Genomic DNA, 52514 nt, shown 5'->3' on the forward strand with positions numbered 1-52514 from the left:
CACGCAAAATGTGAAAAATTGACATGCCTCCTTTAATCGCAAAAATACGCCATGATGCCTTTGTCAAAATGAAATATCGTGGTGACTGCATTTGTAGAGAATATTCTAAGGTAGAACATATCAAAATTTGAAAGAAAATTGATCAATATTTGCAGAGATACAATCAATTTTCCAAAAATCTGCTGACGTCATAATATGAAAATTGAAATTTTGAGTTCGGAGGCCATTATGATGACGTCATGAGTTAATTGAGGGTCAAATGAAACATGAAATCATATCTCCAACTCATAATCTATTTAAATATGAAAGAAATGGGGGGTATCTATCCATCCTGAAGAGTTACAATGAATTTTGTATAGGCATGTTTTTGCACATGTATGTTATGTATTACAAGAGCTCGCACGCACGGTAATTATCTTAAACGGACGCTCATTCCGTTATTAATGGGCAGAAAAAGTTGAACAAGGTATCAAAATGCTTGAAAAAATGTGCCAAATATGATGACAGAAAAAATTTGGCGATTCTATGTTGGAAGATGCAATTATGCGCGAAAACGCGCGCGCATGTCCGTGCGCGCGTTTTTTTGCAAAATGCTTAAAATGGCCTGAAACGTATGCAAAATTAATTTGGAACGAATTTGACCATTTTAAAATTTTAATGCGCGCGTACGTGCGCGTCGAGGTGCGCGCGCAAATTTTTTTGACATTTTTCGTTGACCTTTGACCTGAAGTTGATGTATACCAAATATGGTTGATTTTTGATGACTCGTTATCGAGATATGATACTGACCTGATTTTTACAAAATGGCGCCTGGATGACGTCACGATGACCCCATGAACTTGAAAAAGGTTTCGGGAACTTCATATCATAGGGCCTGATGACTAGCAGAAATTTGAAGGAAATTGACCAGGTCGAGTTCGAGTAAACGTATACACAAAAAAAGTGTACGGAATAAATAAAAATAAATAAAGAATAAAGAATAAAGAATAAAGAATAAAGAATAAAGAAAGAAAATTCTAACGAAATCAATAGGTGATCTGTCATCGACAGACCACCTAAAAAGTGTACGGAATAAATAAAAACGAGAATGTAGAATCCAGTTTCGAGAAAAAGTCATGTCCCATAGAGAATACACGCAAAATGTGAAAAATTGACATGCCTCCTTTAATCGCAAAAATACGCCATGATACCATTGTCAAAATGAAATATCGTGTTGACTACATTTGTAGAGAATATATTCAGGTAGAACATATCAAAATTTGAAAGAAAATTGATCAATATTTACAGAGATACAATCAATTTTCCAAAAATCTGCTGACGTCATAATATGCAAATTGAAATTTTGAGTTCGGAGACCATTATGACGACGTCATGAGTTAATTGAGGGTCAAATGAGACATGAAATCATATCTCCAACTCATAATCTATTTAAATATGAAAGAAATTGGGGGGTATCTATCCATCCTGAAGAGTTAGAATGAATTTTGTATAGGCATGTTTTTGCACATGTATGTTATGTATTACAAGAGCTCGCACGCACGGATGCGTATCTTAACGGACGCTCATTCCGTTATTAATGGTCAGAAAAAGGTAAACAAGGTATCAAAACGCTTGAAAAAATGTGCCAAATAAGATGACAGAGAAAATTTGGCGATTCTACGTTGCAAAATGCAAGTACGCGCGAAAACGCGCGCGCATGTGCGTGTGCGCGTTTTTTGGCAAAATGCTTAAAATGGCCTGAAACGTATGCAAAATTAATTTTGAACGAATTTGAGCATTTTAAAATTTTAATGCGCGCGTACGTGCGCGTCGAGGTGCGCGCGCAAAATTTGTTGACATTTTTAGTTGACCTTTGACCTGAAGTTGATGTATACCGAATATGGTTTATTTTTTATTACTCGTTATCGAGATATGATAATGACCTGATTTTTACAAAATGGCGCCTGGATGACGTCACGATGACCCCATGAACTTGAAAAAGGTTTTAGGAACTTGATATCATAGGGCTTGATGACTGACAAAAATTTGAAGGAAATTGACTATGTCGATTTCGAGTAAACGTGTGCACAAAAAAGTGTACGGAAGAAATAAAAATAAAGAAAGAAAGAAAGAAAGAAAGAAAGAAAGAATAAAGAAAATTCTAGCGAAATCAATAGGTGATCTGTCATCGACAGACCACCTAATAAAGAAAGAAAGAAAGAAAGAAAATTCTAGCGAAATCAATAGGTGATCTGTCGTTGACAGACCACCTAATAAAGAAAGAAAGAAAGAAAGAAAATTCTAGCGAAATCAATAGGTGATCTGTCGTTGACAGACCACCTAATTAGATGTTCGTGACAGCTCATTGTACATTCTACTAATTTATGTTGATCTCTCTCTCTCTCTCTCTCTTTCTCTTTTTCTCTCTCTCTCTCTATTATTTATCTCCGTCACCATATTTTTCCCGACAGCTTCCGATGCAATCTTTGACTTCTCGTTTTGGTCGTCGAGAACACAAGAGATCCCTTACCAAGGCAGAGCAAGTTAAAACTCCACTAAAGGTAATTCACTAACTTCCGCCTCCTGCCTTATTCCAATCTAAAATAATTTCTGCAATTATTATTAAGGAAGAGGGGCTCCTGCACCTGTCCGCCTGGAAAATATTCGAGGGGGTCGTCCCGCACCCAGAATATATTTTAAAAACTGCAGTGCCCCCAAATTATTGTCTGAATAGTGATTTAACGCTGCCCACTTTCATCACGAGGAAGGTAAGGGTAGAATGTATTTAAATCATATTTGGATGTGCCCGCGTCATCAAAACTACCCTGAACAACTGCAAAGTTACAATTATTATTATTTATTTGTTAATAATATCGCGTTCTGTTGCATAATGATACACAATCTGATGGAGGCTTTGAAAGAATGGAAATACATTTTTTTGCGAATTCGTAATACGTTCTTGGTCGTGGGGGGGGGGGGGGGGGGGGGGGGGGAGAGGGGTGTATCCTTACAGCCCCTCTCCGCGCATGCGCTTTGTTTCATCAAATGTAAAGCACACCCCCCCCCCCCCCCCCTTGACAAGAAATCGCCGCTCCTAAATACAGTCATTATTATGGATCACTTCGTTCTGGAGTCGAATCCACTCTAAATCAATCGAGGCACACTCTCCAAAGAGTAGTGTTTGGTTTTCATAGCGTTGATTTCCGCTCCGAAACGTCATGATAAATAAAATGACTCCGAAAAGATTAATTTCCACTCCTATACCAGTAGAAAATAACTTCTCACACGTTATTTTTTTTAATAAATAATTGTTACAGGACATGACGGCGAAAGAACGCGTAAAGGAGCTGGATGTGGATGAGAAGCTCCGTGAACGAGCTCAGATCACGGCAGGATTCGCTTACATACAGCAGAGGCTGGAGGAGTCGGAGATACTGCTGAAGTTAAAGAGGGGCGGACAGAGTTACGAGAAGAGTGTCAAACAATTAAAGGTATGAATGGATCTTCAACTACATTAAAAAATAAAAATGTGATGCTTTAGGCACACCTTTATCTGCCACTTAAAGGTACTTAAATGTGCTGAATTTGTATTTCTTTCTTTCATTTAGAATCTGAAAGAAAACAATTCATCAATTTATTCTTCTTCAAGACTTTTTTTCCCGTTAATTCACCCTTAGGAAGAGAAAAATCAAGCATTCATTTTCAGACATAATAATAACAAGAATCATGTTTTTAAAGCGATACTAATTACAAGGGGGATGATTTTTAAAGAATTTCACATCATTCTCATCAACTAATCTATGAATTATTCAAAAATTTAAACTCGAAGCTGAGCTTTTAGCTTTAATTCAAAATCAGGTTGATCAAGGGAAATTGGTCACAGCTCTATGTTTCCCATTGCTAAGGGTAATCTTAAACCCTGGGTCAGGTTTAACTAAATTAATGGAATATAATATACACACCAATGTGTTGGCATTTTATCTTTCAACATGTATGTTTGTTTACAGTTTGATATTTTTTCTTTCAAAGTCAATCTCTTTCGATTCTACTTTATCCAGGAGATGAAGAAGTTGCAAAGTGAGATGAATAAGAAGAGATCCTCACTGACCCTTGTACCCCCGATCCTTGATTCATGGTCACCCCTGGGGAGTCCTTCTGGAACCCCAGGACCGGGTGGAAAACCAACCCTTGAAGACATACTGGACGCAGAAAGGTGAGCTGTGGCGTAGGGTTCTTCCAGATATTTTGGGGGAGGGGGCACGGCATCTTGGTGGAGGATGAGGGGGTGGAGGTACGACATTTTGTGGAGGATGTAGGGGGTACGGCATCTTGGTGGAAGATTGGGGGGTACGGCTTCTTGGTGGAGGATGTGGGGGGGGGGGGGTACGGCATCTTGGAGGAGGATAGGCGGAGGGGAAACGGTATCTTGTGGAGGATGTAGGGGGGTACGGCATCTTGGTGGAAGATTGGGGGGTACGGCTTCTTGGTGGAGGATGTGGGGTACGGTATCTTGGTGGAGGATAGGCGGAGGGGGTACGGTATCTTGTGGAGGATGTAGGGGGTACGGCATCTTGGTGGAAGATTGGGGGGTAAGGCTTCTTGGTGGAGGATGTGGAGGGGGAGGTACGGCATCTTGGTGGAGGATAGGGGGGGGGGGGAAGGCAGGCGCGTACGCAGGGGGGGGGGGTTAAACCTCCCCCCTTGAGTTTTTTAATGAATGTTTTTTTTTGGGGAAAAAAAAGTGTCCTCTTCCCCCCCCCCCCCCCCCCCCCCCCCCCCCCCCCCCCCATTGATGTCATCCCGATCACCTGCGTCAAATTCAACGTGGTGTTGAGGATGAGATCGACAACGAGAGGAAAGATCGTCATAGTGCAGAACGATGGATACCTGATTGCCTGCTCCGATGAAGGCGGTTTGTATCGTAGGATACCTATCCGAGAGACTGATAAAGTATCCTGCGACCAAGAAGGCAACATGTGGATGATATCTCATCAGGATATCCGGGGTACCAAAAGGGCTTTCCTCGAGGTGTATGGGGAGAATGGTGATCGCATTGTGGATACTTACCTGCCGAATGACTCCGCGGCTCCAGGGTTTGAGCCTTGGGGCATTGCTGCATCAACAAACTGCTTTGCAGCTGTCCTATCACCTAACGAAGTTGGCTGGTTCATCCGCGAAATGTAATGCCATAATAAAATACTGTACTATCCAGCAGTACGTGTGCAAGATAAAGACAATCTCCTGTGGATATTTACTTAGCATAGTTTCATTCTTATTCTCCTGGACTGTATCAGATTAAATGCTATGTTGGAAATGACCATCTGTTTTTGGACACTAGAATTTCAGCTATTCACCTGTATAGCTTGGTCTCAACTAGAAGTATGACTGCCCCGAGTGGGAGAGTGTGTTGGAGACATACAAGCATAATCATGATCTTATATATAACGTCACATTAAGGTGAGCAGTAAGGACACGCAGGGAAGAGTATAAGGTTTAAACCTTTAGAATACTAAGTAGCAATGTTTCAGTCTCTCTTTTTCATTTGTACATGTATTTTTCTTAATAAGGATTTCCCGGCCAAATTCGCGTGTTTGTCATTCGAATTCATTTACTTTGCATTTAAGTTAGCGCAGATCGGCTTTACCATGCCAATTATCATTCAATTTTCCAGTTTTTGTATTTAATTTAGGATTTTGGTCGAAGGGTTTCATAGATCTGTCATTCAATTTAGAAACTGCTCAACTAGCATTCAAATTAATATTCACTTGTCGAAGCGTAATTTTTATCATTCAAATTAACACCTGTCATTCGTATTCGTAATATTTTTTATTCAAGTTAGGAATATTAGTGGGAAGAATTGCAACAAACTTTTACAGTTTTTGAATAATGCAGTTAAAATGCATGATTTGCCATTGGGGTCTAACAAGGGATATGGCATTTCAGCACGGACATGTTCATATACCCCGGAAAGGTGGGGGTACCCTCAATCGCCCCTTTTTACTACAGACTTGAAATTTTACAAAAGTAATTCACATCGTCTCTAATGCCCAGCACACCCCTCTGTTTTTCTTAAAGAGTTTCATAGTTTACTTGCCCGCCAGCAGATCGATGGCTAAAGACTTGGCTAAATAATGAATCATGTTCAAATTGTTGACTCCAGTCCCTACCCCAGTCACAGTATTGTAACCTTCTTCCATAATGAAATTATGTTGAAATTATGATAAATTTATGATGAAACATAAGACAAACAACTTCCTTACATAAACATTTACAAATATATTGAGACCATCAGGTCCGTAGATGCAAGTCGTTTTTTTCTTGCAAAGTAAATGAATTCGAATGACAAACACGCGAATTTGGCCGGGAAATCCTATATTATTCATATTACCATTTCTATTATCATTATTTTTACCGATGCTATTACTATTCATATTACCATTTCTATTACCATTACTTATATTGTTACTATCATTATTACTGTAACGGTAAATATTACTTTTGAAAAATGTGTGGCCTTTCTCGGAATATATCCTCGTTGTTGGTTATAAAGTAAAAAGCTTAAGTAGGAACTTTCACTTTTGTCTCGAATATAGACGAAATGCATTATGTGTTTTCCAAAAACCGAATATAATTATAATTCAGGACGCAAAATAAAATAAATGAAACAAGCTTTTTTTCGATATCATTTTGTGGATCTATTACGGCAAATTTATCAGCGTGCATGAGGAACCAGGCTGTCTTTGAGAAGGAATAATAACAAAAATGGAAAATGAAAAAATACAAGGACAATTATACAATTTATATTTTGAAAGAGAAAATAAGAAGCGTAATCTGGCTGATATTTGATTTCGAATGTGGATAAAATAGGATAGGGTAAGGAGCATTCTGAAATACATGAATAACCTAAATATTGCATTCCGCTGCCAAGAAGCTAGGATTGTTTCAACACGGACGAGGTGCCTAATATCAATTTGGGTAAGAATCTAAACTACAGTTTCGGCTGATTTGACAGTACGAACGACTTTGGCCGTGTGTAAGTGGGAAGGGAAAATTATATTGGAAAGGCGTGTCAATTATTTGTTATGCATGAGGTGACGAGACAGAATAGAAGAAAACGAGTCGGGGAATCCCCTCATTGCTATAACTCACATCAAACGTAGAGGGAGTTGCCGCATCCAATGGTGTAGTGTCCCTTTATAAAGGGACACTACAATGGTGCAGTGCCGTATATGGCACTGCAATGGTGGATGTCGAACATTGAACTCTGACATTACGCATTATGGATGGGGAATTCCCACGTCTCTTTTTTTGTCAATAGCCAGGTATACAGTAGGCCTAATTGGTAGGTGTGACATTTTGGAGGTACCGTACTGTACACTTATAGCAACTATTTGTCGTGTTTGGAGTTACCAACAAGATATGACTGGTTTCAATAACGAATATCAAGAAGCAAGAGCTATACAGGTGACACTTCAGAGACCGGAATTTCGTTTGCCAAAATATAATAATGGCTGAGAGTATTGTAGAAGCCATATCGGGTCATCTGGATTGTGCGATCTGCTACCATAGATTCGAAAATGCGAAATGCCTCGAATGCTTACATACCTTTTGTGAGAGCTGCATCAGTAAACGCGTCTCAGAAGAACATGGTGACCTAGACTTGGAATTTTTCTATTGTGTAGTATGCCCGATATGCCGCAAAAAATCAAGCTATGATCAAGATAAAGCCGAAACCCTGAGACCAAATCTGCTGGCCAACAAGATTATCGAAGAACTGAAACGACATGAGGATTCTGAATCAACAAAAGAACTTTGTAAGGAGCACGGTGCAGAAAAGAAATTCTTCTGTGAGAAATGTGGTGTACTAATTTGCAGTGAATGTGCTCTTTGTACTCACGGCAAACATACATTTTTGATTAAAAATGTGGAAGATGCTTCGAAAGCAAAGGTAGATGGAATAGTAAAATTGATGAGTAAAGCAACGATGTGGATGGCGTCTCATGAAGAATTCTTTATGGACTATACAAAGAAAAAAGTGGAAGGGAATAAGCGACTAGACGACATCTCAGAAGCAATTCAAACATCTTCCAGTACGTGCTTAAAACTTCTTACTGATATGATCAATCGTAATAAGGATAATCTCATGACAAGGGTCGAATCCAGTCGAAGTGATCTCAACGAGGCCGTAGACAACATCTTGGTGCCTGTGGAGGAAGCAATTTCAGAGGTCTCTGATGAAATCGGATGTGCTGAAGAACTCTTGGACAGTAGTGACCCAAAGGAAGTGGTTCTTCAATACAGGGATTGGGCAAAGCGCCTCCTTCGTGGGATCGACCAACAGATTCCTTCTGATATGGATGCAAGGCGTCAGTGTACCAGGGTCGGGTCTCTGAAGTTCCTCGAAAGCAAGGCGCCTGTCCTTGATGTGCCCCAGCTAGGCGTCCTTTGGGGGCAGGTTCCAGAAAGAAAAGACCAAGGTACATAAATTGTATATCATTTTAAACGTCTGTTGCTACATGTATCTACACCCACAAAAAAATCTTCTGTGTGCCCATGCCTTGAGCCATAATGCATGGCCGTACAGAGGATTTTTTTTCTGTTGGAGACAGGGGGGGGGGGGGGAGTCAATGAATTATTGAAAATTTATTGCATTTTCTTTGTTTGTTTTTTATTTGTGGGAACTGCCCCCTAGCCTAGCCCCCGCTTGCGTACAGTCATGGTTCAGTGGCAAAGCAATGGCCTCGTAACTGTGAGACCCCAGGATAAAAAACCGTGTCGATGTGGTATATTAGTGCCCTTTTGTGGATTTAATCCTCATTACTGTCAGTTATGACTTAAGGGCGTAGGTCCCCTAGTTGATAAGCATAGTAGCATACACATGCTTTAGCAGTCACGCAAAACAAACACTATCAAATTATTATTCAATAAAATCTGAGAATGCATACTATTATCTAGATCTATTAGGAATAAATCATTGTCAAAACAATTCCATAAATTGGGGTAAACAAAATATTCCAACTATAAGAGCGACAGTGTATATAATATACTTTTATACTCAACATATCGGACTTTCTGCATTCAACGTTCAATACTGATACATCTCTCTCTCTCTCTCGTCTGTAGATAAAGAAATGCCACTTCTGCAACGCCCAACGCAAAGACTTCTTCTCATGGTACGTGTCCAGATATCCGGCAGAATAAAGATGATGACACCCTACACGAATGGCAGCATCTTGGTTCGTTATCGAGATGGCCACATGGAGGTCCTGAGTCCAGACGGCAGTTGCGGCAGAATCCGTGGCCCTTCAATCTCGGCCAGAGACATGGCTGCACTATCCGATGGCCGGTTCGTCACTTTGACGAAAAGAAACACGGTGAAGATCTACGGGAAAGGAGGTGAAAGCCAACAGGTTGAGTTCGTGACTAGGGAAGACGACGAATTCGCAGATGCTATCGCTACGGATGTCCACGACAATGTCTTGCTGCTGTACTCAGGAGTCGCAAGAGTCGTAAGGTTTTCTTCAGATGGAGGGGAACCTATTGATGTCATCCCGATCAACTGCGTCAAATTCAACGTGGTGTTGAGGATGAGATCGACAACGAGAGGAAAGATCGTCATAGTGCAGAACGATGGATTCCTGATTGCCAGCTCCGATGAAGGCGTTATGTATCGGAGGTTACCTATCCGAGAGACTGATAAAGTATCCTGCGACCAAGAAGGCAACATGTGGATGATATCTCATCAGGACATCCAGGGTACCAAAAGGGCTTTCCCCGAGGTGTATGGGGAAAATGGTGATCGCATTGGGGATACTTACCTGCCGAATGACTCGGCGGCTCCAGGGTTTGAGCCTTGGGGCATTGCTGCATCAACAAACTGCTTTGCTGCTGTCCTATCACCTAATGAAGTTGGCTGGTTCATCCGCGAAATACAAAACCACAACAAAATACTGTAACATTGTCAGATTATGCTACGTTGGAAATAACCGTTTGTATTTTGGCCACTGGAATTTCAGCTATTAGCACCTGACTAGCTAGGTCTCAAATACAAGTATAAGTACCCCAAGTGGGAGAGTGTGCTGGAGACATACAAGCATAATAATGATCCAATGTTAAAAGTCGCATTAAGGCGAGCAGTAAAAACATGCAGGGAAGAGTATAAGGTTTTAACCTTTAGAATACTAAATATCAATGTTTCAGTCTCTTTTTTCATTTGTACATGTATTATTCTAAATAATAGGCTACCTTTACCAGTACTATTACTTTCGCTGATACTATTACTATTTATATTACCATTTCTATTATTACTTTTACCGATACTATTACTATTTATATTACCATTTATATTATCATTACTTTTACCGATACTGTTACTATTCATATTACCATTTTTATTATCATTACTTTTACCGATACTGTTACTATTTATATTACCATTTATATTATCATTACTTTTACCGATATTATTACTATTCATATTGCCATTTCTATTATCATTACTTTTATTGTTACTATCATTATTACTGTAACGGTAAATATTACTTTTGAACAATGTGTGGCCTTTCTCGAAATATATCCTCATTGTTGGTAATAAAGTAAAAAGCTTAAGTAGGAACTTTCACTTTTGTCTCGAATATAGACGAAATGCATTATGTGTTTTCCAAAAACCGAATATAATTATAATTCAGGACGCAAAATAAGATAAATGAAACAAAAAACAACAATATGTTTCTTTTTATTCGATATCATTTTGTGGATCTATTACGGCAGATTTATCAGCGTGTATGAGGAACCAGGCTGTCGTTGAGAAGGAATAATAACAAAAATGGAAAATGAAAAAAATACAAGGACAACTATACAATTGATATTTTGAAAGAAAAAATAAAAAGCGTATCTGGTTGATTTTGTTAACAAACACCCCAAGAAAGACATCAATGTAATTCATTCTCTTACATATCGTCTTTGATGAGTTAAAATCAGTTAGTATAGCATCAGTAGCATCTTTGTGAAGAATTTCTCTCATTATTCCTGATATTCAGGCAAGTGGATACTGGCTTTACATGAATTACCATGTCTAGCATGCATTAACCCTGTGCCACTGAGCATGACCCATGCACAGAATGTCTCAACTTCATGTAATGTGAAAAGTTATATTACTATAACTCGTATAATCATTCTTTTCAAGGATATTCAATATTAATGGTATGTATTTATTTTAGATAAGCTTATACTAAAGGTTATGTTTGTTCCTTTTGTTCCAGAACAAACAATTTTCTTCTCACTTCGTCGCTTAATATTTAATGAAAGAATCGTTTCTTATTTCTGATCCAATTGTTCTGTCTTCCCTTGTTTATAAGATATATATCAGAAGAAAGTGAAATTGATTGATGTAACTATGATGTATTTATGCAAAAATATTTTGTATATGATTATGAATTTATAATTGGTTGTAACACGATAAAATATGATAAAACTATGTACATTGAATGTACAATGAACTTTTGTTCATGTTTTGCTCGACTTCTTTGTATTTAACAAGCAATAATATCAGCATCAATCCAATAAGCTTGTCAAATCATAGACCAGGGGGGGGGGGGTAATGTTTCATCAACTAAAATTGATTTTAGATCGATTTTAGGGCTTAGTGAAACACCCCCCTATTTTCTGAGCAAAGTTTTTCTTTTAACTGTCTTTATTTTGCTATGACCCCTTCAATTTGTAAATAATCAACTCGACCAAACGAAAAGCTGAAAATAAAAGTATTCTCATAATCACATTACATACAAACATTATACATAACATATTTACATACTAAGCTGTCCTCTGTCGATCCTACAAAAGTCTACTGAGCAAATCTCAACCTCGGTGTCGGTAATCTGAATTTAAATATTATTTTTTTATTTTGCAGATACATGCGCAATTAAGCTCATCACTGCAAAACATATTCCTTTAATTGAAAATGAATTGAATGAATTTAATGAATTTAATTTATGTTGATTAATTCGTTTTGCCTGGGTTTTTCATAGGTATACATGCAGGTCCCTGATAAAGTATCGAGTTTTCATTAGATCGTATTCGTACTTCACAACCGGCATAAGGGCATGAAGTGTGTCCCAAATATGTGTGCATTATCATTGAGGGGATAAACTGCCCCAAAATTTAGGAGGCATGCATCCTTTAATAATGGCAAGCGTCTCATCATAGATTTAATCATTTAACTACATATATGATATAGATCGTTTATTAATTAAAGTGATAGGTGCGTTGTTTTATGCATTTGACCACAAACTTTACCATGATGACAAACAGGATTAAACATTCACATTTACGGAGCTTATCTTATCCTCAGCCTTTTAAAGACTTTTCACATTCATGTATGCCAAGGTGCATTTTGGAGGACGCTTGGTCTTTTTTCTTTGGAACGGGAGCAATGGTTTTTTAACATTGATTTGTTGTTGTTTTTGTCGTTCTCAAGTTTAAAGCTACATATACATCCCAATCAATTTGTTTAATATAGAAGTATGTAGCGCCATCAACGTCCTGTCCTTCCCTCCCCTCCCCCTCTCCCCCATACACAAATAATCCTCGCTTTTTGGCAGCGGAATGCGATAATTAGGTTATTCATGTATTTCACAATACTCCTTACCCCATCCTATTTGATCCACATTCTAAATCAAAGTCTCTGTAAATTATTATGCAAGGGTTAGCTATTGTCTGTACTTGGAACTTGCAATACATGTTCACCTTGTAAGCTCATTTAATTGGGTTTCGAAATATCCTTCAAAACGGAAGTGTGCCTAATATTATTTCGGGTAAGAATCTGAACTACAGTTTCGACTGATTTGACAGTACAAACGACTTTGGCTCGGTTAAGTGGGAAAGGACATGTCTATTCTATGTTGTGCATGAGGTGTCATAAAAGACAGAGTCTGGGAATTCCCTCATTGCTATAGCTCGCATTGCTGCATCCAATCATGGATCGATGGGGGAATTCCCACGTCTCTAGTATTGCCTATAGCAAGGTATACAGTAGGCCTGATTGGTAGCTGTGACATTTTGGAGGTACCGTACCGTACACTTATAGCAACTATTTGTCGTGTTTGGAGTTACTAACAAGACATGACTGGTTTCAATACGAATATCAAGAAGCAAGAGCTTTATATGTGACACTTTAGAGACTGAAATTTCGTTTGCCAAAATATAATCATGGCTGAGAGTATAGTAGGAGCCATATCGGGTCATCTGGATTGTGCGATCTGCTACCATAGATTCGAAAATGCGAAATGCCTCGAATGCTTACATACCTTTTGTGAGAGCTGCATTAACCGCGTCTCAGAAGAACAATATGACCTAGACTTAGGGGAATACTATTGTGTAGTATGCCCGATATGCCGAAAAAAATCAAGCTATGCGCAAGGTGAAGCCAAATCCCTGAGACCAAATCTGCTGGCCAACAAGATTATCGAAGAACTTAAACGACATGAGGATTCTGAATCAACAAAAGAACTTTGTAAAGAGCACGGTGCAGAAAAGAAATTCTTCTGTGAGAAATGTGGTGTACTAATTTGCAGTGAATGCGCTCTTTGTACACGGCAAGCACACATTTTTGATTAAAAATGTGGAAGATGCTTCGAAAGCAAAGGTGGATGGAATAGTCAAACTGATGAGTAAAGCAACGATGTGGATGGCGTCTCATCAAGAATTCTTTATGGACTATACGAAGAAAAAAGTGGAAGGGAATAAGCGACTAGACGACATCTCAGAAGCAATTCAAACATCTTCCAGTACGTGCTTAAAACTTCTTACTGATATGATCAATCGTAGGAAGGAGAATCTCATGACAAGGGTCGAATCCAATCGAAGTGATCTCAACGAGGCCGTAGACAATATCTTGGTGCCTGTGGAGGAAGCAATTTCAAAGGTCTCTGATGAAATCGAATGTGCTGAAGAACTCTTAGACAGTAGTGACCCAAGGAAGTGGTTCTTAAATACAGGGATTGGGCAAAGCGCCTCCTTTGTGGGATTGACCAACAGATTCCTTCTGATATGGATGCAAGGCGTCAGTGTACCAGGGTTGGATCTCTGAAGTTCTTCGAAAGCAAGGCGCCTGTTCTTGATGTGCCCCAGCTAGGTGTCCTTTGGGGGCAGGTTCCAGAGAGAAAAGACCAAGGTCAATAGATTGTATATAGTTTTCACTCAACTAAAATCTAAAAGTGACTAAGGAAATGTGAAGGCAGGTGTGAGATACAAATTATATAAATGGATGCATTTGAAGTTGGAGTCAGGAGGAGATATAATAGCCAACAGCCCAACACCCCTTCCCCAATACCTCCCTTCGAACACACGAAATGATTGCTGCTTTCTACACCCTTTGAATGCCTATCGTATTCCTTATTTTTACTTGAAGACACATTTTGAATGTAACTTTACCAATCCGTTTTTTTTAAAACATTTTTTTTTTACCATTACATTATTTCACAAATGCTACAATATTTGGGCGAATCTAAGTTTAGCACATTTCACGATGAACTGGAATATGTTTTTCGTAAAATATATGATTTATAAGAACATTGAGAGAGAGAGATTAGGCAAAATATAACTATTTTCAGTTTTTATGCAGCTTACCTACGCATAAGTTCGCTCGAATAATTATTCGCTCATCTCTTTATTTTTCTGTGAAATGATATATTTTATACTCAACAAATCGGACTTTCTGCATTCAACGTTTAATATTGATACATCTCGCTCTCTCTCTCTCTCTCTTCTGTAGATAAAGAAATGCCCCTTCTGCAACGCCCAACGCAAAGACTTCTTCTCATGGTACGTGTCCAGATATCCGGCAGAATAAAGATGATGACACCCTACACGAATGGCAGCATCTTGGTTCGTTATCGAGATGGCCACATGGAGGTCCTCAGTCCAGACGGTAGTTGCGGCAGAATCCGTGGCCGTTCAACCAACATCTCGGCCAGAGACATGGCTGCACTGTCCGATGGCCGGTTCGTCACTTTGACGAAAAGAAACACGGTGAAACTCTACGGAAAAGGAGGTGAAAGCCAACAGGTCGAGTTTGTGCCGAGGGAGGACGACGGATTCGCAGATGCTATCGCTACGGATGTCCACGACAATGTCTTGCTGCTCTACTCAGGAGTCGCAAGGGTCGTGAGGTTTTCTTCAGATGGAGGGGAACCTATTGATGTCATCCCGATCAACTGCGTCGAACTCAACTTGGTTTTGAGGATGAGATCGACAACGAGAGGAAAGATCGTCATAGTGCAGAACGATGGATACCTGATTGCCTGCTCCGATGAAGGCGGTTTGTATCGTAGGATACCTATCCCAGAGACTGATAAAGTATCCTGCGACCAAGAAGGCAACATGTGGATGATATCTCATCAGGACATCCAGGGAACCAATAGGGCTTTCCTCGAGGTGTATGGGGAGAATGGTGATCGCATTGTGGATACTTACCTGCCGAATGACTCCGCGGCTCCAGGGTTTGAGCCTTGGGGCATTGCTGCATCAACAAACTGCTTTGCTGCTGTCCTATCACCTAACGAAGTTGGCTGGTTCATCCGCCAAATGTAATACCATAATAAAATACTGTTATATCCAGCAGTGTAACTTAGATTACTCAGCTTATTTTTATTCTTATTCTCCCTGGACATTATGAGATGATTAAATGGTGGAAAAGACCATTTGTATTTTGGCCACTGGAATTTCAGATATTAGCACCTGTCTAACTTGGTCTCAATTAGAAGTATGAATTCCCCTAGAGAAAGAATGTGCTGGAGACATACAAGCATAATTATGATCTTATATGAAAAGTCGCATTAAGGCGAGCAGTAAGAACATGCAGGGAAGAGTAAAAGGTTTAAACCTTTAGAATACTAAAGAGCAATGTTTCAATCTCGGCTTATTTTATACTAATACTCATAATTATACCATTACCATTACTATTACTATTACAATTACTATTACTATTTGTATTACTATACCTTTACGATGACTACCATTATTGCTGTAACGGTAAATATTACTTTTTAATAATTTGTGGCCTTTCTCGATATGAATCCGGAATGTTGGTTATGAAGTCAAAAGTTAGGGTAGGAATTTTCATTTTGGGATCGTATATAGGCAGAATGCATTATCTGTCTTCCAAAAACCGAATATCACTATCATTCAGGACGCAAAATAACCTAAATAAAAAGAACAAACAACAATATGTTTCTTTTTATACGATATTAGTGGATCAATTACGGCAACTTTATCAGCGTGCATGATGAACCAGGCTGTTGTTGAAAAGGAATATAACAAATATGGAAAATGAGAAAATACAAGGACAATTATGCAATTTATATTTTAAAAGAAAAAATGTGAAGCGTAATCAGGCTGATTTTGTTAACAAGCACCCCAAGAAAGACATTGATGTAATTCATTCTCTTCCATGTCATCTTTAATGAGTAGAATCTTCAGTAGCATCTTTGTCATGAATGTTCTCATTATTCCTGATATTCGGGCAAGTGGATACTGGCTTTACATGAAGTACCATGTCCAGCATCGATTACCCTGTGCCACCGAGCCTGACCCATGCACTGAATGTCTCAACTTCATGTAATGTGAAAAGTCATATTACTATAAGTTGTATAATCATTCTTAACAAGGATGTTCAATATTAATGGTATGTTTTCTTTCAGATAAGCTTATAGCAAAGGTTATGGTTATTTCTTTTGCTCATTTAAAAAAAAGAGAGAATTCTCACTTCGATGCTTAATAATTTACCATAACAATCGTTTTCTTACCCATAATCCTATTGTTTTGTTTTCCCTTGTATCTAAGACTTATATCAGAAGAAAGTGAAATTGATTGTTGTAACTTTGATGTAATTATGAACATTATTATGATTTTATGATTGGTTGCAACACGGTAAAATATAATAAAACTATGTACGTTGAATGTACACTGAACCTGTTTGAATGTTTTGCTCGACTTCTTTATATTTAACAAGCAATAATATCAACATCGATGGAATAAGCTTGTCAAATCATAGACCAGTTTTATGAGCAAGGTTTTTTTCTTTTAATTGTCTTTTTTTTTCTTCCACGACCCCTTTAATTTGTGAATATTCAACTCGACGAAAAGAAAAGTTGATGGCAAAATGTATTCGCACCATCACATTACATACAGACATTATACATAACGCCTACTAAGACGCCTTCTGTCGATCCTTCATAGGTCTACTGAACAAAATATTATATGTCTACCTCGGTGTCGGTAATCTGAATTTTAATCATATTTTAAAGCTTGTATATACATGTGCAATTTAGCTCATTGTTTCAAAATATATCGTCTATTAAACCGTTCCTTTAATTGAATTTATGTTTGTTAATTCGTTTTGCTCGGGTTTATCACAGGTATACAGGTCCCTGATAAAGTATCGAATTTTCAATAGATCGTATTAGTACTTCACAACTGTGATAGGGACATGACATGTGCCCCACCTATATCATTGAGGGGATACATTGACCCCAAATTTAGAAGGCATGCATCCTTAATGGTAAACGTCTTATCATAGATTTAATCATTTCATTACATACATGATAAAGATCGTTTATTAATAAAATTAATAGGGGCGTGGTTTTATGCATTTGACCACAAACCTTACCATGATGACAAACAGGATTAAACATTCACATCTACGTAGCTTATCTTATCCTCAGCACTTTGAAGACTAATCACATTCATCATTGTTTCATGTTTGCCAAGGTGCATTTTGGAGGACGCTTAGTCTTTTTGCTTTGGAACGGGAGCAATGTTTTTTTTTAATCATTAATTTGTTGTTGTTGTTGTTGTTCTCTAGTTTACAGCTACACATCAATCCCAATCAATTTGTTTTAAATATATAGTAGCGCCAACTGCTCCCTCCTCTCCCTCCCCCATACACAAACAATCCTAGCTTCTCGGCAGCGGAATGCGATATTTAGGTTATTCATGTATTTCAGGATACTCCTTGTCCTATCCTATTTTATCCTCATTCTAAATCAAAGTCTCTGTAATATATTATGCAAGGGTTAGCTAGTGTCTGTATATAGTTGGAACTTGCAATACATGGTCACCTTGTAACCTCATTCAATTGGGTTTCGCAATATCCTTCAAAACGGAAGTGTGCCTAATGTTGTTTTTGGTAAGAATCTGAACTACATTTTCGGCTGATTTGACAGTACGAACGACTTCAGCCCGGTGTAAGTAGGAAGAGACATGTCTATTCTATGTTGTGCATGAGGTGTCTTAGAAGACAATGAGTCTGGAAATGTCTTCATTGCTATAGCTCGCATTGCTGCATCCAATCATGGATGTCGATGGGGGAATTCCCATGTCTCTAGTATTGCCAATAGCAAGGTATACAGTAGGCCTGATTGGTAGCTGTGATATTTTGGAGGTACCGTACACTCATAACAACTATTTGTCGTGTTTGGAGTTACCAACAAGACATGACTGGTTTGAATACGAATATTAAGATTCAAGAGCTATACATGTGACACTTTACAGACCAGAATTTCGTTTGCCAAAATATAACCATGGCCGAGAGTATTGTAGGAGCCATATCGGGTCATCTGGATTGTGCGATCTGCTACCGTAGATTCGAAAATGCGAAATGCCTCAATTGCTTGCATACCTTTTGTGAGAGCTGCATTAACAGCGTCATAGACACAGCTGTAGGCTCAGACTCAGACTCAGATGATGACTTTATAGAAAATCATGTCCGATGCCCGGTATGCCGTGAAGAAACAAACTATGATCAAGGTAAAGCCGAAACCCTGAGACCAAATCTGCTGGCCAACAAGCTTATCGAAGAACTTAAACGCCATGAGGATTCTGAATCAACAAAAGAACTTTGTAAGGAGCACGGTGCAGAAAAGAAATTCTTCTGTGAGAAATGTGGTGTACTAATTTGCAGTGAATGCGCTCTTTGCACCCACGGCAAGCATACGTTTTTGATTAAAAATGTGGAAGATGCTTCGAAAGCAAAGGTAGATGGAATGGTCAAATTGATGAGTAAAGCAACGATGTGGATGGCGTCTCATCAAGAATTCTTTATGGACTATACGAAGAAAAAAGTGGAAGGGAATAAGCGACTAGACGACATCTCAGAAGCAATTCAAACATCTTCCAGTAAGTGCTTAAAACTTCTTACTGATATGATCAATCGTAAGAAGGAAAATCTCATGACAAAGGTCGAATCCAATCGAAGTGATCTCAACGAGGCCGTAGATAACATCTTGGGGCCTGTGGTGGAAGCAATTTCAGAGGTCTCTGATGAAATCGAATGTGCTGAAGAACTCTTAGACAGTAGTGACCCGAAGGAAGTGGTTCTTCAATACAGGGATTGGGCAAAGCGCCTCCTTCGTGGGATTGACCAACAGATTCCTTCTGATATGGATGCAAGGCGTCAGTGTACCAGGGTTGGGTCTCTGAAGTTCTTTGAAAGCAAGGCACCTGTTCTTGATGTGCCCCAGTTAGGCGTCCTTTGGGGACAGGTTCCAGAAAGAAAAGACCAAGGTCAGTATATCATTTTCATCAATCAAATCCTGAAAGTGACTAGGGAAATGTGTAGGCATGTGCGAACTATAAAGCAAATCAATCCATATATTTGTGGGTAGAGTCAAGCGGAGATAGAATAGCCCCCCCCCCCCTCCTCCCCTCCCCTTCCCCGATCCGTCCCCTCAGACACCAAAAGATTTTTGTTGCTATCTACACCCTTTTTAATGCATATCGCATTCCTTTTTTGTTAAAAATTATTTTTACCCTTAGCTTATTTCACACCTGCTACAATATTTAGGCGAATCGAAAAATAACACATTTCACGATTCACTAGCATAATGCTCTACTTGAAATATATAATTCGTACGAACATTGAGAAAGAGTGTAGGAGAAATATAACTATTTTCAGTTTATATGCAGCGTACCTACGCGTAGGTTCGCTCGTCAAATTTATCGCTCATCTCTTCTCTTTTTTTTGGGGGGGGGGGGATTCAGGGGTTTCATGGAATACATTTTTTGACCAGATTTTGACCAGATCTCAATCGCTTACATAAGTCGATATGAATAAATATTAATTGGCCTTTTGTTAAAACATACATCTTTTTCACGAATACCATACTCCGGAAAGGAAATATATATATATACTTTTATATTCAATAAATCGATTTCCTGCATTCAACCGTGACGTTCAATACTGATACATCTCTCTCTCTCTCTCTCTTTCTCTCTCTCTCTCTTCTGTAGATACAGAAATGCCCCTTCTGCAACGCCCAACGCAAAGACTTCTTCTCACGCTACGTGTCCAGGTATGCGGCAGAATAAAGCTGATGACACCCTACACGAATGGCAGCATCTTGGTTCGTTATCGAGATGGTCACATGGAGGTCCTGAGTCCAGACGGTAGTTGCTTCAGAATCCGTGGCCGTTCAACCAACATCTCGGCCAGAGACATGGCTGCACTGTCCGATGGCCGGTTCGTCACTTTGACCAAAAGGAACACGGTGAAGATCTACGGGAAAGGAGGTGAAAGCCAACAGGTCGAGTTTGCGACGAGGGAAGACGACGACGAATCCGCAGATGCTATCGCTACGGATATCCACGACAATGTCTTGCTGCTGTACTCAGGAGTCGCAAGGGTCGTGAGGTTTTCTTCAGATGGAGGGGAACCTATGGATGTCATCCCCATCAACTGCGTCGAATTCAACGTGGTGTTGAGGATGAGATCGACAACGAGAGGAAAGATCGTCATAGTGCAGAACGATGGATTCCTGATAGCCTGCTCCGATGAAGGCGGTATGTATCGGAAGATACCTATCCGAGAGACTGATAAAGTATCCTGCGATCAAGAAGGCAACATGTGGATGATATCTCATCAGGACATCCAGGGTACCAAAAGGGCTTTCCTCGAGGTGTATGGGGAGAATGGTGATCGCATTGTGGATACTTACCTGCCGAATGACTCCGCGGCTCCAGAGTTTGAGCCTTGGGGTATTGCTGCATCAACAAACTGCTTTGCTGCTGTCCTATCACCTAACGAAGTTGGCTGGTTCATCCGCGAAATGTAATACCATGACAAAATACTGTAATATCCAGCAGTGTAACTATAGATAATCCTGTGGATTTTCACTTAGCTTATTTGTATTCTTTTTCTCCCTGGAAATTATCAGATTATGCTATGGAGGAAATAACCATTTGTATTTTGGCCACTGGAATTTCAACTATTCGCACCTGTCTAACTTGGTCTCAATTAAAAGTATGACTGTCCCTAGTGAAAGAATGTGCTGGAAACATACAAGCATAATCATGATCTAATGTAAAAAGTCACACTAAGGCAAGCAGTACTGATATGCAGGGAAGAGTATAACGTTTACACCTTTAGAATACTAAATAGCATTGTTTTAATCTCTTTCTTCTTTTATACTATTACACCTAATATATAGTAGGCTACTTTTACTGTTACTATTACTATACCTATTACTACTATTATTACTTTTACTGTTAGCAATCATTATTGCTGTAACGGTAAATATTACTTTTGAACAATTAGTGGCCCTTCTTGATATACATCTGAAACGTTCGTTATGAAGACAAAAGCTAGGGTAGGAACTTTCATTTTCGAATCGTATATAGGCAAAATTGTTTTCCAAAAAACAAATATCACTATTATTCAGGATGCAAAATAACCTAAATAAAACGAACAAGCGAAAATATGTTTCTTTTTATACGATATATTTTGTGGATCAATAACGGCCAATTTATCAGCATACATAAGGAATCCAGGCTTTTGTTTTAATGGAGAAAGACAAGGACGATTATAAAATTTATATTTTGAAAGAAAAAAGAAGAAGCATAATCTAGCTAATTGTGTTTACAAACACTCCAAGAAAGACCTCGATGTAACGCATCCTCTTCCATATTTTCTTTAATGAGTTAAAATCAGTCTAATCAGCAGCATCTCCGTGATGAATTTCTCTCATTATTCCTGCTATTCGGGGATACTGGCCTTACATTAGGTACCATGTCCAGCATCGATTACCCTGTGCCACCGAGCATGACCCATGCACCTAATGTCTCAAGTACATGGAATGTGAAAAGTCAATTTGTATAATCATTCTTTACAAGGATATTCAATATTGATGGTATGAATTTCTTTCAGATAAGCTTATGCCAAAGGTTATGTATATTTCTTTTATTCCAAAACAAACGATTTTTTTTCTCACTTCGATGCTTAATAATTATAATGAAAGACTCGTTTTTTTTTTACTCCTGATCCAATCGTTCTGTCTTTCCTTATCTAAGTTTATATAAGAAGAAAGTGAAATTGAATGTTGTAACTTTGATGTAATTATGAACATTATTTTTGTATATGATTATGACTTTATGATTGGTTGCAACACGGTAAAATATAATAAAATAATGTACATTGAATGTACACTGAACTTGTTTGAATGTTTTGCTCGACTTCTTTATATTTAATTACCAATAATATAAGCGTCGATGGAATGAGCTTGCCAAATCATAGACCAGTTTTTTCCGAGCAAGGTATTTTCCTTATAATTGTCTTCTTTATTTTTTGATGACCCCTTCCATTTGTGAATGTTCAACACGACCAAAAGAAAAGCTGATAGTAAAAATTATTCTCATATTCACGTTAATACAAACCTTATACATAACATACTCACATACTAAGCTGCCCTCTGTTGATCCTACAAAAGTCTACTGAACAGATCACAACTTTTTACAATGTAATCTGAATTTAAATATTATTTTTTATTTTTCATATACATGCTCAATTAAGTTCATCACTGCAAAACATATTGTCTACCAAACCGTTCCTTTAATTTAAAATGAATTGAATGAATTGAATTTATGTTTGTTAGTTCGTTTTGCTTGGGTTTTTAAGTATCGAATTTTCATTAGATAGTTATTAGGTACTTCACATCCGTGAAAGGGACATGTGGTGTCCCAACTATGTGTACATTATCATTGAGGGGATAAACTGCCTCAAAATTTAGGAGGCATGCATCCTTTAATAATAGCAAACGTCTCATCATAGATTTAATCATTTCACCACATACATGATATAGATCGTTTTATAATTAAAGTAATAGGGGCGTTGTTTTATGCATTTGACCACAAACCCTACCATGATGACAACCATGATTAAACATTCACATCTACGTAGCTGATCTTATCCTCAGCCTTTTAAAGACTTTTCACATTCATGTATCCCAAGGTACATTTTGGAGGACGCTTAGTCTTTTTTTCTTTGGAATGGGAGCAATTGTTTTTTTAAAACATTAATTTGTTATTGTTGTTGTCGTTCTCAAGTTTACAGCTACACATAAATCTCAATCGATTTGTTTTAAATATAGAGGTATTTAGCGCCATCCACGCCCTTCCCCTTCCTCCTCCCCCATACTCAAACAATCCTAGCTTCTCGGCAGTGGAATGTAATATTTAGGTTATTCATGTATTTCAGAATACTCCTTACCCTATCGTATTGTATCTTCATTCTATATCAAAATCTCTGTGAATTACTATGCAAGGGTTAGCTCTTGTCTATACTTGGAAGTTGAAACACATGTTCATCTTCTAACATCATTCGATTGGGTTTCGCAATATCTTTCCAAACGGGAGTGTGCCTAATATTAGTTTGGGTAATGATCTGGACTACAGTTTCGGCTGATTCGACAGTACGAACGACGTACTTTGGTCTGGTGTAAATAGGAAGGGAAAATTTTATTGAAAAGACATGTCAATTCTATGTTATGTATGAGGTGTCGAGACAGAATAGAAGAAAATGAATCTTGGAATTCCCTCATTGCTATAACTCGCATAAAACGTAGAGGGCGTTGCCGCATCCAATATGTGATATCGTTCACTGAACTCTGACAATACGTATATATACGTTCAGTGATGTCGGTGGGGAATTCCCGCGTCTCTATTATTGCCAATAGTATAAAGTAGGTGTGGCTAGTAGCTGTGACAATTTTGGAAGTACTGTACACGTATGACAACTATTTGTCGTGTTTGGAGTTACCAACAAGACATGACTGGTTTCACGATTATCAAGATTCAATAAGAGCTATACATGTGACACTTTAGAAACCGGAATTTCGTTTGCCAAAACATAACCATGGCTGAGAGTATTGTAGGAGCCATATCGGCTCACCTGGAATGTGCGATCTGCTACCGTAGATTCGAAAATGCGAAATGCCTCAAATGCTTGCATACCTTTTGTGAGAGCTGCATTAACGGCGTCATAGACACAGCTGTAGGCTCAGACTCAGACTCAGATGATGACTTTATAGAAAATCATGTCCGATGCCCGGTATGCCGTGAAGAAACAAAATGTAGAGCCAAAACCCTGAGACCAAATCTGCTGGCCAACAAGATTATCGAAGAACTAAAACGCCATGAGGATTCTGAATCGACAAAAGAACTTTGTAAGGAGCACGGTGCAGAAAAGAAATTCTTCTGTGAGAAATGCGCTGTACTAATTTGCAGTGAATGCGCTCTTTGTACCCACGGCAAGCATACGTTTTTGATTAAAAATGTGGAAGATGCTTCGAAAGCCAAGGTGGATGGAATGGTCAAATTGATGAGTAAAGCAACGATGTGGATGGCGTCTCATCAAGAATTCTTTATGGACTATACGAAGAAAAAAGTGGAAGGGAATAAGCGACTAGACGACATCTCGGAAGCAATTCAAATATCTTCCAGTACTTGCTTAAAACTTCTTACTGATATGATCAATCGTAAGAAGGAGAATCTCATGACAAGGGTCGAATCCAATCGAAGTGATCTCATCGAGGCCGTAGACAACATCTTACTGCCTGTGGAGGAAGCAATTTCAAATGTCTCTGATGAAATCGAATGTGCTGAAGAACTCTTGGACAGTAGTGACCCGAAGGAAGTGGTTCTTAAATACAGGGATTGGGCAAAGCGCCTCCTTCGTGGGATTGACCAACAAATTCCTTCTGATATGGATGCAAGGCGTCAATGTTCCATGGTTGGGTCTCTGAAGTTCTTCGAAAGCAATGCACATATTCTTGATGTGCCCCAGCTAGGCGTCCTTGGGGAGCAGGTTCCAGAAAGAAAAGACCAAGGTCAATAAACTATTATATATGATTTTTATCAACCAAATTCTGAAAGGAACTAGGGAAATGTGTAGGCATGTGCGAACTATAAAGCATATCAATCCATATATATGTGGGTAGAGTCAAGAGGAGATAGAATAGCTCCCTCCCCTCACCGATCCGTCCCCTCAAACAAAGAAATCTACACCCTTTTTAATGCTATCGTATTCCTTATTGTTTAGTATTAAAGATTATTTCTACCCTTAGCTTATTTCACAACTGCTACAATATTAAGGCGAATCGAAAAATAACACGATTTACTAGCATATGTTCTACTTGAAATATTTAATTCGTACGAACATTGAGAAAGAGTATAGGAGAAATATAAATATTTTCAGTTTATATGCAGCGTACCTACGCGTAGGTTCGCTCGTCAAATTTATCGCTCTTTTCTTCTTTTTTTTTGGGGGGGGGGTGGATTCAGGGGTTTCAGGGAATAAACTTTTTGACCAGATAAAGACCAGTTCTCTATTGCATACATAAGTCGATAGAATAAATATTAATTGGCCTTTTGTTATATAAAACGGGACAAACATCCATCTTTTTTACGAATATCACACTCCGGAGAGGAAATGTATTTATATACTTTTATATTCAACAAATGGACTTTCTGCATTCAACCGTGACGTTCAATACTCACATATCTCTCTCTCTCTCTCTTTCTCTCGCTTTCTTCTATAGATAAAGAAATGGCACTTCTGCAACGCCCAACGCAAAGACTTCTTCTCACGCTACGTGTCCAGGTATGCGGCAGAATAAAGCTGATGACACCTTACACGAATGGCAGCATCTTGGTTCGTTATCGAGATGGCCACATGGAGGTCATGAGTCCAGACGGTAGTTGCGGCAGAATCCGTGGCCCTTCAATCTCGGCCAGAGACATGGCTGCAATGTCCAATGGCCGGTTCGTCACTTTGACGAAAAGAAACACGGTGAAGATCTACGGGAAAGGAGGTGAAAGCCAACAGGTCGAGTTTGTGACGAGGGAAGACGACGAATTCGCAGATCTATCGCTACAGATATCCACGACAATGTATTGCTGCTGTACTCAGGGGTCGCAAGGGTCGTGAGGTTTTCTTCAGATGGAGGGGAACCTATGGATGTCATCCCCATCAACTGCGTCGAATTCAACGTGGTGTTGAGGATGAGATCGACAACGAGAGGAAAGATCGTCATAGTGCAGAACGATGGATTCCTAATTGCCTGCTCCGATGAAGGCGGTATGTATCGGAAGATACCTATCCGAGAGACTGATAAAGTATCCTGCGACCAAGAAGGCTACATGTGGATGATATCTCATCAGGACATCCAGGGTACCAAAAGGGCTTTCCTCGAGGTGTATGGGGAGAATGGTGATCGCATTGTGGATACTTACCTGCCGAATGACTCCGCGGCTCCAGAGTTTGAGCCTTGGGGCATCGCTGCTTCAACAAACTGCTTTGCTGCTGTCCTATCACCTAATGAAGTTGGCTGGTTTATCCGCGAAATGTAATGCCGAAATAAAATACTGTACTATCCAGCAGTGTGCAAGATATAGACAATCCTTTGGACTTTTACTTAGCATCGTTTCTTTCTTTTCTCTCTGGACATTATCAGATTATGCTATGTTGGAAATGACCGTTTGTATTTTGGCCACTGGAATTTTAGCTATTAGCACCTGTCTAGCTTGGTCTCGAATACAAGTATGACTACCCCAAGTGGGAGAGTGTGCTGGAGACATACAAGCATGATAATGATCCAATGTTAAAAGTCGCATTAAGGCGAGCAGTAAGAACATGCAGGGAAGAGTGTTAGGTTTAAACCTTTAGAATACTAAATAGCAATGTTTTAGTCTCTTTTTTCATTTGTACATGTATTATTCTTAATAATAGGCTACCTTTACCAGTACCAGTACTTTTACCGATACTATTACTATTCATATTACCATTTCTATTATCATTTCTCTTACCGATACGATTACTATTCATATTACCATTTCTATTATCATTACTTTTACCGATACTATTACTATTCATATTACCATTTATATTACCATTACTCTTACCGATACTATTACTATTCATATTACCATTTCTATTATCATTACTCTTACCGATATTATTACTATTCATATTACCATTTATATTACCATTACCCTTACCGATACGATTCCTATTCATATTACCATTTATATTACCATTACTCTTACCGATACGATTACTATTCATATTACCATTTATATTACCATTACTTTTATTGTTACTATCATTATTACTGTGACGGTAAATATTACTTTTGAACAATGTGTGGCCTTTCTCGAAATATATCCTCATTGTTGGTTATAAAGTAAAAAGATTAAGTAGGAACTTTCACTTTTGTCTCGAATATAGATGAAATGCATTATGTGTTTTTCAAAAACCGAATATAATTATAATTCAGGACGCAAAATAAGATAAATGAAACAAACAAACAACAATAATGTTTCTTTTTATTCGATATCATTTTGTGGATCTATTACGGCAAATTTATCAGCGTGCATGAGGAACCAGGCTGTCGTTTAGAAGGAATAATAACACAAATGGAAAAGGAAAAAATACAAGGACAATTATGAAATATAAATTTTGAAAGAAAAAAGAAGAAGTATAATCTGGCTAATTTTATTTACACGCACTCCAAGAACAAGAAAGACATCAATGTAATTCATTCTCTTCCATGTCGTCTTTCGTCGAAAATCAATTAGTAGCATCAGTAGCATCTTCGTGATGAATTTCTCTCATTATTCCTGATATTGAGGCAAGTAAGATACTGGCCTTACATGACGTACCATGTCCAGCGTCGATTACCCTGTGCCACTGAGCATGACACATGCACTGGATGTCTCAACTTCATGTAATGTGAAAAGTTATATTACTATAACTCGTATAATCATTCTTTACAAGGATATTCAATATTTATTTAATGGTATGTATTTATTTTAGATAAGCTTATACCAAAGGTTATGTTTGTTCCTTTTGTTCCAGAACAAACAACTTTCTTCTCACTTCGTCGCTTAATATTTAATGAAAGAATCGTTTCTTATTTCTGATCCAATTGTTCTGTCTTCCCTTGTTTCTAAGATATATATCAGAAGAAAGTGAAATTGATTGATGTAACTATGATGTAATCATGAAAATGATTATGTATACGATTTTGATTTTACGATTGGTTGCAACACGGTAAAGTATAATAAAACTATGTACATTGAATGTACACTGAACGTGTTTGAATGTTTTGCTCGACTTTATAATAGCAATAATATCAACATCGATGGAATAAGATTGTCAAATCATAAACCATTTTTTTCCGAGCAAGGTGATTTATTTTTATTGTCTTTTTTTTCTTCTATGACCCCTTCAATTTGTGAATATTCAACTCGACCAAAAGAAAATCTGATAGTAAAAAGTATGTTCATCATCACATTACATACAGACATTATACAGAACATACATACTCAGACATCCTCTGTTGATCCTACAAAAGCCTACTTAACAAATCTCAACCTCGGGTTGGGAAGAAATATTGATTTACTCTATCAATATTCATCTGACTATTATGACGTCATGATTCTACATCAACACACCACCACCTGTTGCGTTTTGAGGCTTTTAAATATGCTTCACTGCATGAGAACAGGTTATGCAGAGCAATGGTATAGTGAGAAATACATCTAATTTGGTAACAACATAGCACTGCAGACCGTCGTCAGGAGTATCTGAGGAGGATAGTTAAGGTAATTACACTTTATCATATTGCATACATTAATTATGAACATCACATATACTTTTCTTATGACATCCATGTATATTTTCTTCTTTTTTTTCTTGACAGAAATGGCGGGCTGAAGTAGGTTGAATTATATTGAGGAAGTAAATAAAGAAATCAAAGTGTTTAAATGATGGGTGCCTGTAATAGTGCACATACTTATGTAATATCTTTCAGGATATACTCTAAAATGAGAAGGGAGTTGATCATTTTACACTCATAGCTATCAAGTACCTGTATTTCGCATGATCAAAGGAAGTGTCGTTTTCCATGAATCTTAATTTTTAAGGAGAGAAAGACTGAGCAATATATATCGGTTATTCCAATCCAATGAAGCTATAGGAATATGAAATTGTTGATAGTTGTTCGTAATTATCTTCAAGGTATTCCGATATTCCCACAAGGATTTTAACGTGTGAAAATGGTTAGAAAAACAAGAATTATATCACTTTGCACTGGCCTTAACCTTTAGTTTGCCATTAGTGCCAGTGTGCACGGTTGTACGTTTGCCACACTTGCAATTCGGTACAAAACGATAAGTACCAATCATAGAGATATTAAGTATATATCTCTATGGTACCAATAGATCAGAGGGAAGCTAAAACAATAGCCTTGCAAAATTGCCTATTTCCGGTTTTGCTTAGCTACATGACAAACTTTTAACATCAGTATATATTACTCTTGCACTGGAAACAGTTAAATAACCATTTGGTATATTTATTCCATGATAAATAAAAACGTGGCACAGGCATGGCAAAGAGAAGTCAGTGCAAAGTCCTCTTAACCCGAATTTAATTTTCGGATCGGATTGTGTCTCTTTTATTCTCGACGTACTCGTACAGATGCTGACCGACCGGAACATTCCCGTTTCTGCCGATGAGGTCTCACTCTACGGCAGTGACGGAGGGGTGACCATCATCACCAACGACACATCCAAGTTCGTCATCTACAACTTGAACAAGCCATCTAAGAACAAATGCTGTCCCTGCCCCCGGGTGTTCCTGGACTACAGTAGGATGTCAGGACGGTTGACCGGCTCTCTGCAGCTCATGTGGAGCATGGGCATCATCACATTGAGTTGCGTTATGTTAATCCTGCACGGCGCCATAGAAGCATTCTGCGTGAATATGTCAATTGGTGTTCTGGTAGGGACCATGAGACAGTGCGTCGATTCTTAATTGTAGCCCTACACTGTGAAAAGGTTGGGCAATATTTTCAAACACTTTGCCCAACGTTGTGCCAATAGTCAACCCAAACATCTATTTATTTTTTTTGCCCGGTGGTATTGGTAAACGTAAATGCGTGCATAATTGTGTTTCGTATTTTGCCCAACAGCTGGTCAAGATTTTCCCAACAAGTGGGCTACCGTAGTCGGGCAGTTGAAGGGTCATATCTTTGCCCACATTTTGGACAAACTATTATGTACGTGTGAAGTAGGGTACTTACGTTTACCAACACCATTGGGCAAAATATTGCCCAACAGATGGTTGGTACAACGTTAGGCAAAGTGTTGGAAAAATATTGTCCAGTCCTTTGCACAGTGTAGTACGTTCAATTGATATGCGGAGTTAGGCTTTGCTTTTGGATCAGTTGGACGTTAAAATTAATGTTATGTTGAGTCCATTGGCCCTAGGTTCCTGTGGCCAATTGAAGGCGAAGTTCACCCTGATATCGAATTGGGTAATAGATTGAAGCAGAACAATGAAAAAAATAGGTCAGTGAAAGTTTGAGCAAAAAACGAATAAAAATAAGAAAGTTATGCATTTTGGAAGGTGCGATCAATCAAACACAAATTAGTAACTCTTATATATTTTTTAATCGGATAATGCCCAAACTTTCACTTATTTGTCTTTTTCGCATTTTTCTGGTTTATATTTAAAGCAATTTGATAGCAGGGTAGATTTCCCCTTTATTTTAGATTACAAGATTATAATTATAAAGGGCAGGCCAGGGTAAACTCAGAATTATAGCGGCTTAACCGATCTCAAAATTAAATTGGCACTGTCATTTAAAAATGATTTGAAAGGAAGGTGTTAAAACAATAAGATGCAATGCTGATAATTTAAAGTGATGGAATTTTTATAAAACATAAAATCTAAGGCTTCCTACAAGCCCGTTGTATAGCTTGTACTACAACCTAATCACGGCCAGATGCCCTGTCCGCCCTATAGCGCCGAATTAGTTCGGCCCCGGTAAAGGGCAGGAGCCATGTATAGTGTGTCTCACTTGGCTTGAGGTTAGGGTTATTCATCAGGGTTATCCAACCAATGGGAAGCGGAACAATAAATGGATACCTATGTAATAGGTCATTTTCGTAATGCAATCAACTTTAATGCACAAATCTTTAAGTGCCTCGTTACCATTAAGTTCAACATGTCACTTAACAAACATTAAGAAAATGGTCTATTGCAAGACTCTAGATCTGGCTTTGACTATTTTCTTTTGTCAAAGGGGGTTTATGAATTCGCAGGGACACAGAACCTTTACCAGTGATTATGTGTCCGGTGATTTATCCTCGGTTTGGTTTGGTTTTCTTTTCAGTAAAACAAAGCATGTATGAACATAACAAATAATGATAATTATTTGAAAAGTATACGGCTGGATGGTTCTATTCGGGACCATTAATATAATGGCTCTGTTCTCCCTAGATGTCCACTAGCTAGCCAAAAGACTTTTTCATTTGACAATACACCTGAACTATAATGGTTCTTTATTAATGGTTTATCCGCCTGTCTCTCTTTTCCCTCAGGTATTTACATGTGGCACCATTGGCATTCTATCCTTCGACATGAGCAAAATCATAGTAAGAAGCGTTTTTAAAACATCAGCTCAATTTTTATTTTTGCCATGACTGGTACCACAGTTTTTTCATGAGGATTTAATTGCAGAAGAAAATGATAAAGTCGTGGTATAGACTATATACATGTGTACTATATACAGGTTTATTTCTGTAGTCCTATCAAAAGAATCCAAAGGGTGCATTTATTATCCCTTAATGGCAATTTTTTAATTTAGAAGAACCTTCTGAGTAAAGTTTCTCCATCATCTCCTTTTTATACAATTAACAACTAAATTAATCATATCCCTTGTAAATGTTATGTTTTCTTAATAACTCATTGATGAAAGGTAGAGTTGCTGAACTAGGGCTTTGTTGAATACTTTTAGATGTAAGCTGTAATATGTCACTTTCTCAAGAAACACAAATCGGGACAAATTCATTTTCACATCCTTGAAAAATTACAAACTTGGATAACTTAAATTGTTAGCTGTAAATTATTTCATAAACCATTTACTTGTAACTTATTTTACCTTCAGGCATGATGAGATCATTTCGTTTGTATAACTCTCTTGCAGATTGGTTCATACATGATCCTATCACTTCTATCATTTTGCACGATGGCCTATACAATTACCTTGGGCGCTTATGTGGCCCAACTGATCAATTGGACCAATTCCTGTCGAGGGATAGTCTACATTTATTACCCATGCGATCCCAGTGAGATCGACGAGGTGAGTAGGGGAATCATGCAGGTTATAAGTAAGAAGAAATAGAATGCGGAGGTGTCGTGGTATGGTGATTCGTTCACTTAACTCTGGGTCCAAAGGTTGAGGGTTCGAATCCCAGCCCAGCACTAAGGTCCTTTGGCAAGACATTAATCCACGTTTGCCTATCTTCACCCGGGTGTAAATGGGCACTTCGCAATTGTTGGATAATGATAACTGCAGGGCCCGCAGGAAGTGCAGTACTAATCATGTTCATACTGTCAATGGCGTGGCTACCCTTCTTTAATGAGACCCAATTATTATCATTATTATAAAAGATTATAATCAATTTGTATAAGTGTTAGTGTAACGATGATCCAGTCGTTGTGCGTGCATTGCTGGTACACCAGGCAATGAAATGCTAGGGAGCATGGGGTGGATGTGGTGGGGAATTATTATTCCTTTTTTATTATTCACTTTTCCTTATTCATTATCCATTATTCGTTATTCATTATGCATTATTCATTTTTCATTATTCGATATTCATTATTCGTTATTCACTGTTCATTATTCATTGTTTATTATTAATTATTAATTATTCATTTTACATTATTCAGTATTCAGTATTCAGTATTCAGTATTCATTATTTATTATTCATTGTTCATTATTCATTATTCATTATTCATTATTCGATAATCATTATTCGTTATTCACTATTCACTGTTCATTATTCATTGTTTATTATTAATTATTAATTATTAATTTTTCATTATTCAGTATTCAATATTCAGTATTCAGTATTCAGTATTCAGTATTCATTATTTATTATTCATTATTCATTATTCATTATTCATTATTCATTATTCATTATAGTCGCAACTGCTGGCTATTGGGATCTGTTTGATCGTGTTTGCTTGCTTGGAAGCTCTGACGGCATACATTGCTTTCATATTCTGCTGTGTTGGTGTATGCTCTACGTGTTGCTCCATCCACTGCTCTCGCTGCAGAAAACGCTCTACTCGACTCTCTCAGGCCTTGAGCAACGAGAATAACATATGAACAATGATGATGAGCATTCAATTTGACTTTATTGCAAGATATAGAGCTTCTACATATACGAATATGACGAAAGGATGGCGCGGGGGCTACTGCATCCCCCTCCTCTCACGAAATTTTGTCTACAAACATATGATTATTGCTTATGTAAATAATTCAAGTGAAATTTACTTAACTTGTATAATTATGTTGACTGTCTATGTCATGTAGGTCAATGGTGGTTTCAGTTAACATGGACAAATGCGTGAATATTTATTGTTCAAATATAAATACACGTAATTGTAAACGTATAGTATTCTACAGCATATAGCAGCTCCCCTGTAGTGGTCTTTTATGCGATTTGAAACCCCTTTTTTTAAAACCAAAATACTCATACAGTGGTGTATCCAGAAATGGATAAATAGGGGTTATATTATATTTGGACTGCAGACAAGCGTTTCACATTTTATCGTTAGGTTGACATGGGAGCATGTTACTGAATTTTATTTGAATATTCCAGTTGTTTCCGGTTATTGAGAGGACGGTATGATGATGATAAAATGTATACTTTCGGAACATTTACTACAGATTATTTAATGCCTTAAAATTGACATACAAAACCGGGGGGGGGGGGGAGGAGAGAGAGAGAGAAAGCTTCACCGTAAGGGTAACAGTATTCTCCCATTTTGTTATTGGAATATGATTTAGTCAGCTATAATAGCGTCATTTAAATTAGCTTGTCCACCAGGCATCGAGCTAATGAGTTTTGTATGAGCACTGTTTCGGTCAATATAAGATTGTCTTTTGCTCAATTTTTACCATTGTGGAAGTAATTATAGTGAGTTTGGAGAGAGAATCGTGACACAAAAGCAGTTAGTAATACAAGAAATAAAAGAGCGCCACCTGTTGTTTATCAATTAAAAACAATTTTTTAAAAACTTTGAGAAGATTTATGCACTTTGTTTTTACCCGGCCCCCCAAATGACAATACTTTACTCTCTTTTCTCTCTCTCTCTCTCTCTCTCTCTCTCTCTCTCTCTCTCTCTCTCTCTCATGTTTGCTCTGTATAGATAATGTCATAAACTTTCATTTTTTAATGTTATTGATGACGAAATAAACTTGTTTAAAACAGAGGTTGTATACAAATTATATTTGCAATAATACAATAGTACAAGTTTTTTATTACAGGATAAATGGGAGGGGACCTCACAAGATACGTCATAGAGTTGCCAGTTTGTGTTTGATTGATCGCACCCTCAAAAACTCATAACTTTCTTATTTTTAATCGCTTTTTACTCAAAATTTCACTGACCTGTTCCTCTTATTTTTTTAAAACTTTAAATCAAAATATAATGCAGAAGATATCTTTAGTCTTTTATAAAAGCTACTTAATATATTCCTATCTTCAAAGCTTAGATATCAGTATTTCAAGGTAAAGGGGAGATGATATCTTTCATAATTATTATTATTATTATTAGCAGCAGCAGCATTATCGTTATTATTACTATCATAATTGTTTAAGTCACGCACACACTCACTTACACACCCTTACAGTCACGAGGAACAACGACAACAAATTATGATTATTTTGTTTGTGTGTACATGTCATATTTAATGTGTGACAGAAAGCATGATTTATTGATAGAATTTGCCAAAGAGCTGTATTTAAACGCACTGGAGATATCTCGAGATGTGAATTACCTGTTATACAATATTATAGTCTTTTAAGCTCTCCATATTGTACATTGTGAGTATGAACTATTTGATTTCTACAGCTTCAAATACGATTCCTTTTCAAATATGTTTTCCTAACGTATACCACATGCACAATTAAGTTTTCCGTCGCTGAACGAGGTACTTAATAAACCACCGGTGCCCTTCCAGACCTACAAAATCCACAAAATCTTTTTTTTGCCGGACATAGTCCTATTTCCTGTTAGACATCGGACAACGGCTGAGATATAGCTCTTCAATATGATTTTTTTTTATTGTCTTTGTTTTCAATAGTTCATATGAATTCAATGTAACATTTCTAGTTGTGCATTTAATATAAATATTTACATGTTAGCTATATGATATCGTTAACTCAAGGTTAGCTTAAAAAATGACTTTGTTAAATACTGATATGACAACAAATATATTGCACATTTACATAAGACTTCAAACACGGTTCGTTACACTAACAGAAAAATATATAATCGACATTAATACGCGAGTTATTTTGGTTAAATGGCACAAGTAAATGTACGAGTTAAAGTACGTAACGATATGAAACAGAAGATAAGCATGCCAATTTAAAATCAAAATGTAAAGTATAAATAAATAATCATCCCAAGTAATAAAAGTAAGAATGTAATATTCCACTAAAAGGTAATTGATCTAATAACTCGTAATACCCAATAGGATATGAAAATACCCAATAGGATTTGAAAATATTTCAATAACTGACAAAATTGATGAACAGAACAATCGTTAGTACTGTTGACATTGAATAAGTTTTGATATTTATGTTTTCTCCAGTTATGAACTGAAATAGCTTATTCCTAATATGTTACTTTGAATAAAAATGAATGAAATATATGTTTACCTGATGTACGGTATGTTTTCTTATCTTTGCTTTCGAAGCATTGCCCTTGATAAGTGCAATATTGATTGCAATTCATGATTATTGAATGTACAGTTTTTGTAATTTCTTGTTATTTGATGTTCATGCAATTATTCAAAATCAAGTAGATAATTCGTTGAAACATGTTTTGCTCCTATGTTCTATTTGCTTAAAAAATATATAAAACTTCTGACTACCTGGAAAGATAGACATTTACAATCTTTTCTTATTCTTTAAAAGAGAGTTTTAAATATCCCTATAGTCTGCGTCTGACAATTGACAACAAAATTAATTGAAAATTGAAGGAAAAAAATGAGTTAAAAATTGAAGAAGAAAAAATTGAAACTTAGGAAAGCAGTTTAAGCCCGACTGGCAATTCATCCTGGCAGTCTGACAAACCTATGATTTACATGTTTACAAATTTATTATATCTTAATCCATCTATAAATCGTTTGTATTCCATTGGAGTGTGTTTATAACAGACTTTCTCCCCCTGAGTACGGATGAGATGCTAGTAGGTGACTTTTCAAGGCGTTGCGTTGGTAGAAATCTTTACCGCAGTACTGGCAGGCGAACGGTTTCTTCTCTGCGTGTGTGCGTCGGTGAGTATTCAGCGTACTCGCCAGCGTGAAACCCTTGTCGCAAACTTCGCAGCGGTAGGGACGTTCGCCTGTGAGAAAGATAAAAGTGGTAAGAAGAGGTTAAGACGCGGTTGGCAGTAGTACTCACTGTTATTGTCCATTTCATTAATCAACAGGAATACCGGTTAATTCCAACCAATGAATCTACACTTAAGAGACTCTGACATGTTAGACTCCCTTTTTGTCTTTTTGTGCTGTACAATATGAAGCCTGAAAAGGAAAAGGCCTGAAATCGGACTATGACCTAAAATTAATGTCAATCCTCTTTAACAGGTTTTGATCAACGCAACATAGTTGTTTTGCCCTATTGGAGTGCAAACCTCCCTTCCTAAGTTATGACATCCAGTATACTGAAACCGATTTGTTTCCTATAAATTTGTGTAAGGAGTTAAAATTACCGGTATGACGGTAGATGTGTGCCTGTAGATTGCCTTTCTGGTTGAACCCCTTCCCACAGTAGGCGCATGTATACATCTTGACCTCCGAATGCGTGCGCATATGGTAGGTCAAGTGGGTCAGTTGCTTGAAGCCACGCCCACATTTCTTGCACTTGTGCGGTTTTTCACCTGCCAAGAAAAGATAAAAGGTGACCAAAAGAATATTGAGATTTATCGATGTATATTTTACAGTTTTGCTTTCAGAGTATATTTCCATATTTTGCTCTGGTTTTGTTAAGGCTTTAAGTTTTTCAATTTGACGATTAACTTTCAGCCAATAGTTATTATATTTGCATAACCAAACAATAACAAATTGTTATTCGACGTATCCATTGGTCTTTTAGAATGATTTCTTTTTTCAAGCGCTGTGGGAAGGGGTGTGACTCTCTCTTTTTTTTAAAAATAGATGCAACGGATGTGTCTCAGTACGGTGGATTAAATCCACTGCATTAGAATATCTATTTCGCAAATAGATATTCTAATAACACCAACAACACACGTAAACACTCATCATTAGTCACTCGGATCACGTTAATCAACAAACTGATTTGAATTTGATACTGGCAGAAGTCGAATCTCGAAAAACAAACGCTCAAAACTTAAAAACTCCTCTGAGGCCTTCGATGATAATATTCAATTGGAGTTGTTCAGGGTTGTGATTTGGGTTCCGAATAGTGATATATACACGGGTAATACAAATGAAGTGTTGAGGGCTCTAAGTGGAAAAGGATGAAGGTTCCGAGGGCAGAGCCGCAGATGTGACATAGCATCTATTTAAATCTGATTTGGTGTTCCCTCTCACCAAAAGCAATACTTAAACACATTCTTGTTTTATATTCAACAATGCTGTAAAACCAGTATGAAAATTGTCGTCACAGAATTGAAATTGTAATATTTCATAATGATAAAATCAAACACTAGTTGTCACAACTCCAAAAAAAAAAGATAAAATGGAATAAAGGTTTTATTTAAATTGTATATTGATGGTAGCCTTCTCCAGGTAAACCCCCTTTTCACTCTTTAGGTTAGGATGTTGAAAGGCATATCACTACCTTTAAAGGTGAATACCACCCCACCCCCTCCCCCCCCCCAAAAAAAAGAACAAAAAAAGAAGCAGATCTTTTAACACAAAATGTGGGCCCATTCCCAAAATTGTTTGCGCATTTCAAAAGGTGGTAGATAAGGCTATTGAAATTACTTTGGGTTACTTCCATTGAATGTCTTTGCGATCGCGTTATAGGCTCCTCAAAAGCCTCAAGATTGTACAATTTTTTTTCTCCATCAGATTAATGCTTTTGATGACTTTAACCAAGAGGGGCTTACATTTTTGTGGATGGGGTTCATATTCTTAATATTAAAATTGTCTGCTAATTTTGTTTTCTTTTCACTTCTGCAGTTTTTCACCTGCCAAGAAAAAATAAAGTTGACCAAAAGAATATTGTGATAGTTTATCGATGTGTATTTGATACGATTTTTATAAGTGGGGGGGGGGGGGGATCCATATTCATTTCATGAAATATATGAGAATTCTTACCGGTGTGTGTATAGGAGTGTATCTTCATATCAATCTTCTGATGGAATCCCTTGCCGCAGTACTGACAAACGAATGGTTTGTAGTTGGTATGGGTCCTCATGTGAGTGTGAAGGTTCGATGCTCGGTTGAAGGCCTGCAGGATCACAGAGAAGGAGAAATCAAGATAAGTTCGACGGTTTGCAATCATTTATTCAAATATTAAGTATTTAAAACATATTGCACTTTTCCTCTTTTGTCGCATCACTTGTTCGGGCTGCAATTTGTTTTGTTTTGATGATGGTGTGATGGCGCTCTTTCATAACTTTGCAGTTGAAGCCTTTGAATATTTTTGCCAAGTGTTACTTATTCACATTTTTATAATGTAATATTTATGAAGGAAATGTGGAATGGATAAAAAAATATTGTTGAAAGGTAATAAATCTTTACTTTCCTTCACAGTTTGCAATTTTTAGTTGAAATGTGTTGTAATTTTGTTAGTTGTTAGGAATCAGTAGCATTGCTACCCAAATTTTTACAATACTTCACATTTGTTTTGTTAGTTTGATTTTATTTTTTGCAATTTAATACATTATGTAACTAGGTACATGTATATATATTTTTAACAAAATTCAATATACATGTACAGTAGTCATATCATAATATAAATTAATTGAATAATTATACCTTTCAAAAGACACTTTACATGTATCGTTGATAAATCATTTTAAAATTGAAAACATTACGAAGCAATTAACAAAGAAAGAAAACATATATGAAATGGTAATTGCCTACACCCAGGCCTACATAAAGAAAAAAAATCCCTATTTCCCAATGAAATAAATATAAGTGTGTACATAGAAACAAAACATTTTGATTATTCTTTTTAGACAATGAAAAAAAAAATCGACACTGACATTTGATATTGTGTTCCCCATCCTCCCTTCCCTATAATTTGCGCCATGGTTGAACAGTCATTGTTTAAATGTGTTATGAGGTGACAATATTTATGCTGCTTTGAAATAAAATATTGCATTTTCTATGTTTTACCTTTCCACACTGCGAGCATACGTAGGGCTTGACCGTGGTGTGAGTGAGTCGATGACGGGTGAGGTTCCCGGGCTGACGGAATGCTCTCCCGCACAGCTCACAGGAAAACGGCTTGTCTCCCGTATGGATACGCTACATGATTTGAAGAAGAAAGTAGAGATAGAATTAATGAATGGAATGAGGGGCCTTAATGAATTTGGAGAAAGAGAGAATAGTTATCCTACTTTGCATCATTCTTTTGATCAGTTTTCGCATATCAAATATCTTGCAAAGCAAGGAAACATGTCACCACACCCCCTCCACTTTAATAATCCCATAGGTTTAGACTATTAAATTTCTGGATAAGCAACATATCATGCCTACCATACAGTGTCTCTTTTTTCAAATCTATTCACCAAATTTAATCATAATTATAATGAAATAGCTTATTATGTTAAATTCTTTGAATCATCATCGTGTATGTGTTTCGTTAGTAAATTTCATTAACATGGTACATGAATATTTTGATTTACAAAACATAAGTAAAATAACACATATGAAACAAAATATCGCATGAAAATTACAAGAAAAGAAACATAAAAATATATGCATTATTTTTGTATGTTTGTTTGTGTATTTATTTAAATACGGTGATTAAAAAATGAGATTTAAATTTTCAGAAGACGGCAAACGGTATTGCATATTATATATATTGTATTTGGACACTATACCTCCTTAGGTAACATACAAGTGTACTATACAAGTAAACAAACACTTAAAGTATTATTTTGAAAATGGTTTATAATTAACGATTGAAAAGAATGAACTAAAGACACTGGCTTCCGAAAATACGCAGTTACACAACACATCCTTCCCCTCCTCCATTCAGCAATTCATGTATTAAATTGGTAAACGAAATGTTACGTAACGTTCCATTCCAAGAAGAAGAGAAAAGGGGGCCTCTGTATCCTTTTAATTAAACCCTTCTTACTACAGCCTATAGCTGTGGATCCCCTAGAAACATCATCCTTTGGAAATATGGAAGACAAAAAGGACAAGGGCTAGTCTTTGGAAGTGAGGGTGATAATACGACAGTGTCTTTTTAATTGCGCTATTGCTCTATTGGTCTAGGTAAGAAATCGATACGAGCCGAAGCTAGCCTCCGGTTCATTTTGCGCCGTAACCCCAGGGTTTATCAACTAGTGAATGACCGACGTGAATGGCAAGGATAATTGTGGTGATTTTCTTCTTCTATATCAGCAGCTTACTAATAGGCCTGACATTGCATCGATTTCATCAAGAAAACAGTTTAAATTACAAGCGTAATATTCATTAATTCAGCTGTCGCTTCAGTAAAGTTGCATGTATTACATGTAATTTTTTCTTTCTCTTTTTATAAGAAGAAGATTTGGTTCTTGGAATCTTTCTTGTCGGAATATGTTATAAATTATGTTGAGTTGGTATGGTTAACTTTAAATTGGACTGACATGGTCTGGCTATGAAAGCAAAAATTATTGTTTAACACGTTATATGTTTTGGTAATTGATAATAAACCCTTAAAAAAAAAAAAAATCAGCGATGAGGCTATTAAAAAATTTGAGATTCCATCCTCCCCATGCAAAGCCACCAAAATCAAAACATACGCTTAATTTTTCATAAAGACATTTTTATTCAATTTTAGGTCTTTTTATTTTGTTCACCCTGATTAGGATTCCCTGATTCTCAAAAGTCTGCATTTTTCCATCTTTGCTCACCATTATCGATATACACACATTGACTATTTTGAGTTGAATGACACTGTCTTGTCTACAAATGAGCGAATTGCACAATGTATGAAACTATTGTACTGGGAAGCCACAAAGTGACATAATGAACATTGAAGAAACCTTCCACAATAAATTTTATCCTTTGTGCATGATATCCTGAGGGGCATTGAACATCGTTTTAGTTCGTTCGCGTGCCCCTCTTTTATTCCCCAGCATTATCACCCAGTCGAATCGATATTTGGCGCGTGGATGCAGGGGTTTGGAGGGATAAGCATATACCCTATTGATCCGCCAAACAAAATACCCGGCGTTTCATTCTTACGTAATAATCCCAAGCTGCCACCCTTTTGTGCCACTTGGGTCAGATAAAGCTGGACAAAAAGAGAGTGAAATTTAAACACAACCCCCACCTGGCATATAGCAAACAGAAACCCCTTCCCCTGAAAAGAAGATATTGGAACCGTTATTTGTTTCACTTCTTTGTGTGAGACAAGTTAAATAAGATAGAACCAGGGAAAGTGGTAATAAGTATTTCGGACAGAGATCAGCCAGTTAAGCCTGCTTTGTCTGTAGATTATAGTTCTGTGCCCAGCTGCCGCTGTGAACATCACAACATGAATGGCTGAATGAATGCAAGGGAGAATATAGGATGAGAAAGAACTGAGAGTATCTTAAAACGTTAAAGCGGAATATAATGTCACTCTCAGTGGGACGCAATAAAGCTTATCCAAATCTTGTTATTTCGATTAATTCCAAAAGCGCAATATGGCGGACACAAAACAGGAATGACTCTTAGGCTTACTCGTAGACTTACTAGTACAAGAATGATAACTAATTAAAATGTAAAGCGCTTAATATACAAAAACACAGAATTAAGTGATATATTTTATAAACTGACTATTTTCATATTTTTATAATTTCCTGCAAGATCAACAAATTTTTTTTGCAACAAATATTACCCGTATTACAAAAAAATTGTATGAATTCCAGATATATTACATGTCTTATTTGAAATAGAAAATATTATTCATACATTTTCTCAAGAACGCAATCTAAATCTCAAAATTGTACAAAAATATATTGCTTTACCTTGTGTGTGACTAATGTATTGCTTCTGCTGAATCCCTTGCCACAAACGTCACACATGTACTTCCGGGGTTGTGGTGTCTTTGCACTGTTTGACCTTCGACCCTTGGTCTCTCCCTTGAACTTTGGAATCATGGGAAGGTTAATTTTCTCATCCACGTTGGGCTGGCATCCAGTCTTTGCATCCGTCTCCGGGATTGGGTTTGGTTCATCCTGCAGAAGATACTGTTCTTCGGGGTCTTGTGATAGGTGTTGTTGTTCTGCTTCCTGGGAGCTGTCCAAGTCATGCCGAAGTTCGTTGTCAATGCCATTTTGGATGTACTCCACGCCCAGAATGGGTTGCCTTGTGAGACGCTTCCCACCGACCGGTGAGGGTGACTGATTGTCACTGTCGTCATCATCAATGCTCTCCTGAGAGAGGGCGTAACGTGGCTGATTTAGGATAGTCGGACTTAGGTATGCATTCGAGAGTGGTGATGGGGAGTTGCTGCTTTCGTCTTGTTCATTAAAGATGGGCTTCACACTGCATATTGGCGGTTGGTCCAAGTCAGGCTGTGGTGATGCATGGGATGCCATTGGTGGCGACATTTCCATCCTTTTTGGTCCCCGCTGACCCAAATATTGATTACGCTCAACTGGTCTTAGGCCAAAGCCACCAGGGTACTTTTGAGCCAAGAGATGACCATATGGAATACCGAAGAACGGGTAGGACGATGGGTGAATAGCTGATGACATCGGAGGATATCGTGGATAGTCATCGGGTTCTGTCCCGACAGGTAGTCTAACTGGCCCTCCTAGAGAGCGTTTCTTAAAGGATAGAACGTCTTCTGGATGATAGTCCTTAGACATTCTGGTTAACTCCCGCTTCTCATCTTCATGCCCTTCTCGAGATGGTCCACGAACCTTCAAATCCAGAGGTTCATCTAAAGGCTTTGACAGAAAAGCTCCATGTGGCATTTGGTACAATCCGCGTTTGGGATCTGCAATGAGGTACGCTGAAGCGGGATGGTTCAAGAGGCGATCGCGGAGGATATTATGGCCCGCGAGTTCGGGGTATCCAGCCAGCCATGGGTTAAGGACCAACCGCTGTGGGTCTACGCTTCCAGCTAGAGGGCCAAACCCAACTCCGAGGTTTTCTGGCATGGGGGCACCAGGATGAACCTTCTCAAAAGCTGAACCAGTGGACATGCGGAGGAGTGGAGGAGGAGGAGGGTACATACCAGGAGCCAGTGTGTAAGCGGGGTGAAAATTCATCAAGCCTCGTGCTTCCATGTCCATCTCAACAGCATTGAGTTCGCGCTTTGAAAGACCTTTTGTGCAGATGTGTTGACCAAACCGTGACGGAGAAAGTCCTCGCTCCGAACCTCTCATACGTATGTCCTCACCATCTGCAACAACAATAACGTTTAGAAAACAGCGGTCAATAACTAGTATAAAAATTTACCGTTTTATTACGACCTATAGGATAACCGATAATCACAACATGAATGAATGGAAAATTAGTAATTATATGATAGATAAAATATAATAATAACGATGATAATAATAATGGTGATAATAATGGTAATAATATTGATGATATTATTGTGAAGAAGAAGAGTAATAGCATTGAAAGTAATTTTAACAATAAGTGGAAAATTAAAAATGGCGTTATCTGAAAGTCATTAACAATCAGTTCAGAGCGGATATTCTGACTCATCCTCTAATCAATGTGTCAGTTACGTAACGTATTGATAACTCATTAATCGTAAATGAAACAGTTGGATGTCAAAGGATAATGAATTTAGTTTTGCATAAAATTGCATGACTTTTTATTTGCTTTGTATGAGGCAACCGTATTAACATGATGATGTAAATCATCATCGAATTATCAAATATTTAAAAAAAAAAGGAAGAAACTTAATGAAGGAAATAATATATTTTACAATTATTTAGTTGTACTAATTTTGGTGTATTGCTTTTGTTTCCTTCCTCAACTAGATGACTTAATTCTAAGCGGAAAAGGCCATTCTAGTATAGGCCTTTTGATTTTGAACATTTCATTTATTTATCTCTCATTTTGCTGATCATTTTACATTATCTCTCTCGCTTGACTGGAGTGAATAAAGAAACAACTGCAATATATAAAAGAAATCAAGTAATAATATAACCAGACCAATTAGAAACGAAATACGTAACAGTAACTGTTCTCACATATGAAATACACTGTTGCTCATAACGGTGGAATATTTTTTTTTATCCCAATTTATGGAATTATTTTAAAAATAATTTAAAAATACTAGATCTAGATAATAGTATACAGTCTCAGATTTTATTGAATAATAATTTGCCAATATGTGTTTTGCGTGACTGCTAAAGCATGTATATTATGCTACTATGTTTATCAACTAGGGGACCTATGCCCTTAAGTCATAAAGGACAGTAATGAGGATTAATGCCTCACAAAAAGGCACTAATATAGCACATCGACACGGTGTTGATCCTGGGGCCTCACAGTTACGAGGCCATTGCTTTGTCACCGAACCATGACTGTACGCAGCGGGGGCTATGGTAGGGGGCAGTTTCCATAAATTTAAAAAAAAAACAGAAAATGCAATAAATTTTCAATAATTTATTGCATTCTACCCCGGTCCCCAACATAAAAAATCTTTTGTGTGCCCATGCCTTGAGCCATAATGCATGGCCGTCCAGAGGATTTTTTTATGTTGGGGACCGGGGTAGAATGCAATAAATTATTGAACATTTATTGCATTTTCTGTGTTTTTTTAAATTTATGGAAACTGCCCCCTACCATAGCCCCCGCTGCGTACAGTCATGGTTCAGTGACAAAGCAATGGCCTCGTAACTGTGAGGCCCCAGGATCAACACCGTGTCGATGTGCTATATCAGAGCCCTTTTGTGAGGCATTAATCCTCATTACTGTCCTTTATGACTTAAGGGCATAGGTCCCCTAGTTGATAAACATAGTAGCATAATATACATGCTTTAGCAGTCACGCAAAACACATATTGGCAAATTATTATTCAATAAAATCTGAGACTGTATACTATTATCTAGATCTAGTATTTTAAAATTATTTTTAAAATAATTCCATAAATTGGGATAAAAAAAAATATTCCACCGTTATGAGCAACAGTGTATGTTAAAAGAACAATGCAGGAATACATCAGAGGAGAGTCAAATGAAAATAGAAGAAATAAAAAGTCAAAAAAGAAGAAAGACAAATAACAGCACCAACAAACTAACAAAAGATATATAAAAAAGTAAAAAATTATTGGGTGAACTGCTTACCTCCATGACCCATTTCATGACGAGCTAGCAACTCATCTGCAATGTTATCCACTCGAGCTCGCTTGTGTTTGATGAGAAAGGCACGAGGCATGGTTGCGAGTGAACGGCAGACTTCCCGGTACCTTGGCGACGAATTCTCGCTAGCTTGGCGTTTAGTTTAGGTGATTTAATTGCTAGTTTTCTACGGCGTTCTGGATGTTGTTGCCGCTTCGTGGCGCCGAAGCCCAACGGCGGAGGAATTGCGAGGAGTGAATTGACTCGGACGCCAGGTCAGTGGTAGAAATGTTCTGAAATGATAATATATTTTTAAATATTAATCTTAATCATAATTAAGAACAGATCTAAGTGAATTGAATGGCAGTCATTTCCCATAAAAATCTGCAAAAACAAATTATAGAAAACTTCTTTGAAATTATTATCGGCATAGCCTACATGATTTTAGGTAATATATTTATCACACAGTGAAGTTTGTTAATGGTTATGCCGACGTAAGTTGTCAAACAAAATATCAGATCAATGCTTATGTGATAGATAATTCGATGTTTCGGAAGGGTTGTGATAAATCTTATGTCATAATCTTTGCATTTTAATCAAGGTATAACTTTATCCACATCAAATTTGGTTGAAGAAGAACAGACATCGAATTCAGAGTAAACAATACTAAAATAATTATGCTCATACATTGTTATATCTGGTTTATGTTGATTATTATCAATTTACCAGTTCAAAAATGGAGTTTTACGCAGTATGAACACATCTTCCACATTGGTTTTAATATCGATTAAGCTTATCAGATGTTTGTCCGACATTGAAACTGTGTAAACATACATGTATCTTAATTTTGACTATTATGAAATCCAACAATAATATTAAATTAATGCAAACAAATAGATAAATAAAAAAAATTAACAGATATTAACCAGGCATGAATGAAACTATTATGTGGGTTGTATCTTTTTTTAAAGGAAAATCAAAAAAGATTTTTATAAAAAAGTAACCAGGATATAAAGTTTGTCCTTTTTTGTGATATTTTAAAATAGTTTATATTTGGGTGCTCTTGCTCTATAATACCAGCCGTTTTTAATGTCTTTTTCGCCCAGGAATTAGGCGCCCGGAAAGAAAGAAATGTAAAATATTAAAATAAAGATACTGATGGATAGATCTAATTGCCCAAATACTTTGTCTTCTTCTTGAGGATAATTTTGTTCTTTAATCACGTTTTGGAAAGTAGGATTGACCGATTTTTTCTTCGTTGTTGGTAGGCCTACTTAACAGGTAAAATGAAATAGCATGTCGAATCAAATTGTCTCGTCTCGTCTCGTCTTGTCTTGATAGGTCTAGATGTTGTTCCTTTTACAATTATTCACGCCATGTTGCTAATACCAGAAAATATGTTTGATCACGTCGATTGCACAGACATTGATAAAGGAAGCTACTTGAAAAGTTTCTTGTTTAAACAAACGCAGAGCCGTATTTACAAAGTGTTTTTGTTGCACAGTGAAAGTAAAAGCCTTTCTCAACAAACAAAGGCAAAGGATTAGCAAATTTGACTTTTCCAAAAAAGAATCTGAAGAAGCTTTTGAAATAAAGGACAGGTTGAGAGATTGCCATTCTTTTATCTCTACTGTTATTTTACTTTTAAGAGAATACGTTGTTTTCGTGAATCGCAGACTTATACTTAAGCCCACTTCTTCACAGTTTACTCCCATCCAATAGTAGCGAAAGAGAAAGGGTTGGCACCGCGGAGGGTCCGGGGACAAACGCAATCGTGAGCGCCCATCAAATAGCTTGATCGGCTGAGCAAAGGCCACTCAGTCTAAAGAAAAGTGTCGAGATTTTGTGGCGTTCAAACAAAACGCAACAATAGTCCCTTCATCGACAAACTTCTCCAGAATACAACTTTTAGACTTATATGCATGATGTGTAGGTCGGAGTGTTTGAAGAAGTTGTCGGAACGGATCAGTTTTGCATTTTCGAGTATTGACATTTTAAAATTGGAAAGAGGAGTGAAGCTGGTTTGTAGCGTATCATCAAGCAAAACATCGACATTCCAAGGAGATTGAAAGCTTTTCTTATGGATATATGAAAACACTTCTGCAGAGAACAAAACGTTCGATTGTTAGGAAGGGAGGAAACGGGTGTAGTGTTTGGTAAACAATCTGAAGATCCCTGTGTATCAAAAGAATAGAGAATCTTAAACCGGTAGCGGCTTATCACCAGTGGGCAAGCAATTAAAAGACTTTCTATTTTTTTTTAACTTAGCTGCGTCTTATAATGTCAAAAGCCTCTCTCGTATGCCAATATGGTATATTTATATAATATCTCTGGAGAACATAAGAATAAAATACCATTAGGAAAATTGGTATAGCCGTTGCTTATAAAGAAAAAAAAATAAAGCAATCATTTCCATTCTCAAAACGAGTGAATTGGCAAACACCAAAACATGAGAACAACAGATATCAACATATTAACTTTCTTAAGAACGACTGGTGAATTTTCACAGAAACCTCTAGTGTTTGTTTCTTTCTGGGGCTATCATATGGTAACTTTATACGTAGGATCTATTTAAATTACTGTTGTATATATATATATATAACATTAGTTTGTTGCCATTGTAAACATAATGTCGCTAGGGTAAACATAAAAAGTACATTGTTTTTCTTTTTGCAATCTTGAGAGGCAATTGTACCTGACACTTATTGGCAAATAATGTAATATGAAAGTAAATTGACATTTCCAAAATTGGAATGATCGAATGCTTTTGATGCATATCTTATGGAAGAGACGTTAACTTAAGTTTTCTCCATACCTAGTGATAATATTGGATGCGTATCCATAGAACATAATTGGATTCTGAGTTTTTTATTTCACGGAAGGTGAGAATTGAAATAAAACGGTTATTAAAGCATGGTTATATATTTTTTTTTAATCGCTTTGTCATTTTAAGTGAAATATAATTGTGCCTTTATAGTCTTTAAAAAGTTTGACGTTTGAATGATAGAAATGATAGAAATACAATATTGCAAAATTATAACATGTGAATATTTTACTCATGATATCTCAGACAGTTAGGGGGATAAATACACAAGTATGTCAGGACAGTTTCAAATAAATACAGCTCAAGTCAATTGAAGTTCTGGTGGAAACAAAATGACTGAAATAACAGATGGATACTGAAAAAAATTAAATGTGCATAGGAATGGGGAGGGGCAATACTGGTGAGAAATTAAAGTGTCTAAAGCCGTTGAGAAAAAAATCAACGTGCATAAAAACGGGGAGGGGCAATACTGCATGGTGTAAATTAAAGTGTCTAAAGCCGATGAGAATAAACATATTAGTTGGTCTTTAATATCGCTTATAATCATTATTTGAAAAATGAATGAAGTCAATGTTATTTATTTATATAATTATGTATTTATAATCATGTTTCTTTTAAAGGCAATGTAGTCCCATTCAAAGCCACGGAGGGCTTGTTTTACAAGGGAGCCCTGCTATGAACCAAATTTAAAAAGAAGAAAAAGACATGGTAATGATAAAAACATTTCAACGAAAAGACAGGTAATGCATACAAAGCAATGTTAAATCTCAAGTATGTCTTTTTGTATTATCAAATATCTTCGAATGAACAACTTTAAAAAGTCAATTTGCAACAGATGAACGCTGCGTATGATTTTCAGACGAAAACAAATCTGACAAAGACTTTTTTGGAAAAATAGCAATTGAGACTACATTTCAATCAACAAAAGTTCTGACAGATAATTTTTTATATGAAGTTGAGAGAATGTCGAAAGAGTCTTTAGATATCTTGGCTTAGATTGAGCAATGTGGACGACACTTCAGTCAAAAGAATTCAATATACTATGCTTTGAATTATTCTTTAGAAATCATGACTTAAACCGAATACGGAATAGTTCTACCAATACTTTTGTAACGAAAAGCCCGATGGATATTATATGAGGGTGAAAGAATAACAAAAGACCCCCTAGAAAACATGTCTTACACCTAACCTATAAACCAATTCGGAGAAAACTCATGGAACCAGAATTTCTGATAGGCACTGCGATGATGAATGAATGCCTAAATGCCTCTAAAATGTCCTTAACCGTGCAACTAGGACACGACTTCGGCCAACTGATATTCTGATAGATACTGTGACATGAGCTTGAAAGAATGGCATACCGTCGATTCCGTTGGAGAAAACCAGACTTAAACCGAGGAATTCTGACAGGCAACATGCAACAGAAAGTCTGATAGATGATCCAATGTAATGAATGAGTGCTAAAATGCCTCTCAACACGACCTCATCCGAGCAACTAGGAGAAGACTTCAGCCAGCTGAAATTCTGATAGATAAAACTTTTTTGTCATGAATGAATACCAGGCTAAAGACCTTTCAAAACAACCTGACTACAACGGAGGCAATTTGGACAACAAAAGCTCGGCTATCAGCCTCATGCTGTGCCCATCCAAAGATCTCGTCAACAAACAGCAAAGAGAACAATCTCCTTCTCCCTCCTCCAGCCCGCTCACCCTAAAGCAGGTGGTGGCCATGCACGGTCTAGAAGATGGGGCTTCCTTTTCTTCCAGGGCTATCGCTAAGATAGGATTACACTCCTGCTATCTTTCAAAGTCTTTGTTTGTAAAATAGTGTTTTCAAAGCAAATTTTCCAAATAGAACATAACGGAAGTTTTTATAAAGGTAGATTTCGGCTTGTCTGAGATGCCACAAGCGAAAGTAAAAATTCCGAGAAGAAAATGTAACTTGCAGATAAATATTGAGGTCACTTTTGTTCTAAATCATCGAAATGAATAAAGGAAAAGTGGGCAGTTTCTTTGATTTACATCTGAATAAATGAAATTGTCATTGTTCATGTACCTGTCGTATTTCTTATTAGAGTATATTCAAGGTTTACTTTTAAATAAGTACACTTCGCCTGCTGTGACCGTTGTGTCATGTGCACACTATTATCATAAATATTGGAAATAACGATTGCAAAATAAAAGAACTACGCACAATAATGACATGTTTTGAACAAGTTTGATTACAATAAATAATAATGCGCACGAATGCAAAAAAGAAATTATGGAAATTAGAGTTTCATCAGTCATTTCTTATGAATGTATTCCTGATGTACATAATAGACAAATTTGATTAAGACTTTTATAAAATGATAAACGTTAAAAATACTGCAGCAAATTTCATATTGTTCATAGTAAATTAAAAAATGGCTACTTCAATAATGAAATTTTGTTTAAACAAAACAAAACAAAACAAAACAAAACAAAATAAAACAAAAATTCACTCACCTTTTACCCCTTTTTAGCGATGGTTCATGTCCTGTCGAATTAAAGGTGAAATGTCGTAAACGTTGACTAAAATGAGATACAAGCAGTCGAATGATGAATTCTATGCAAATACCGGTCGACGATTGAGGAATAAAAAGTGTTCAAGTATTTCACTTTTGTGAAACCTAAAAAAACGATAATAAGGAATATAATAACCGCACTTATTCTGGCAAAGGATGATGTTAATGCTATAAATCAAAGTTCGCTGACGAAAAATGCTATCATTTATCAGTGTGAATAAACAATCTTATGATTTAGGAAGTTGAACTTGAAGCACTTGCAGCTTTAATAGTGTTTCTTTTTAAAATTAAAGAAAATAACTTCGCAATTTTGTTGTTGACGAAGTAAAAGAGGAGATGTCCTCTCAATGCCGATGTGCCTCAAAAATGATGTGAGGCTGTTCGGCTCAGTGGATGGGTAGTGGTCGATATTGGGCATCTGTTTCTCCGGCCGATCGGTCAAACATGAGGGGACAGTTGCTTTCATGTATAACATGTGAAAGAGAGAAAGGGGTGAGAGGAGTGGCGGATAAGCAGCCGCTGACCGCTCGTTCATTGGTCAGTTCCTCGAGCAAAGGCGAATGATGTTCACTCGGCCGGATGAAAGATCAGTTCGCCTTGTGAGAAAGAGCTGTGGGCCCTCTTTCATAAAACTTGTTATCAATGACGAATGCCACACATCTATGACAAACGTACTCATAGCCAATCAAATGCAAGGATTACACTAGCTTATAACAACTATTGTATCTTGCTATTGATTACAAGTTTTGTGAAACAGGGCCCTCGACGTGAATGTGATTGGATGTGCTGCCGTTGTGAAGAGCTGATGTTTATTTAGAAGCCCCCCCCCTCTCTCTCTCCCCCTCTCATTTCAATGTGTAATATGGGATTTTTTTTCCTCTCGGAAGAAAAAAGGCATTAAGAAAATTTCATATATTGTATTGTAGCTTTTCGATAACAGTACTGTGGATGTCATGTTAAAATATAAATTCTCATCGCACAGTTTTACTTCAGCTGCCCACTTTCCGGAAGTCTACTCATATGATTTATTTCTTTTCATTTCCTTTATTAACACCTTTCTTTTTCACCTCCTTTTCCTCCGTTTATTTTCCTCATCATCTGTTGTGCTAATTTACATATTACATTGTTTTCATTGACCAATTTTTGTATTATAAGCTGGCCTTATTTAAAGATTATGTCTTTACACGAGATGTGTTCCACAACATTTGGGCTTTTTATGCAATTAGATGTTTTCATAGCTCGCATCTGTATATATAATAAATTATGAGGGCAATTAGGCAACAAGAATTACATTGTAAATTTTTTTGTGACACATTACATAA

General features: G+C 37.2%; 4 protein-coding genes across 5 annotated transcripts; 3 read left to right on the forward strand and 1 right to left on the reverse strand.

Moving 5' to 3' along the window:
- The first annotated feature begins 18228 nt into the window (after positions 1-18228).
- LOC115918178 lies at positions 18229-22248 on the forward strand. The gene is made up of 2 exons (XM_030973722.1): positions 18229-19539; positions 20266-22248. The coding sequence occupies exons 1-2, from the start codon at positions 18558-18560 to the stop codon at positions 21084-21086; spliced, it is 1803 nt and encodes a 600-aa protein (XP_030829582.1). The 5' UTR covers positions 18229-18557; the 3' UTR covers positions 21087-22248.
- Positions 22249-23954: 1706 nt separating this feature from the next.
- LOC105442796 (tripartite motif containing 13-like) lies at positions 23955-27119 on the forward strand. The gene is made up of 2 exons (XM_011675360.2): positions 23955-25133; positions 25845-27119. The coding sequence occupies exons 1-2, from the start codon at positions 24161-24163 to the stop codon at positions 26231-26233; spliced, it is 1362 nt and encodes a 453-aa protein (XP_011673662.1). The 5' UTR covers positions 23955-24160; the 3' UTR covers positions 26234-27119.
- Positions 27120-29785: 2666 nt separating this feature from the next.
- Positions 29786-34077, forward strand: LOC105442801. Its single transcript, XM_011675368.2, has 4 exons — positions 29786-30088; positions 31693-31746; positions 32298-32453; positions 33301-34077. The coding sequence occupies exons 1-4, from the start codon at positions 29786-29788 to the stop codon at positions 33484-33486; spliced, it is 699 nt and encodes a 232-aa protein (XP_011673670.1). The 3' UTR covers positions 33487-34077.
- Positions 34078-35048: 971 nt separating this feature from the next.
- LOC581084 (zinc finger protein 875) lies at positions 35049-51632 on the reverse strand. Of its 2 annotated transcripts, XM_011675361.2 has the most exons (7): positions 51134-51631; positions 45828-46114; positions 42540-43924; positions 39706-39837; positions 38680-38812; positions 37107-37274; positions 35049-36737 (listed from the first exon to the last, which is right to left on the reverse strand). In XM_011675361.2, the coding sequence occupies exons 2-7, from the start codon at positions 45916-45918 to the stop codon at positions 36541-36543; spliced, it is 2106 nt and encodes a 701-aa protein (XP_011673663.2). In that variant the 5' UTR covers positions 45919-46114; positions 51134-51631; the 3' UTR covers positions 35049-36540. The 2 variants fall into 2 exon arrangements, with proteins under 2 accessions (XP_011673663.2, XP_011673664.2); XM_011675362.2 differs by lacking the exon at positions 37107-37274 and having other exon boundaries at positions 51134-51632.
- Positions 51633-52514: the final 882 nt, after the last annotated feature.

This window comes from Strongylocentrotus purpuratus, unplaced genomic scaffold (genome assembly GCF_000002235.5).
Source record: "Strongylocentrotus purpuratus isolate Spur 01 unplaced genomic scaffold, Spur_5.0 spur5_scaffold_7, whole genome shotgun sequence".
NCBI lineage: Eukaryota > Metazoa > Echinodermata > Echinoidea > Camarodonta > Strongylocentrotidae > Strongylocentrotus > Strongylocentrotus purpuratus.

Excerpts from the sequence above, each read along its gene's own strand:
- LOC115918178 (XM_030973722.1), top strand. The coding sequence starts at position 18,558 with ATGGCCGAGAGTATTGTAGGAGCCATATCGGGTCATCTGGATTGTGCG. Across the intron at positions 19,540-20,265 it reads TCCAGAAAGAAAAGACCAAG|ATACAGAAATGCCCCTTCTG; the intron begins GTCAGTATATCA and ends TCTCTTCTGTAG.
- LOC105442796 (XM_011675360.2), top strand. The coding sequence starts at position 24,161 with ATGGCTGAGAGTATTGTAGGAGCCATATCGGCTCACCTGGAATGTGCG. Across the intron at positions 25,134-25,844 it reads TCCAGAAAGAAAAGACCAAG|ATAAAGAAATGGCACTTCTG; the intron begins GTCAATAAACTA and ends TTTCTTCTATAG.
- LOC105442801 (XM_011675368.2), top strand. The coding sequence starts at position 29,786 with ATGCTGACCGACCGGAACATTCCCGTTTCTGCCGATGAGGTCTCACTC. Across the intron at positions 30,089-31,692 it reads ATATGTCAATTGGTGTTCTG|GTATTTACATGTGGCACCAT; the intron begins GTAGGGACCATG and ends CTTTTCCCTCAG. Across the intron at positions 31,747-32,297 it reads TCGACATGAGCAAAATCATA|ATTGGTTCATACATGATCCT; the intron begins GTAAGAAGCGTT and ends ACTCTCTTGCAG.
- LOC581084 (XM_011675361.2), bottom strand. The coding sequence starts at position 45,918 with ATGCCTCGTGCCTTTCTCATCAAACACAAGCGAGCTCGAGTGGATAAC. Across the intron at positions 43,925-45,827 it reads TCATGAAATGGGTCATGGAG|ATGGTGAGGACATACGTATG; the intron begins GTAAGCAGTTCA and ends TTGTTGTTGCAG. Across the intron at positions 36,738-37,106 it reads ACACATCTACCGTCATACCG|GCGAACGTCCCTACCGCTGC; the intron begins GTAATTTTAACT and ends TCTTTCTCACAG.